Source organism: Oncorhynchus keta, chromosome 14, assembly GCF_023373465.1.
Source record: "Oncorhynchus keta strain PuntledgeMale-10-30-2019 chromosome 14, Oket_V2, whole genome shotgun sequence".
Classification (NCBI taxonomy): Eukaryota; Metazoa; Chordata; class Actinopteri; order Salmoniformes; family Salmonidae; genus Oncorhynchus; species Oncorhynchus keta.
In genome coordinates, this window is record NC_068434.1 from 70,681,540 (window position 1) to 70,753,628 (window position 72,089).

Consider the following 72,089-nt stretch of genomic DNA (forward strand, 5'->3'; position numbering starts at 1 on the left):
ATCACCAATCAAAAGTCCAAGACGTTTCACACATATTTATAGGTGTCTTGATTGCTTTTGAACTTCCTTTATAGCAAACATACACACTTACTCCATCACACCTGAATAAATATTTTACTGGATGCAAGACAAACCATACACACACGTCACGTGAGTTGTTAAGCTATCTCCTTTCCTTCCTGTTTCTCTCTCCCTCTCCCTCTGTCCTTTGTTTGGCACATTTCTATTTCCATGGCAACCAGCATTAGAGTAAAAAGCAACCAATATTTTCCTGAGCTGTTTTTCAGTGAGTGGCAGACTTTCCTTTTCAGCGTGATTCGTGAACAGGATGAAGCTTGGCCAGCAACACAGGCAGGGCGGGAGGAGTAGGACTAGACCCTCTGATTGGGTGGGAAAACAGACAGAGACGGTGACTTTTACACATCACACGTTACTCATGTGTTGTACACACTTTTAAATATGTTTTTGATATAGAGCCAAATAAGGGTTATTTGGAGCTTAAAAATACAGGAACCCTTTTAGCTGCTATATAGAATGAGTTTTCAAAGGTTCTATAAAAAACCATGCTCATACATTTCTGAATGAAACCTTTATTTTTTTAAGATTTCACATTTATTTAACTAGGAAAGTCAGTTTACAACAAATTCTTATTTACAATGAAAGGCCTACTAGGAAACAGTGGGGTGGCTGCCTTATTCAGGGGCAGAACAACATTTTTACCTTGTCAGCTCAGTTATTCAATCCAGCAACCTTTCGGTTACTGGCCCAACACTCTAACCACTAGGCTACCTGCCACCCAAAATACCCAGTTATTATTGTGTTATCAATAATAATTTTCTAAGCTTCTATAAAGAACCATATACTGTATATATATATAAAATTATATAGCACAATAAATCATTACAACCCTTTTCTGGTACTATAAATGACCTTTTTTTTCTCTATGTAACCTTTATGGAGAATCTCAATAGCCTTTTGAAAACCATACAGGGTTATTTATTCTGGTTAGCCATATTATATTATTTTCTCTTAAATTAAAATTCCATTGTTGTTATTATAGTGTTAGTTGATTCATCTGGTGAGCTAGCTCTGGAATAGATCATTTACATGGAACTGCTCTGAGTCCCCAGGGAGAGGTTTGAGAACCACTGATTTCGACAACAGTTCCCATGACACAATTCACAAGTCTTTCACGAGACACAATTTCTGGCTATAGTCATGTTCAACATTTAATGGTATAAGACAACACATTAGATAAACTGGAATGACACTTACGTTTGCACAAAAAAAGCTGTTGCCAAACCACGCCTCAAAATATTCTAATGAGCCGCCGCTCCTACATTTTAATTATCACAGAAAGAGGAAAGGACCCTTTTCTGAACTGCCAAGAACCATTGACGAGCTCAAAGGGATATTTGAGTCATTATGGTTCAACATAGAACCATCACCCTTACCAAAGAACCCTTGAACAACTATGTACTGGAGAGGGTGCACAGGCCACAAATTGTGTGCCAATCATCATCAAAGAGTGAATTACAAAGGTTGTTACTGAAATTTGAAGATGCCATTGTTACACAGAGAGAAAACACAATTGCAGTGGAATAGTAATATTTCAAAAGGTATCCTAGAGGTTAGAGCATTGGGCCAGTAACCAAAAGTTCGCTGGTTTGAATACTTGATTGCTCCAGGGGCGTAGGACAATGGTGACCTTTGCCATGACCTCACTTCCTGCGGGTGTCTCAGGGGGAGTGGAGATATGCAAGAAACACATTTACATTACACACTTGTGTGTAACAGGACAAATATAAACACCCACCAATGATTATTTTATTTTTCATTTGATTTGTATCTTTATTTTGTGTGATTTTCACAGCCGAACAACTACAGTATCTTTTCTCTGAGCTTTAGAGTAATATGGCATGGCATTACCAAGGGGAGAAAATTGTTCAATAAATCTGAATAAACTAGTACCATTTACACAGACACATTTGTCAAGAACATCCTTAAATGTCATTCTATGCGAGCTAAAACTATTTTTATTCACTTATGTACTACACAATTTGATGAGGATGTAGTGAGTCATTCAATTCAATTCTGAATGAGGCTTTCTTCAAAATGTCAGACATTGCTTTTTAGATAACAAAGCATATATATTCTTTGTTATCTGGTCCCCACAAAAAAAGTGTGTGTGTGTGTGTGTGTGTATATATATTAGTACATGCATATAATATCAGTCAAAAGTTTGGACCCACCTTCTCATTCAAGGGTTTTTCTTTATTTTTACTATTTTCGACATTGTAAAATAATAGTGAAGACATCAAAACTATTAAATAACACATATAGAATCATGTAGTAACCAAAAAAGTGTTAAACAAATCAAAATATATTTTATTCTTCAAAGTAGCCACACTTTGCCTTGATGACAGCTTTGCACATTCTTGGCATTCTCTCAAACAGCTTCATGAGGTCGTCACCGGGAAAACATTTTAATTAAAAGGTGTGCCTTGTTGAAAGTTCATTTGTGGAATTTCTTTCCCATCTTAATGCATTTCAGCCAATCAGTTGTGTTGTGATAAGGTAGGGGTGGTATACAGGAGATAGCCCTATTTGGTAAAAGACAGAGTCCATATTATGGCAAGAACAGCTCAAATAAGAAAAGAGAAATGACAGTCCATCATTTCTATAAGACATGAAGGTCAGTCGATCCAGAACATTTCAAGAACTTTGAAAGTTTCTTCAAGTGCAGTCGCAAAACAACTCTAGAGTGCTATGATGAAACTGGCTCTCATGAAGACCGCCACAGGAAAGGAAGACCCAAGTTCATTACAGTTACCAGCCTCAGAAAATGCAGCCCCCAAAAATGCTTCACAGAGTTCAAATAACAGACTCATCTCAACATCAACTGTTCAGAGGAGACTGCGTTAATCAGGCCTTCATGACCGAATTGCTGCAAAGAAACCACTACTAAAGGACACCAATAAGATGAAGAGACTTGGGCCAAGAAACACAAGTAATGGACATTAGACTGGTAGAAATATGTCCGTTGGCTTGCTGAGTCCAAATTTGAGATTTTTGGTTCCAACCGCTGTCTTTGTGAGAACAGATGATCTCTGCATGTGTGATTCCCACCGTGAAGCATGGAGGAGGAGGTGTAATGGTGTGGGACGGCTTTGCTGGTGACACTGTTGGTGATTTATTTAGAAAACAAGGCACACGTAACCATCATGACTACCACAGCGATTTGCAAAACACCAGTCTCAACACCAACAGTGAAGAGGCGACTCCGGGATGCTAGCCTTCTAGGCAGAGTTCCTCTGTCCAGTGTCTGTAGTCTTTTGCCCATCTTAATATATTATTTGTATTGTCCAGCCTGAGATATGTTTTTTCTTTGCAACTCTGCCTAGAAGGCCAGCATCCCGGAGATGACTCTTCACTGCTGACGTTGAGACTGATGTTTTGCGGGTGCTATTTAATGAAGCTGCCAGTTGAGGACTTGTGAGGCGTCTGTTTCTCAAACTAGACACAAATGAACTTGTCCTCTTGCTCAGTTGTGCAACGGGGCCTCCCACTCCCACTTTCTATTCTGGTTAGAGCCAGTTTGTGCTGTTCTGTGAAGGGAGTAGTAAACAGCGTTGTACAAGATCTTCCGTTTCTTGACAATTTCTTGCATGGAATAGCCTTCATTTCTCAGAACAAGAATAGACTGATGAGTTTCAGAAGAAAGATATTTGTTTCTGGCTATTTTGAGCCTGTAATCGAATCCACAAATGCTGATGCTCCAGATACTCAACTAGTCTACAGAAGGTCAGTGTTATTTCTTCTTTAATCAGGACTACAGTTTTCCTCTGTGCTAACATAATTGCAAAAGGGTTTTCTAATTATCGATTAGCCTTTTAAAACTATAAACTTGGATTAGCTAACAACGTGCCATAGGAACACAGGAGTGATGATTGCTGATAATGTGCCTCTCTATGTAGATATTCCATTAAAAATCAAACGTTTCCAGCTACAATAGTCATTTACACTGTATTTCTGATCAATTTTATGTTATTTTAATGGACAACAAATGTGCTTTTCTTTCAAAAACAAAGACATTTCTAAGTGACCTCAAACTTATGAAGGGTAGTGTATATTAATATAATATAAAGACATGCACTTTTTAGCATTAATAGTAAACTTTTCAGTCACGTCCATCACAGATCTCCGACTGTACCTGAATTCAATTTCCTTTCATAATTTGCCTATTCTAAAATGGCTTGGCCCACCATGTCTAAACAACACTGGAGGAACAACTTACCAAAATGCAGCCCCCCTCCTAAGCATCTGTAACCTCCCTCATGGTACCCTGCAGAACAAAGGCGCTTTTCACAGATGAGAGGCAGGTGAGAGCCACCAAATGGAGCTCAAGTAGGCCCCGGCCTTCCTCCGCTGATGGCACAAGTACTGCTCTCTCTCTCCTTCTCACTGTGTCACCCACAGGTCTAGTCTATCTTTATAGTACATCTCAGGCTTCTGCTAAAAGCCTGAGCGAACAAGACTGGTATAATTGCATTTCTAGAAATACACTAATAATGTCATGCACTCAGGAAAACGCTTGGCCAAATGTGTGTGTCCTCAGCACAACCCTGGACAGGCACAGATACAGGCATTCCACATACAGGATGTGAGTTTTACCCTGATGAAAAGATTTTGTCCCCATAGCCCCTATTAGGGAGAATGCTCGGTACATACTGCAATGTTCACTAAGAAACTCTAATGTTCTTTCCCTTGTTTTTAAAGTATGTTTTTAATGTTAGCCTGTACTATAACATGCTGCTAGCAAAGAAAATTATAAGTTGTAGAGTGGCCATGCGTGGAACAGGGATAATTGGTGTTAGACCCATTATGCTGCACTCAAGGCCACGTGTGCAGTCCTTCCCACTGCTTTAAGCATTTTTCGCTCTTTTTCGTGAGTTTTTTTTAAACACACATCCATCGCTGCTAGAGCGCACTGAATCACAGCGCAAGATCGAACACCGTTTCTTTTGTTTGTGTTTTCTTTGTCGTATAAAGAAAATCTAAACCCACCACGTTAGTCCTTAAAAAAAATTGAATATCAAATATAATACAATACAATAACAGAATGCTATAATCGACACAAAAAGTGTATAAAATACCATTCTTGTTCATTTTTGACGAACAGACACATGTAGGGGTTGAAAGAACATGGGCTTATAATAGCTGGGTGCATCCAATGTAAAAAAGGAATGCATAAAATTGTAGGATAAATCAATTGTATGAGAAAGCGGTAATAGCTGCGTACTGTATAAAGGAGTCTTTACATTGTGGACTTTGCATTAAGGCCTTTCACAAGACGTCTTACCTATCCATTGAAACCTATCCTGAAACAAATACCCAATGCTGCGACATACTGTATGTCCTTAGCACATTGCAAGGTTATTAAACGTAATGAAAAAGGCGTGGGCGGTATACTGTGCATATACCGTATCCCGGGGTATTTTGAAATACCCATGGTATGGGGGGGGGTGGACATCTTCATAGGTTTTTGAAAGCTATCAGGAATAAACTGCACAACACAGAAGCATCAATTAACATATCACTTAGTGCCACTTTTTCCTCCATAGTCGTTGCTACCGGAACGTTCAGACATAAACTGCATTGGCGCAACTCTCTATACACACTGAGTGTACAAAACATTACAGACACCTTCCTAATATTGGCTTGCACCCTTTTTGCCTTCAGAACAGCCTCACTTTGTCAGGGCATGGACTCTACAAGGCATCAAAAGCGTTCCACAGGGACGCTGGACCATGTTGACTCCAACGCTTTCCACAGTTGTGTCAAGTTGGCTGGATGTCCTTTGGGTGGTGGACCATTCTTGATACACACAGGAAAATGTTGAGCGTGAAAAACCCAGCAGCGTTGCAGTTCTTGACGCACTCAAATCAGTGGGCTACTACCATACCCAATTCAAAGACACTTCAATATTTTGTCTTGCCCATTCACCCTCTGAATGACACATACACAATCCATGTCTCAAGGTTTAAAAATCCTTCTTTAACCTGTCTCCTCCCCTTCATCTACACTGATTTGAAGTGTATTTAACAACTGTAAGGGATAAGGGATGATAGCTTTCAGCTGGATTCATCTGGTCAGTGTATGATGTCCTGCAAAGAGCAGATGTTCCTAATGTTTCGTAAACTCAGTGTTTATAACTTTAAGTTAATTTATTTGGCACATCTTAGATTGTAATCTCCAGCTCAGGGCTCCAGCTATGCATTTGGTGGCTAGCTTTTGCAATATCAAGCTTCTTTGTTTACAGCAGAGACAATCAATCCCCCCCACTTCTCTAAACCCGACCCTGAAAAGACTGTACCCCACGTGATGGGCATCCATATATGATGCCATTCAATATGTGCAGTTCCGCTATGCAGACATCATGCAGGCGTTGAGCAAAGCGGCCAACTCCACGTCCAACCCAATATATTTTGTTCTTGCACCAAACTGTGAGTAGCCTTTTAAGATACAGTAGTTGTAGAACTTTATGAGCTGGATTGTCTGCCCTTGCAATCAGTTTATGTTTGCTTGTTAGCATTTTTTTTTTTTACATTTGGAAAGAAATAGTACCCCTTGTGTGCTACTGTTTACCCCGGTATGGCACAAGAACGGTATGAAGGTATGAACATCTGTATACTGCCCAACCCTAGTATGAGATATTGTCCTGTATTGACCTGAATCGTTCTTGAAAGCCCTCCATAGAGAAACATACAGTATGTTCTACAGTGAAGGATTATTCACAGAACTGTTGCTAACAGACGCTGATCCTTCGGTAGGAAGGGGGTGGGGGACATTGGGGAACTAAGATACACGTTTAGGAGGAAGGACTGTTACATTACTCTTTAGGACAGGATGGCCATCTGGAAGAAAAAACACCATTTAGAGTGAGTGGGCTCAAGAGATGCCAATGCAGTGTTAGTGGAGCTGGTGCGGCCTCATCTTAGAGTTGAATTTGTGTTCGATGAACTGGTTGATAATTTATTGGAATATTCCGTGTTAGTTTGTGAATTTGCCTTGATTGTGTTATGTGTGTGATGTGAACTGATAGTGTACAATTATCTCACTTTCTATCACTTACACTCTCTCTCTCTGAGAGGTGTGATTCTACAGCGGCTCCCTGTGTGTGAGGGTGTGTGTGTGTGAGGGTGTGTGTGTTTGAGGGTGTGTGTGTGTGTGTGTGTGTGTGTGTGTGTCGTGTGTGTGTGTGTGTGTGTGTGTGAGGGTGTGTGTGTGTGTGTGTGTGTGTGAGGGTGTGTGTGTGTGTGTGTGTGTGTGTGTGTGAGGGTGTGTGAGGGTGTCCGTCCGCATGTGGAATGCTTTCCATTTGATTTCACCTGGATGCCAGACCTGTAATATGAAACAGAAAACCCTACAGGAGTCCCTATTTCAGTCTAATCACTTCAGCACTCTCTCTCACTTGGGAAAAGTGAGAATTGCAGGTACTTCATGCAAGAGCAAATGACATGAAAGTGGATTTTTGAAATTACGATCGCATAGTGACCTTATAAAAGTTTATCCTCATGGTCGGGGGTATTTCCGAAGTCCATATGTAGTTTGAAGGTTCACAGTTTTTATTTCAATTGCAAAATCTTTCAAAAAGAATCTTGGTTCCCGATGGCTCAGGTTGTTGGAGCATGTTGCTTGCATGTAAGTCTATACAGTATATGGCTTAACTGTAAACTGCTTTAAATAACATTTACAATGAAACAGTAATCTCGTATGTTTAAAAAAAACTGAAACCTGTTGCCATTAATGCTCCACTACATTTACCATATGCATTTTGCGCTGAGGCCTTTTGCATACAGGCGGTGTATTTTGGTCATGTTTGACCTTGTGATGTGAACAGGATGAACAGTAGACACATCTTTATTATTATGGTTCTCTTGAGTAAATGTAGTCGATTTGATCAACAGTGTTGACCTCCCATATTACATTACACACTAAGACATGTAGCATCTCCATGAACGCTTCCAGTGAGCGGCCATCATATCATGCCAGAAACACTAAAAGATCACGTAACATCAGAGCTGCCAACTCACATGCATTGGCTGTGAGACACGCATTTTACGCTATTCTCACGCTCACGCGGCACCTCTTATATCTCACGCATTGAAAAGTACTGCTTTTATTTTTCTAATTAGTCCAATATATAGTCAGTGCGTTGACTTTTCAACTGATCTCCAAATCGTTTCGAAGTCGGAGCATCTGCAATTGCAATTTAACATCACGGGCGGAATCTCTATCATTATTCTGTCTTGCCACATCACTGTGAACTGCGGCACATTGAAGCATATGATTGGTCTAGTTATGTAAGGGATCAAGGGGATTGGATGCATTTTTTAAACAAACGCCCCTCAAGATGAATGGAGAGAGAACTGAATGGAGAAACTCTCTTCTGAGTTTATAAAACTATAAAAAGAGCAGCATGGTAACGTTGTTTTATGTACAATGTTGTCAACTAAATTTGGTTGCGTCCCTGTTGCAGAATGCAGCCTTTTGACAGCCTGTTCTAAAACCGATCTAATACACACTTGCATTGGTCCCCTCTTTTGGTGATTGGAATTAAGGTTGTAACAACGAAAAGGCAGCAGAGACCTACAGTATGTTTTAGCAGGGAAGTTTGGTAGGGTGAACTGATTTGGAACCATGAATGCCATTTTTGTCAAACTGTTGTGATTCCATAAGCGTAGGTTTGATTCTATAGGAGAAACAATCAATCGGAAAATTATTTGTGAGGGTGTAGGGGCAAATTTGTGTAATCGTGTCTTTGGGAGATTTTATCTAGTTACTTTATTTAGTCTAATCAGTACAATAATTATTATTCTTAACAATGGGCTAATTTAGAGTAATTACTCTGCTTGTGTCTTCACAATTTTTCCAGTGTGTTCACATATTTTAAATCTAATATTTCTACTTTTGTCTTTGAAAATGAACTATATGAGGCTATGTATTATTGCAGCCATTCATGGACAATTTTGAACAAGTCATACAAATAAGCATAAGGTATTAATAGAATTTGTACATTTGAGTATTTTGTACATGCTAGGCGGAGATGTTAGGGGTACTCACAACTCATAAACACATACATTTTGTCATTGTAGAGTAAGAGAATGGCAAGGATCTTCAACTAGTAGGCATGGAGCACCTGAATATTGATATTCATTAGATTTTCTTAAAGGTTTTGGTGATTTTGAGAAATGAATTGTTATAACAAAAACATTTTCAAACACCCAGCAGTTGGGAAACATAGATCAGGGGTGGGAAACATAGATCAGGGGTGGGAAACATAGATCCGGGGTGGGAAACATAGATCAGGGTTGGGAAACATAGATCAGGGGTGGGAAACAGATCAGGGGTGGCAAACCCTCCTGGAGAACAAACAGGATTTTCTTCCAGTCCTATTTTAAAGAGATCGTTAATTACAAAATACTAAATGTTTGTGTCTTTACCTTGAAAGCAGTCTATTGACAAGGACACTACAATCTATGATCTGGTTACCCACTGCCAATAACTATTAATATGAGCATTTCCTGTGGAGAGCCTTGGTGAAGTGGTAGCACTTCCCGGCACCTGAGACTAGGGATCAAACCCTGCTTCCAACCTTGGTGAAGTGGTAGCACTTCCCGGCACCTGAGAATAGGGATCAAACCCTGCTTCCAACCTTGGTGAAGTGGTAGCACTTCCCGGCACCTGAGAATAGGGATCAAACCCTGCTTCCAACCTTGGTGAAGTGGTAGCACTTCCCGGCACCTGAGAATAGGGATCAAACCCTGCTTCCAACCTTGGTGAAGTGGTAGCACTTCCCGGCACCTGAGAATAGGGATCAAACCCTGCTTCCAACCTTGGTGAAGTGGTAGCACTTCCCGGCACCTGAGAATCAAACCCTGGGATCAAAGACTAGGGATCAAACCCTGCTTCCAACAAGTGGTCCCACCTGAGAATAGGGATTCTTCAACCTTGGTGAAGTGGTAGCACTCCCAGCACCTGAGAATAGGGATCAAACATTCCCACTCAGAACTATCTGAATAAAATGTCAAACCACCTAAAAAATATATTTAAAAAAATAATAACATACTTTAAATATACCCCCCCTCTCAAAGTAACAAAGTCGTCAGCATTTTGAGTGTTCATTTGATGTTCAAAGCATCCTGATTACACCTGACCTGTGTTTAAAAAATAATAATAATAATTCCACCCTGGTCATAGGCCTAAGCCATGTCAAAATATGTTGAATTGCAGGAAGTTAGCTTTAAAACAGTACCATTTTCCTGGGGGAGGAAACCCAGTACCCCCGTCTAGGGCATTGGGCATTGAAATTCACATTACAAATCTCACTCCAAGCTTTCTTCAAAATTTGGCAACCTTGTGGAATGTGACAGGTGTAGGCATTAGTCATTCTATGTTCAAAGAAACATGGCATCAAATCTCTTTAGTAGCCACGGGTGATATGACTACACAAAGGAATAAAATGAACTGATCAACTAAACCCAATACTTAATGCAACTGCTATGTCATGCACTATACATTTTGCTTAGCTTAGATAGTTGTATTTTGATAAATTGTATCTGTCCCCACAGAGAGAAGCCCATGTGCTTTGCTCCACACCATCATGGCTGCTTTTCACTTCAGACGGATGTGTGTGTGGCTGCCCTGATCTTGGTTTCCATGGTGACAAGGCACAGAGATTTTCACTGGCTGCCTGGAAACTGAGTTCCTGCTAATTGCTGTTGTCATGGCAATGAAGCAGCTGATGTAATAGTGGGAAAGGGCAAGAATCTTAACCCTTTTTAGATGCAGCCCTAAAATACCATGCACTTCTCCAAGAGCCGGGGTACGGGAGGATGTGCCGTAGTTAAATTAGTATTTGAATGAATGTAAAATATATCTATATATATGGATAACAAAAATACATTTAGGCCTACAATTAAATATGGCACAAAAATGATGGATCACACATTTCTTGTTGTGTTCTTTACACACAGTCTCAGTAATTACTGAGTGGTAATTAAATAAGTGGTCTTATTCTGGTTTGTCTTAAAGATGGCAATTTGTTTTGGCCTCGTGTAACGGGTGTCGTCAGAAGGAGACCAAAACGCAGCGTTCTTTGAGTTCCACATAATTGATTAACGAAGTGAAACTTTAGAAAAGACAAAACAATAAAGAATACAACGACCGACCAGCTCTGTTGTGCACACTACCTGCACACAAACAAAGAACAAGGTCCCACACAGAAGGAGAGAAAGGGCTGCCCAAGTATGATCCCCAATCAGAGACAATGATAGACAGCTGCCTCTGATTGGGAACCACACTTGGCCAGAAACAAAGAAATAAAGAACACAGAATGCCCACCCAAATCACACCCTGACCAAACCAAAATAGAGACATAAAAAGGCTCTCTAAGGTCAGGGCGTGACACCGCGTGGTAAACTGCAGTGTATTGATTTTTGCCAAGTCCATATGATTTAACCCTGCTGTGCCTCTACTTATGCAATCACTTGTTACAATAGAGGTTGCCTAACTGCAATGTCAGTGGTTGATTTAACAGTAGCAACAGGTCATGTCATCAACAATAAGAGCCTTCGACGACTGCATCACTAACCCAACATCAAACCAACATTCTGTGATTCTAGGGCCAAATGCTGATTGTCACTCTTTTACATGAGCAACAAGTAGAATAACATTACTGTTTCAGTATTTCCAAGGTTTAATAGCAACGTTTCAACCACTTACTGTAGTTGCCTGATGAACACAGCAGGCACGTATTCATTTGGCATTATATACTGCTCCTGTTGGTGTTTGATTTTGTACACTACTCAATCTTGAACATGGACCAAACATTACTCAGAATTTGTTCATATTGTGTATGTACAGTTTTTGAGATTTTACTTTCTTACTCCCTCCTCTTTGCTGGAGCATGAGTCTGTAACAAATCCACGCCACAAGGGTCCTTGACCTTCCCCGGAGTCGTCTCCTTTGTGGTGTCCAACAAAGGACTGTCTTGACTTTGACATCTGATTACATCCTCAGTACATGACCTATCCACCTGAGACTGGATTGGTTGACTTGGCATGACCCAAAGCCATGACAATACACATCTCTGACTGTAGCATGACCCTTGTCTTAAGATAACAACACTTCCAGACATAAAGGCAGTGTTTCTCTATGTGAACCACACTAATCAGAAATCCCTATCTCACCAGTCACTTCTAACAGGCAGAAAAGGGGGTTTAATGAGAGATGGCATTTTATTGAGTGTTTCTTACCAGAGGGCAGGGTCCCTTCTGTCCCGCAGAGAAGGAGGTATGTAATTTTCACCTCCCCTGGGTCCTACAGAGTGACAGTGTGATAGGGGAGCACCCATTGAGAGGAATAAGGTTGTCATTAATGACAAACACCTCCAGTCTTTCTACATTTAACCCTTGTATGTGACCAGCAACTCTGAACTTGTTTATTTGCAATTTGAGCATAATCCAATGGAAAGTGCTTGATAAATTATAATTTGTCACTATAATTATTACTAATTTGCAGGACTGGGCCTGGGATAGCTACTTGGATCGGATACCTCCAAGGAAAATCAGCTTGTTAGGGATTGTGTCACATACTTAGCTTCTGACACTGTGTGGTCACTAAAGATCCTATGGTACTTGTCATTAGAAGGGCTATCGATCCGGTTTCCTAGCTTCCTAATCTGGCCCTTCATACAGTACTATCATACCAACCTAATCATCCCAGCTTCTAATTGGCCCATTCAACCTCTCAACACTCTCTTGCAAGTCTTCAGTTGGCTGTTGTTGGAAATGAGAATGCATTCTCGATCTGGATCTACGTTTATAGATAAATGTATGACAAAAAAGAGAAATAAAGTACTTTTTATTTATTTATTTATGCAAGTCAGTTAAGAACAAATTCTTATTTTCATTAACTGCCTGTTCAGGGGCAGAATGACAGATTTGTAACTTGTCAGCTCGGGGGTTTGAACTTGCAACCTTCCGGTTACTAGTCCAACGCTCTAACAACTAGGCTACCCTGCTTATTCTACCAACTGTGTATTGACTACATGGACTCCTGTAGTTATTGGTGTTTTTTCCTCTAGAGCGTTATCATATTTAAGTCTTCTATATTGACACACCATACTTCCGGTTTTGATTACGTTGTTCTCTCTTCACAGGGAAATCATTTGACATCAGCAGGGAGTGCATAAAGTGCATTTATTTACTAACTAGGAGATAAGACTCTCCCTATGCGTTCGGCTCTGGCATATTCATCATCAATGATTCTGTTCCCTTTCCCCTGATGTCGCTGTCACATGGACACTGTCTTTTAATATGGCATTTTAAAAAAGAAGCATGAAAAACATAGTTAGAGAAAGCAGACCATCAGGAGAAATAGCTAAATACTTAAAGTGTAAGGACTAATTGGCGGAGGGAAAATAAACAGCAATAGAACAATCCCCTTGAGCCCTCTCACACCCTAATGTCAAGACTAGAACATGAAGGCTTAGGAGGAGTTTCCCCCTAACTATTGATCTCACCACATGTATTTCATTATTTCATAGCAGCTATATATCTCTGTCTTGAGAGCATGATCTCCACCCGAGGAGAGGCCTGTTGCAACACTAAGACGCATGGACTGCTGACAGCTGATATTAAATTGAATGCTGTCGCCTGGTGATGCAGGCTGTGAATGTATTGGGTGAGGAGAGGAAGGCCTCCCACAGGTTCTGACAGTCCCTCCACAGCCCACCACACCACTCCTCACAGTCCTCCCAGTGTGTCTGTGTGTGTGCGTTCGTCTGTGGGAGCATGCGTGCAGGGAATGGGGGGCGGGGGGGAGTTTTCCGCAGGCCACTGAGGATACAGAGTTGAAGTTCTTATCATTGACTGGATTATAAGTATTCAAATTAGCATTCACAGTCCAAACAACATATCAACAACAGCATCCTAATGGTCCAGTACAATGCAGACACACACACAACTCCCGTGTAGATTTGGCCTTGTGTTTAGGGATATTGTCCTGTTGAAAGCAGTGGGCTGGTAGGAGGAGCTATAGGAGGATGGGCTCATTGTAATGTCTGAAATGGAATGAATGGAACAGTATCAAATACATCACACATATGGATACCACATGTTGACTCCATTCCATTAATTCCATTCCAGCCATTACAATGAGCCCGTTCTCCTAATGTTCCTCCCACCAGCCTCCTCAGGTTGAATGTTGAATTCATCTCCCAGTGTCTGGTGGAAAGCAGACTGAACCAGGTTTCCCTCAAGGATTTTGCCTGTGCTTGTAACGGCTCTCGTTGGTCGTTGGAAGCGTAGACCAAAGCGAAGCGTGGAAAGTGTTAATGATTATTTTATTCAAAAACACTCAAACAAAATAGCAAAAGCGAAAACGAAAGCGGACAGTTCTGTAAGGCAAAAAACACTAAACAGAAAACATAGACTTTCCCACCCGAGTCACACCCTGACCTAACCAAACACAGAGAATAATAAGGATCTTTAAGGTCAGGGCGTGACAGTGCTGTTCTTTTGTATCCTGAAACACTCCCCAGTTCTTAACGATTACAAGCGTACCCATAACATGATGCAGCCAACACAATGCTTGAAAATATGGAGAGTGGTACTCAGTAATGTGTTGTATTTGATTTGTCCCACTCTGCATTCAGGACAAATAGTTAATTGCTTTGCCATATTTTTTGCAATATTACTTTAGTGCCATGGTGCATATTTTTTGAATATTTTTAGTCTGTACGGGCGTCCATCTTTTCACTCTGTCATTAAGGTTAGTATTGTGGAGGAACTAGAATGTTGTTGATCCATCCTCGGTTTTTTATCTTACAACAGCCATTAAACTCTAACCATTTTAATGTCACCATTGGCCTCATGGTAAAATTCCTGAACGATTCCCTTCCTCTCTGGTGACTGAGTTAGGAAGGACGCCTGTATCTTTCTAGTGATTGGTTGTATTGATACACATTCCAAAATGTAATTAACAACCATGCTCAAAGGGATATTCATTGTCTTTAAAAAAGGTTTTATCTACCAGTAGGTGCCCTTTTTTTGTGAGGCATTGGATTCGGCCTCATTTCGTTTGGGGGCATAGACTCTACAATGTGTCAAAAGGGTTCCACAGGGATGCTGACCCATGTTGACTCCAATCAATCAATCAATCAAATATATTTATAAAGCGCTTTTTACATCAGCCGATGTCACAAAGTGCTAGACAGAAACTCAGACTAAAATCCAAAACAGTGAGCAATGCAGATGTAGAGGCACGGTGGCTAGGAAAAGCTTCCTAGAAAGGCAGGAACCTAGGAAGAAACGTAGAGAGGAAACAGGCTCTGAGGGGTGGCCAGTCCTCTTCTGACTGTGCTGGTGTCGAATATAAGAGTAAATGGCTGTTAAGGTTAGATCGTTCTTCAAGATCTTCAAACCATATATGACCAGTAGGGTCAAATAATAATCACAGTGGTTATAGAGGGTGCAACAGGACAGCACCTCAGGAGTTAATGTCAGTTGGCTTTTCATAGTCGAGCATTCAGAGGTTGAGACGGCAGGTGCGGGGGAGAGAGAGAAAGGGAGAGAGACACACACACACACACATCGTTACAACACTGTATATAGACATAATATGACATTTGAAATGTCTCTATTCCTTTGGAACTTTTGTGAGTAATGTTTACTGTTCATTTTTATTGTTTATTTCACTTTTGTTTATTATCTATTTCACTTGCTTTGGCAATGTAACATGTTTCCCATGCCAATAAAGCCCCTTAAATTGAATTGAAATTGAATTGAGAGAGATGTCCTTTGGGTGGTGGACCATTCTTGATACATGGGAAACTGTTGAGTGTGAAAAACCCAGCATCGTTGCAGTTCTTGACACAAACTTGTGCGCCTGGCACCTACTACCATACCCCGTTCAAAGGCACTTACATTTTTTGTCTTGCCCATACACCCTCTGAATGGCACACATTCTCAGTTGTCTCAAGGCTTAAAAATCCTTATTTAACCTGTCTCCTCCCCTTCATCTACACTGATTTGAAGTGGATTTAACAACTGACGTCAATAAGGGATCATAACTTTCTGTAACGTGCGTTGTTTGAAGGAGACCAAGGCGCAGTGTAATTTGTGGTCATCATATTTATTAAATGAGAACCAGCAACAAAATAACAAAGTGAAACCAAAACGACCGTACCGTTCCATAGGATACAAGAGCTGTACAAAAACAAGATCCCACAACGTAGGTGGGAAAAAGGCTACCTAAGTATGATTCCCAATCAGAGACAACGATAGACAGCTGCCTCTGATTGGGAACCACACTCGGCCAAACACAAAGAAATACAAAACATAAATGCCCACCCCACATCACACCCTGACCTCACCAAATAGAGAAATAAAACGACACTTTCACCTGGATTCACCTGGTCAGTCGATGTCAAGGAAAGAGCAATTGTTCTTAATTTTTTTGTATACACAATATATCTGGATTAGATAAGTATACAACCCCCTGAGTCAATAAAGAATCATCTTTGGCACAATTACAGCTGTAAGTCTTTCTGGGTAAGTCTCTAAGAGCTTTCCACACCCGGATTGTGCAACATTTGCACATTATTATTTTCAAAATTATTCAAGCTCTGTCAAATTGGTTGTTGATCATTGCTAGACAGCCAATTTCAAGTCTTGCCATATATTCTCAAGCAGATTTCAGAGAAAACTGTATTCGGCCACTCGGGAACAGTCACTGGCATCTTGGTAAGCAACTCCAGTGTAGATTTGGCCTTGTGTTTAGGGATATTGTCCTGTTGAAAGCAGTGGGCTGGTAGGAGGAGCTATAGGAGGATGGGCTCATTGTAATGTCTGAAATGGAATGAATGGAACAGTATCAAATACATCACACATATGGATACCACATGTTTGACTCCATTCCATTTATTCCATTCCAGCCATTACAATGAGCCCGTTCTCCTAATGTTCCTCCCACCAGCCTCCTCAGGTTGAAAGTTTAATGCATCTCCCAGTTTCTGGTGGAAAGCAGACTGAACCAGGGTTTCCTCTAGGATTTTACCTGTGCTGTTCTTTTTTTAAATCCTGAAACACTCCCCAGTCCTTTCAAGCATAATCATAACATGATCAAATAAATTTGATTGGTCACATACACGTGTTTAGCAGATGTTATTGGGAGTGTAGCGAAATGCTTGTGCTTCTAATTCCGACAGTGCAGCAATATCTAACAAGTAATATCTAACAATTCCACAACAAATACCTAATACACACCAAATCTAAGTAAAGGAATTGAATTAAGAATATATAAATATATGGACGAGCAATGTCAGAGCGGCATAGACTAAGATACAGTAGATAGTATAGAATACAGTATATACATATGAGATGAGTAATGCAAGATATATAAACATTATTAAAGTTACATTATTGAATTTTTTTGATACCCCTTTTTCTCCCCAATGTCATGGTATCCAATTGGTAGTTAGTCTTGTCTCATCGCTGCAACTCCCGTATGGACTTGGGAGAGGCGAAGGTTGAGAGCCGCGCGTCCTCCGAAACACAACCCAACCAAGCCACACTGCTTCTTGACACAATGCACACTTTACCCAGAAGCCATCCACACACATTTAGACCTGGCTTAGTTGACTAATTAGGTTCAAGCACAGGTGCAGACATTGTAGGTATGTACATTGGAGCTGAAGTACAGTGGTAGACCTGGTTGTATAAGTATTGGGGCTGAAATGCAAAGTACACCAATTTTTTGACAATTGGGGCTAACATGAAGGAGTATTCCCGTTTATTTACTTTTTAAATCAGTACTTGGGTTAGACATGCAGGTGTACACCTGGTCTGTAAGAATATTGGGGCTGAAGTATGAGTGTAGACCAGGTTTGTATGGAACTTGGGTCTATGAATAACAAATAGGGCATTTAGGGCTAGGAAATGGGTGTATCGGTACTTTATTGTATCACTATTAGGATATTGGCTTGTGGGTGTTAGGGTTAGGACATGGGCTGGGGTGTGTGGATAATTAGGTTTAGGTGTGTGGGTAAGTGGGCTGAGGAATATAGATATTGGGGCTAAGGAATATGTGTAAATGTCTGTTAATTTTATTAGAGGCATAGCACTGTTGGTCAAGATCGAGAATACAATAAATACATTAAAAATATATATTTATATCATAGACTACTGTTCAAAAGATTGGGCTCACTTTGAAACGTTCTTGTTTTTGAAAGAAAAGCACGTTTTCTGTCCATTAAAATAACATCAAATTGATCAGGTTGGCGCAGCCTCCTGGGTGGTCTAGGGCATTGCATCGCAGCACCAGCTGTGCCACCAGAGACTCTAGGTCCGTGCCCAGGTCCGTGGGGCGACACAATTGACCGAGCGTCGTCCGGGTTAGGGAGGGTTTGGCCGGTAGGGATATTCTTGTCTCATCGCGCACCAGCGACTGCTGGCTTCTGGGTTGGAGGCGCGCTGTGTTAAGAAGCAGTGCGGCTTGGTTGGGTTGTGTTTTCGGAGGACGCATGGCTTTCGACCTTCGTCTCTCCCAAGCCCGTAAGCAAGTTGTAGCGATGAGACAAGATAGTAATTACTAACAATTGGATATCACAAAATTGGGGAGAAAGGGGGGTAAAATTAAAAACAAATACAGTATAGATATTATTAATTTTATAAATGTCTGCTGGAAACGGCAGATTTTTTATAGAATATCTACATAGGCGTACAAAGGCCCATTATCAGCAACCATCGCTCCTGTGTTCCAATGGCATGTTGTGTTAGCTAATCCAATTTTATCATTTTGAAAGGCTAATTGATTATTAGAAAACTCTTTTGCAATAATGTTAGAACCGCTGAAAACTGTTGTCCTGATTTTAAAGAAGCAATACAACTGTCCTTCTTTAGACTAGTTGGGTATCTGGAGCATCAGCATTTGTGGGTTCGATTACAGGCTTAAAATGGTCAGAAACAAAGGACTTTCCTCTGAAACTCGTCAGTCTATTCTTGTTCTGAGAAATGAAGGCTATTCCATGCGAGAAATTTCCAAGAAACTGAAGATCTCGTACTACTCCTTTCACAGAACAGCACACACTGGCTCTAAACAGAATATAATAAGGAGTGGTTGGCCCTGGTGCACAACTGAGCAAGAGGACAATACATACGTATATATATAATATACTTTTAAATATATATAAAAAAGTCAATATGGATTACATGTTAGGCTTACTAATTGCAAAATATTTGCATAGTGTCATGTCTGTATTTAAAGCCATCATAACTGCAAGTACAGTTACCCTGAGCATGATGTTGAGGAAGAAACAGGTGGCCTAAGTCTGGAGCTGTAATTGGGAAAGCTTGTGTTATTTCTGTCACTGAGCCACAGTAATCACACAGACATGCTCTCTCCCACACAGTAAAGGTAGAAAGATATGAACGACCACCTGTTTGTGAGCTTGACTGTCTAATAAGTGATGGAGGTAGTACGAGAGGGTTGAGGAAGAATAACAAACTAGAAGAGGAAACATCCTGCAGGCTCCATTTTCTGATGAACAACAGCTAATAGATGGAAAAACACCTGAGTCTCTCATGCTGCACTCACAGGAAACAACATCAACTTCTCTGAAACCATTGATTAACCTGATATCAACATTTAGGATCAATAACAGGAGAAACTTTAGTGTTACGAGTACTTTATTGATTAATTTGATGCAATGATTGTGAGATGTGCGTCCTTTTAAAATTGATATTGAATTCACAGCAAGGGAAACAGTTTTAACTTCATTTTAGGAGCTGTGGAGAAGCAGTAGCAGCTCAGGCCACCTTTCACCATAATAATTAATCAATGTTCGCTGGTGCTGCCACCTAGTGGTAGAACACTATTGTTGACCAATCTTACACACCCAGTAATGAATCATTTGACATAAATTAAACGGGGGGGTATCGTGCTGTTCCATTAAGATGATGCCTCCACTTAAACCCATGCATAAACCCCCTCAGGCTGGTAAAGTGCCTTGTTATTGACACTAGGGAGCAGTGCAGGTCCATGTGACTGACTGGTAAACCTATCTTCAAATCAAATCTAATCGGATTGTATTTTTCGCATGCACCGAATACAACCAGTGTAGACCTTACAGTGAAATGCTTACTTACAAGCCCTTAAACAACATTGATTTTTAAAGAAAAATACTGAAAAAAATAAGAAATAAAAGTAACAAATAATTAAAGAGCAGCAGTAAAATAACAATAGCGAGGCTATATACAGGGGGTACCAGTACAGAGTCAATGTGCAGGGGCACCGGGTAGTCGAGGTAATTGAGGTAACATGTACATGTAGGTAGAGTTATTAAAGTGACTATGCATAGATAATAAACTGAGAGTAGCAGCAGCATGAAGAGGGGGAGGGCAATGCAAATAGTCTGGGTAGCCATTTGATTAGATGTTCAGGAGTCTTATGGCTTGAGGCTAGAAGCACCATCAAGAGCATCCTGACCTATATAATAGGCGGTGTCAGAGTACTCCAGTCACCCAAGTCATATACTGTCTTCTCTGCTACCGCACGGCAAGTGGTACCGGAGCGCCAAGTCTAGGACCAAAAGACTCCTTAACAGCTTCTACCCCCAAGCCATAAGACTGCTGAAAAATTAATCAAATGGCCACCAGACTATTACATTGACCCCCCCACTCCATTTGTTTTGTACACTGCTACTATCTGTTTATTATCTATGGATAGTCACTTCACCTCTACCTACATGTATCCCCTGTATATAGCCTTGTTATACGAAGGGCTATATAAATAATTTTGATTTGATTTGTTATCGTTATGTTGATAACAGTCACCAACAAGGAGGGGGAGAGAGAAAGTGTCCCGGGGAGAGGAGTAAAGGGCAGTTAGAGGTCAGATCAGACAGTCAGAGAGAGTGTCCCGGGGAGAGGAGTAAAGGGCAGTTAGAGGTCAGATCAGACAGTCAGAGAGAGTGTCCTGGGGAGAGGAGTAAAGGACAGTTAGAGGTCAGATCAGACATCTTATGGAACAGTTCCTCCCCTTCCCCCATTCCACACCCAACTTCCTTACACCCCCACATCCTGTTTGCCGTACTTGGCTGCATATGATACCTGTTCTTGGCTCAAGGACTGGGGGACTGACGTGGGCACAGTCAGGGCTTTGTTGGTCCCGGCCGTACTTCTCACAGACCTCCCATTGTAACAGCTGGGCACTGCTGCCATGCATACCAACCCCCCTCACCTGCCCAGCGCGCCCACCCAGGTTGGGCCTGTGCCAGCCAAACTCTGGCTCTAGATCTAGGCCATGTCTCAGTTTGCCTGGGCCCAGTCAACATACAAGGGTCTGGGCCCCAACTCTCCTTCCTCCCCTTAAACCTACGACAGGGACGGAGTGTCCCCTTTCACATACAATCCTGATGTCTGACTGAGAGGGGCTTCAAAGAGGACTAGGTAAAGGCCTATAGGAGTATAAGCTCTTATTGTGTGGGGATGCCGGGCTGGAATGAGGATATTGATTTCAGAGAGTTGGCACCGCTGGCACTCAGAGGTTTATCTGCTCAGAGGGTGACTCATCCACCACATCAGACAGAGAGGGAGAGAGAGAAAGATGGAAGATGCAGGGAAAGAGAGAGGAGAGAGAGAGGGATAGGCAAAGAGAGGAAGCTGAGACACTCTAGACCTGACATATGGGCACCCACAGACAGGCCGTGATAGATGAAATCATCAGAGCACCCTATTGGTTGTATTGTGTGTGTATGTGGAGGGGGGTACAGAGGAAGAGAGCTTGGATCCCTTTGATGTTGTTGGAATGGAATGGTTGTCTAAGGTTACTAATAGATAAAGAGTACTGGAACCCTGGCTACTGTTTCCAACTCTGTTTTCAACTCAGGCCCAGTGTGTGTGTGTTTGTTTGTGTGTGTGAGTGTGTGTGGGTGTTCATGCATGTTTGTATACTATATGCTTGTGTTTTAAAGGCCTAGTGCCGCTGATGAAACTAACACTGTAAAAGTGTGAAAAAAATGTATCAGTGTTATCTCCTGATAGTTGCTGAATTAAAATGCAATCTTCCACACAGGACCTTATAATTAGCAGGTTTTGTATGGGCGCGAGTTTGGGCTTTCCATAGTGACATCACCGTGCAGTGAATTGGTTAATAGACCAATTACATTCTTGCTTGAGAAATAGTTTAGAATTTTTGCCCATTATAATAGAATTTATTACAGTAATGTTCTTAAGTGTCACCCAGAAATGATTTGATATTGATATAAAAAAAAACAGTTACATTGGACCTTTAATGTGTCTGTGTGGGGTCTGAGACTGATTGAAAAGAGGACAAGAGTGGGGTCAGAGTGTAGGGTTTGTATTCAGGACAGGAGGAGGTGTGGGTGAGATACAGGTAGTCCTGGATGGGCAGAGACAAGCGGGTTAGGAGGGGGTGAGGAGAGGAGAGGTGTGGAGGGGGTCAGAGAGGATATAGGGACTGACTCATCACCACATCAGCTTTGTTCCTCCCCCGGGGAACGACAACATTGGGACAGGCTGCCATTCAACTATACATCTAATTTTTTCCTTTCTCTTTCTGTCCCTTCCTTTCATCAAGACAGAAAGGGAGAGAGATACAGACAGAGTGAAGAACAGTGAGGGGTCTCTTTCAGAGCAGAAATAGAGTCTCGCTGTGAATTGCTTGCTATTGATACCACTCTATTCAGCCATCATTCTCTCTTCCTCTATCTCTCTTTATCATTTCCCCCTGTCCCTCTGTGTGCAATCCCATTTTGGGATCCTCACCCCCCTGTGGTCCCCTAGTGGGTCTCAGCCAGGTCAGGGGAGTCCCTCCTCGTCTCTCTCTCAGCCCAATATGGTGACTCCGAGGTGGGGCTGGGTTCAGTGTGTTAGTGCCTGTTTGTCTGAGGCACACTGTCACGTCCTGATCTGTTTAATCTGTCCCTGTGATTGTCTCCACCCCCTCCAGGTGTTGCTTATTTTCCAGTGTATTTATCCCTGTGTTTCCTGTCTCTCATTGCCAGTTGGTCTTGTATGTTTAGTCAAGTCAACCAGTGTGTTTTTCCCATACTCCTTTTCTATTCTCTTTTGATAGTCTTCCCGGTTTTGACCCCTGCCTGACTCTGGACTACTTTCCCGCCTGCCTGATCATCCTACCTGTCCTGACCTTGAATCTGTCCTTCGGTACCTATTGGACTCCAAACTGCTTTGATCTTTTCCCTATATAATAATATAATATATGCCATTTAGCAGACGCTTTTATCCAAAGCGACTTACAGTCATGTGTGCATACATTCTACGTATGGGTGGTCCCGGGAATCGAACCCACTACCCTGGCGTTACAAGCGCCATGCTCTACCAACTGAGCTACAGAAGGACCACTCTGGACCATTCTCTTGCCTACCCTTTTTTGGATTAATAAACATTATAAGACTCCAACCATCTGCCTCCTGTGTCTGCATCTGGGTCTCGCCTTGTACCTTGATACACACTGCCTGGCTCTGCGTGGCTGCACCGGGCTGGTTAACCCCTCACACTCTACACTTACATCAGTGCCTATATAAAGTACACTCACTGTGCTGTGGTCATTGCAGGGTGCTCTATGTTGAGAGAGCTGTGATGTGGGATATCTTATACACTACAGGTAATTTATTGTGTAAGAATCTGTGTGTGCGTTCTCACACCACTACTCACATGAATCTTGTTTGTGTGTGTCCATGGCATTGGCCCTATGTGTGGTGTGGTGTTAACCAGGGTTTTCATGTCTGTCCAGATGATAGAGTGCAGATAGTGGGGAAGGTTTGTGGGCAGCCTGAGACAGGGGTGAAACATTTCATCAGCATCCTCTACAACCCACGCCACAACAACACCAGCCAAATCTACAGAACATCTCCTCACACACACACGCACACGCACGCACACACACACACACACACACACACACACACACACACACACACACACACACACACACACACACACACACACACACACACACACACACACACACACACACACACACACACACACACACACACACACACACACACACACACACGTACCCCTAAGCATTGTGTAAAAGAGCATTTCAATTTGTCATATCTCATTAAGTAACAATATACACTGTGTTTGCTGGTTTAGCTCATGCATATACTGTAAGGATCTAGTAGCTCTTTGAGCAGAGTGTCTTTGGCTGTCTGTCTGCTGCACAGTGTAGCTCTGTACTGCCATGCCTGATGTCTTCCCCAGACCTGCACTACTGTACATTATACTCCTGTTTCAGCCTCTATGACAGACAGATCATCTACAGGTCACAGTTCAAGGCAAGCCCCTTATACAGTCCTGTGCAGAGACATAAGTATATAGGAAAAGTAAATAATAAAACCCTAGAAATCATACAGTGGTGTTTTGAATAAATGTTTAATAGTGCTTTCTCAGATAAATAAAAAGCAGTTCACAAACAGGGGTTTACAACACCTTCAAAATAAATATATCAAAACAAGTTGAACACAAGACCAGGAAATATAGGATTGTCAATGTGTAGCGTCATGTCTTCTCATCTTACAGATATTGATTGTCATTTTGTCATATGTTGGATGTAAAACAATTAACCAGTTAAGGACTTCAGCTCGTATTTACATACCCAGCTCTCTCTCACTCTCTCAGCTTCAGTGAGGAAACATTCCATCTCCACCACAAGTGGCCATTTTCTCGTTTTCATGTCTCTGACCCTCCCTAATTTCTCACCCCCCTAAACCTTACCTGAAACATTCCCTTTCTGTCATTATAATTGATACAACTCGACCAAATGCATCCGTTACTGCCATACCTGTATGTCTCGACTAAACTTCCCTCTCCTTTTAGTCCTTCTTTGTTCCTTAGGACTTAGTGCCTCACCCCTCCCAGCCTCCCAGCCCTATCCACTGCCACACTCAAAAACTCTTACCACAGTACTCCCTCCTCCCTCTCTTCATTCCACCCTCTAAATCCCTACCTTACTCTCTCCCTCTCTAGAACTCATACTGGGAGATGAACATGGTGATCTTGGTGATGTACCGCCCCAGCTGGACCCCTTTCTCCAGCTCGGTCATCTCCACCTCTGCCTCCAGTGTAGCAGGGCCTTGCACCGGGCTCCCCAGCACCAGCTGGCCTGTCTGTCGGTCTGACCGCTGCACCGTGAAGTGGCGTCGGGCCTGCCCGCGGCCCAGCAGGGAGAAACGCAGCGTGTCGCCCATGAGGCGGAGGGCCGACACACGGAACATGGTGCGTGGTGCTGACAGGTTGGATACGACAGACAGGTAGTGGTGGGAGATGGAGTTAGGGGCCTGAGAGCACACCTTGTTGTCCACAGAGCAGGGGTTACGCTCGCAACGCCTGGGGAACAGGGAAAGAGAAGATTATATAGGCATTGAGGGGTGTATTATTGCAAGAGAGTGATAAAGAGTTACATGTTATCAAATCTATTCTTGATTAACTATAAGAGAAGGTACTCACAGGGGTGAGGTTTTGCTGTAGGTGGAGTTTCGTATGCGGGGGCAGTCCACACGTACACACTGGAACCCTCCGTAGGTGTTTATACACATCTGCTCCCGGGTGCAGTTATTCAGTCTGGTGGCACACTCATCTATGTCTACAGGCCATGGAGAGAGAGGGAGAATAATGTGTGTAAAAGTGAGGGAGGGACAGATAAAAAAAGACAGAGAAAATAGAGAGAGCGAGACAGAGAAATAACGGATGTATTGTAGTTGCCTACAAAAACAAACATTTATTCAGACCAGATGTAGGGTTTGTTTAATTATTCAGCCAGTAGATAACAGAATTGCATGGAATTACAGATACAACAGATATGAAATAATAGGAAACATTCATTATCATTCAGCCAAGTTATCTTCTTTCTCTTTGTGGTAGACTATTCAAATGTTTAGTATTCATCTGGTATAACTGGCATGTTTTGAGGCAGAGGATATGATGGTGTGTGTGTGTGTGTGTGTGTGTGTGTTCAGCATTTGAGACTTTGGTACAGTGTGTGTGTGTGTGTGTGAGGTCTCCTTTCACCTTTGCAGTTGCGTCCGTCGCGGGTGACATTGTATCCAGCAGGACAGGTACAGCGGTAGCCTCCAGGGGTGTTAACACAGGCATGTAAACACAGCCGGCCAGCCTGACCCATGTGGAACAACTCACACTCATCAACGTCTGAAACACACACACATCAATTGCCATTAATGTGAGTTACAGTATATAACATTATGTGGTCAGACAGTGTGTCTTTTTATGTTACCATAGCAATGGTAGCTGATTGTGGTGTACCTGTGCAAGTGGTGCTGTCACGCCCAGAGATGGTGTATCCGGGGTCACAGGTGCAGTGGGTAGTGCCCTGGACCTGCGTACAGCGAGACGGACGGACAAACGGACCAACAGTCACAGCCGGGGGAGAGATGGCAGCAGCCGCAGAGGAGGTGGCAGACGAGGTGTTCGTCATGGTGACAAAGACTGGAGAAAAATGAAAGAGGAAGAAAAAGAAGGAGAGGAATGAGGAGAAGAGTGAAACTAAGGATGATTCTCATTGATATGGAGGTTTCTGACTGCAGTCTGAGGGCATGGCCATCTAAACATCTCCATCTTCAAATCAGTACAGTGCAGCTTATTTCTTTATAAAACACTATGGTTACCGTGTGAACAAAGAGTTACAAATTAACTATTTGTTCCCAGGGTAACCACAGTGGAACAGTGTTGTGTTTGAGACCACCTAAAGCGAGACCAATTCATGACCAAGACCGGAGCAAATCTCGTCCGAGTCAAGCCCGAGACTGGAGGGGGACAAGGGGTACGAGACCGAGTCAAGCGCAAGACCGGAGGGGGACAAGGGGTACGAGACCGAGTCCAGACCGAGACTGGAGGGGGACAAGGGGTACGAGACCGAGTCCAGACCGAGACTGGAGGGGGACAAGGGGTACGAGACCGAGTCCAGACCGAGACTGGAGGGGGACAAGGGGTACGAGACCGAGTCCAGACCGAGACTGGAGGGGGACAAGGGGTACGAGACCGAGTCCAGACCGAGACTGGAGGGGGACAAGGGGTACGAGACCGAGTCAAGACCGAGACCGGAGGGGGACAAGGGCTACGAGTCAAGACCAAGACCGGAGAGGGACAAGGGGTACGAGACCGAGACCAGAAAAATGGGAGTCCAATTCAAGACCATGATTGTAATTTTGTCAAATTGCCACAATAATAACAGTTCAAAATCTCCAGTATTTCTGTGTTCATATTTCAGAAAAACATATGGATTCTTTATACATTCAGAATGGTAAATAAATGCAGGCTGAGTGATAATAGAGCCACTCTACAATTTGTGAATAACCCAAACACAGTGTGAAATAATGAGGGCCTTCTATGCCTTCAGAGAAGGGCTAAGGATTTATAAAATAACTATAATTAATTATATTATTATTTTCAATTAAGTTCTTATTTAATCACTTCAGTTTTTGTTGGAAAGGAAACGAACACTGGAGAGAAAAAAATATCCAATCAGGATTTTTCTTTGCTGGTCTCTGGGGAGATAAATCTAGCTAGCTAAGTCAGCCAATGGCTAGGCCATCAGAAGCTAGATAGCCTCCAACACTCTACTCAACAAATTGGATACAGTCTATCACAGTGCCATCCGTTTTGTCACCAAAGCCCCATATGCTACCCACCACTGCGACCTGTACGCTCTCGTTGGCTGGCCCTCGCTTCCTATTCGTCACCAAACCCACTGGCTCCAGGTCAACTACAAGTCATTGCTAGGTAAAGCCCCACCTTATCTCAGCTCACTGGTCACCATAGCAGCACCCACCCATAGCACGCGCTCCAGCAGGTATATTTCACTGGTCACCCCCAAAGCCAATTCCTCCTTTGGCCGCCTTTCCTTCCAGTTCTCTGCCGCCAATGACTGGAACATACTGCAAAAATCACTGAAGCTGGAGACTCATACCTCCCTCACTAACTTTAAGCACCAGCTGTCAGAGCAGCTCACAGATCACTGCACCAGTACACAGCCCATCTGTAAATAGCCCATCCCCATACTGTATTTATTTATTTATTTATCTTGCTCCTTTGCACCCCAGTATCTCTAATTGCACATTCATCTTCTGCACATCTATCACTCCAGTGTTTAATTGCTATATTGTAATTACTTCGACACCATGGCCTATTTATTGCCTTACCTCCCTTATCTTACCTCATTTGCACACAATGTATATATAATTTTTTTCACTGTATTATTGACTGTATGTTTGTTTATTCCATGTGTAACTCTGCGTTGATGTATGTCGAACTGCTTTGCTTTATCTTGGCCAGGTCGCAGTTGTAAATGACAACTTGTTCTCAACTAGCCTACCTGGTTAAATAAAGGTGAAATAAAAAATGTAAAAAAGATAGATAGAAGGCATCTGCCATTCAACTGAATCAAGGCAACATTTTGGAGTGACAGTGGAATCAACCAATCACATTTTGACTTGTAATGGGTGGACCGTTTTTTACAAAACAAATCTGGAAACCTCTGCTTTCTGAAAGGCTGACAGGTCACTGCGCAACAGCAAGCAGTAGTTTTCCTATGATGTAGCTAACTATCTTTTGTTGTAGGCTAGTTTTTAGCGGCTGTAGAAGGTGTTATAGAAGAGGATGTTGCTAATTTGTTAGCTTCTCCCTTTTCAAGAATAACTTCTTGAATAAGTTAACATTTATCCTCATCTTTTGAGTGGAACTGTTTATTTTATTTCAGCTCCCTTGCTGTTGTTAACCATCTCTTTGAAAATAACTTATGTGTGAAACATTGTTGCGTTTAAACTTTAGGTCACCGGTTACTTTGTGTGCTAAACGTGAAATATTTTTTGCAATGAAAAGTAATAGTTGTACATTTCGATTAAGAAATGCTTAGCCTAATGGTTGTGTTTTAGTATTCTTATGATTGGAACCCACTGGTTTACTATGTCTGAGTGATTGGACTGCTTATTCTTTAACATCTTGCTGTGTGTGACTGCTGTCTTTCCATTGGCCCTATGCCGTGGTGTAGTGGAGCCTGGAGAAGTAGATATCCTCATGGCCTGCCAAGCGAAGGAAAAATCGTATGTTTTTTAGATTTGCAACCTCTAAATCACACCTTTTTTTAAATAGAAAAACAATTAAAATGTGACGTTCTAAGTCCACAACAATGCTTAAAGCACACCAGGAGACCATTTTGGAGGTCTGACAATATAAATAATATATATTTTTGTCATAATCATGTATTATTTTTCTGTTTTTGCTCAAACTTGATTGGGTGTCCACCCAGGCCCACCACTGATGCAATCAGGGTATGATGACTGAATGCTCATCACAATAGCCTACTGACCTTATTTGCATACTCATTGTTGCCTTTGTTAGCATTTACTGGTAGATATCATACATTGAAAAGTATTTCCTACCTACCCTACAGGCTACCAATATCATTTTTCTTTGAGCTGCTCTTTGCCAAAAAAACAGTTGAGAGCTGTGCATTCTTGCTGCCTGCAGACGACATTCCGTTGAAACTAGACTGTGTGTGCTGCGCACATGTGAATATACAGCTCTGTAAAAAATGAAGAGACCACTGCAAAATGATCAGTTTCTCTGGTTTTACTATTTATAGGTATGTGTTTGGGTGACTGAAAATCAGGGTTATTCCACCAAATATTGATTTCTGAACTCTTTCTAAGTTAAAACATTAGTATTGTGTTGTTTAAAAATGAATATGAACTTATTTTCTTTGCATTATTCAAGGTCTGACAACACTGCATATTTTTTGTTATTTTGACCAGTTGTCATTTTCTGCAAATAAATGCTCTAAAACCATAGAAACTGATCATTTTACCCAAACACACACCTATAAATAGTCAAACCAGAGAAACTCATCATTTTGCAGTGATCTCAAATTTTTCCAGAGCTGTATGTCACGTACTTTGCGATTAGGCTACTTTATAGGCTACTTTATAGGCTACTTTATAGGCTACTTTATAGGCTACTTTATAGGCTACTTTATAGGCTAATTTATAAGCTACTTTATAGGCTACTTTATAGGCTACTTTATAGGCTACTTTATAGGCTACTTTATAAGCTACTTTATGCATGTCTTCTTTATTGTTATACATCATTGATAAGCCGTATATCTCCACTACACTACTTTGATACGCATCACTGGGGATTAAGAAGTGAGTATACACAATGCCCATAAACACAGCATATAGCCTCCACTACGCCACTGGCCCTTTGTTTTAAAACAAAGTGCAGTCCTAAATGAGTCCGCTGGTATGACGATTGCTGTCCTTCCAGCGTCAAGAACCTGTCACACACTGAAGGTCCAATAGGTTCGCCACTGAAGGCCTAGGTCCAATAGGTTTGCCACTGCGCAAACATGTCTATACTAGATATAAAGACTGCAGGTATTAATGTTTCAAGAAAGGAGTGTATATATTTGGCAAGGCAAAGCGGTTTTATGTGCTGATAATTAGGAGTTTTTTACTGCGCTGGTCTCGGCTGGTCTCCAGAAGAAATGACCAGTTGTCACTATCCAAGACTGAGTCAAGACTGAGCACAAATGTATTGGACACAGAGATGAGATACTCAAAATGTTGTCTGGCGACCAGACGGGAGGTCGTCTCGACTTACTTGCAACTTAAGTTAGGCTACATTAAACTTTTTAATATTAAACATTCATGCAACACTGTAGTTTCCCAACATTTCCTGACCTCAGTGTTCACATGCATTGCACCATGCAGCCCTCTATCAGTGGGCTGTGTGTGAGTGGGATGATAGACTTATAGAAGGCTCCCACACAGTGCAAGCAGTGTTACTCATGGTCAAAGTCCATCTAAATCCCCATTAGTCTGTGTGTGGTTCTCACTTACAGCAGTGTACTGTACACAGGGGGGAGAAATGAAAACAAATAGACAGAGAGAAACAAAATCTAACTGGGCCGTATTGATTCGCTGGCTCTGCCTGGAGCCCTGAGTGTGTATGATAGCCCAGCCAGCCAGAACCAGCGAGAGGGAGTGGACCTGGGTCTCCCTCGGTGTCTGGCCCTTGTGTGTTGTTGCTACTAGTTAGCCATAGCATAGAGATATATAGGACTGTAAGTCCTGGTTCCAGTTTATAATATCAATAAGGCACCTCAAGGGTTTTGTTGTATATATTAGCCGTGGCCAATATACCACGGCTAAAGGCTGAGTCCAGGCACTTTGCGTCGTGCATAAGGGCAGCCCTTAGCCGTGGTATATTGGCCAATATACCACACCCCTTTGGGCCTTATTGCTTAAGCATCTCTACCTACATGTTGGCACAGGGCTCTGGCAGGTGGCTCCGGCCCAGCCTTTGGTACACGTGCAGGAGAACTGGTTCATCTCGTCCACACACGTCCCCCCGTTCAGACAGGGAGACGAGGCACACTCATTTATGTCTGAGGAAAGACAGGAGGAGTAAGGGATTAGTCAAGAGAGGAGAATGAAGTAATGAAGTAATATTAGCCCTGATGTAAATGTTGGCTAGCTAACTCACTGACAAGCACAGGTGGAACCTTATAGCTCTGATGCATGAACTAAAAGAGTGCTCCTTCTCTCTCTGTGTGTGTGTGTGTGTGTGTGTGTGTGTGTGTGTGTGTGTGTGTGTGTGTGTGTGTGTGTGTGTGTGTGTGTGTGTGTGTGTGTGTGTGTGTGTGTGTGTGTGTGTGTGTGTGTGTGTGTGTGTGTGTGTGTGTGTGTGTGTGTGAGTACTCGACATAACCGGAGCGAAAGGGATGGCCTGACTTTTAGTCTCACAGAACGTCTTTGAAGCATTATCTAAATGTTAGCAAGCTGTCAAGACAGAGGGCTGCTATCACTATGTGTCACAGTCACTGGATTCAATAACCCATTCTGGATGGCCATGAAAATACATAAAAAGGAAATTTGATAATGAAACTCATATGGAGGCAAGCCATCTTATCTAGATAAATGTTAGTAATATGCATGAAGTTTAAAATGGGGGAAAGAGAGATAAAGAAAAGAGAGGGGGACACAAAGAGGATGCTGACAAGGACGTGAGAGAGATGGAAAAGCAGATAAAGAGATGAGTGACGGGACACAGAAGAGGAAAGGAGAAGAGAAGAGAAAAGGGTGGGGGGGAAGAGATGCCAGAGAAAGAGAAGAAGTAGATAGTAGTGACAAAAGATAGTGATTTCACATCAGATGTGTGTCTCCCTAATGGTTAACGTTAAGATTAGGGGTAGGGTAATCTGTAGCAGATGGTAGGGTCACTCACTGCGGCAGGTGGGCTGCTGGCCGCTCCAGGTGAGGCTCTCCAGACACATCCTGCTCTCTGCTCCCACCAACTCATAACCCGCATCACACAGAAAGTGAACCTCGTGACCTGGGGTCTGCGCTTTTCCCAACTTCCTGCTGTTGGCAGGCGTGTCCAGCTTTAGACAGGTATCTGTAAAGCGGTGGGGGGCGGTTGGTAGGGGGACATAAGCCAGGACTTAACTCTCCAGCCATAGGTCCATAGGAGCTCAATTTAACATTTCTACCTACCGCTAACCACCAAATGTGAAATGACGTACCAGTAGTAGCAAAGGAATAACAATCCACCAGAGTAAACATCTTTAGAACGCAGCGTGACACTGCATTTTTACAGCTAATTAGCATTTTTACCAGGACTAGTCGGTTTGGCTGGTGCTGTGTGTAGGCCTACACAACTTACTGAATCACGATTGGTTCTCGTTCATGAGGTTGACAACAATAGCAAAAACATTAGTAATATAAAACTTCTTCACATTCTTGCAACTGGTGTTTTTTGGATTATAAAATAAAAAGCAGCAGGCCTACTAAAAGCCATTTTAGGCATTTCAGTGTACTTAAAAAAAACATGAATAAATCGAATTTAAGCCTATGGCTAAAATTGTAGGCTACATGTTGCGTCTTTGACTGATGTTTGGGCTGTGTGCAGACTTACCATTGTTTACTTTGCCAGTCTGTTTGGTGGCTGTGTTCTGTAGCAAGTTGAGTTTCTTCCTCAGGGTGCGGAGGCTCTGAAGGTATGCAGCCTCGTGGGTCGACAGCAGCTTCTGGACCTGCTTTAGGGAGCTCTGCATGTCCTGCCTGCTGGGACAGTCCTACAGGGACAGGGCATGGTAAGCAGGTGAACACTTTTTTTGTCCAACAGAAACATAGGAAGTCAGGGGCAGTGGAAGAGTTCAAAAGTGTTATACAGGGAAAAACTTGACAAGAGAGTCATCCCCAAAAAGGCAATTCATTTGAGTTACTGTATTTTAAAAAGCCGTAATACAGGAAGATCTTAATTGCATTTTAGCGAAGGGGCACGTTAAAAACATGGGTTGAGGAACATAAGGAACATGCAAGTTTATTTTTCCTATGCTAACATAGGCTACACAGAGCACATTCATTGCCTAATGAAGTGCAGTTGCAGTTGATAGATGACTGCCTAATTTAAACTCGAGTCAGGGACCGTGAGACACAGGTGACTTGGTCAGAAGATGGAGGCAGAACTCATTCTTACATTAGCTTCCTAGAATTTGACATCACTCAGTTATACAAACCACATTCACTGCAAAAGCAAATGTCCTCACTACTTAATCACTGGAAAGAACAGAGAAATGACCTCACCAACAAGTTAATGTTGGAATAACAGGACAGAAGTACAGCAGCTACTGTACTTTGGCTTGAGTTAGGAATGATAAACTAGCATCTGGTGAGCCACATGAAGTGGTTTGTTACTGCAATTAGAAAGCATTTTAGGTGTTTTCCTAAGATAGCACTAAAAGTTAAAGAATGTAGTGTACAGTACCTAAAAGTTAATAAAACGGCATATGGTCACTGGTCTGGGTTTCTAGGGAGACCAGAGAAGAGACATCAGAGTAGACATACCTGCTTCAGCACTACATCAGCACTCAGATGGTCATGTTTTTAATCTCACTGTACACAGTAGGCAGCCTAGTCGATGTGGTGAATGAATGAATTGAGCCGGCGACATCATCCCCCTGGTTGTCTGACCTACTGTACAAGTGAACCAAGAGTTCTGAGCACGCATGGGCATCTCAACAACCCCTACCACCAACTGGGGAGCTTGAAGTCAGAGGTGGCTGTAGTGTTGGTAGGCTGGTAGGCTTTTGCCTTTGTGCAAAGTGAGTTGTTCTCTAGTGGTAGTAGTTTTACGTTTTGGAGGTTGCGTGCTTATGCCCCTGGTGGTGTTACTTGATGGTGCTAGAGAGAAGTCCTGTAGGCCTCCTGTACGGTCTAAGGGGGTTGCTGTGAAACACTAAAGACACACTCCATGAGAGAAAGAGTGGCTCCAATCCTATCTGGACTCATTCTCACAACAGATTCCCATCACACTAAATCCCCTCCCAGTCTGTCTTTTCTCATATCCCAGCCTCGGCTGTTCTATCGTTTTAGCCCATAGGTCTCTGAAAGTTCTGACAGTCAGTGGAATGATCTCCTTGGAGGCATAAAAAATGTTGCTTGCTCATAGTGTTCTTTGTTTGATGAAGGGGTGGGTGTACTGTAGGTGTTGATGAAGGGGTGGGTGTACTGTAGGTGTTGATGAAGGGGTGGGTCTACTGTAGGTGTTGATGAAGGGGTGGGTGTACTGTAGGTTTTGATGCAGGGGTGGGTCTACTGTAGGTTTTGATGAAGGGGTGGGTGTACTGTAGGTGTTGATGAAGGGGTGGGTGTACTGTAGGTTTTGATGAAGGGGTGGGTGTACTGTAGGTGTTGATGAAGTGGTGGGTGTACTGTAGGTGTTGATGAAGGGGTGGGTGTACTGTAGGTGTTGATGAAGGGTAGGGTGTACTGTAGGTGTTGATGAAGGGGTGGGTGTACTGTAGGTGTTGATGAAGGGGTGGGTGTACTGTAGGTGTTGATGAAGGGTAGGGTGTACTGTAGGTGTTGATGAAGGGGTGGGTGTACTGTAGGTGTTGATGAAGGGGTGGGTGTACTGTAGGTGTTGACGAAGGGTAGGGTGTACTGTAGGTGTTGATGAAGGGGTGGGTGTACTGTAGGTGTTGATGAAGGGGTGGGTGTACTGTAGGTGTTGATGAAGGGTAGGGTGTACTGTAGGTGTTGATGAAGGGTGGGTGTACTGTAGGTGTTGATGAAGGGGTGGGTGTACTGTAGGTGTTGATGAAGGGGTGGGGTGTACTGTAGGTGTTGATGAAGGGGTGGGTGTACTGTAGGTGTTGATGAAGGGGTGGGTGTACTGTAGGTGTTGATGAAGGGGTGGGTGTACTGTAGGTGTTGATGAAGGGTAGGGTGTACTGTAGGTGTTGATGAAGGGGTGGGTGTACTGTAGGTGTTGATGAAGGGGTACTGGGTGTATGAAGGGGTGGGTGTTGATGAAGGGGTGGGTGTACTGTAGGTGTTGATGAAGGGGTGGGTGTACTGTAGGTGTTGATGCAGGGGTGGGTGTACTGTAGGTGTTGATAAAGGGGTGGGTGTACTGTAGGTGTTGATGAAGGGGTGGGTGCACTGTAGGTGTTGATGAAGGGGTGGGTGTACTGTAGGTGTTGATAAAGGGGGTGGGTGTACTGTAGGTGTTGATGAAGGGGTGGGTGTACTGGTGGTGTTGATGAAGGGGTGGGTGTACTGTAGGTGTTGATGAAGGGGTGGGTGTACTGTAGGTGTTGATAAAGGGTAGGGTGTACTGTAGGTGTTGATGAAGGGGTGGGTGTACTGTAGGTGTTGATGAAGGGGTGGGTGTACTGTAGGTGTTGATGAAGGGGTGGGTGTACTGTAGGTGTTGATCAAGGGGTGGGTGTACTGTAGGTGTTGATGAAGGGGTGGGTGTACTGTAGGTGTTGATGCAGGGGTGGGTGTACTGTAGGTGTTGATAAAGGGGTGGGTGTACTGGTGGTTTTGATGCAAGGGGTGGGTGTACTGGTGGTTTTGATAAAGGGTAGGGTGTACTGGTGGTGTTGATAAAGGGGTGGGTGTACTGGTGGTGTTGATAAAGGGTAGGGTGTACTGTAGGTGTTGATAAAGGGGTGGGTGTACTGTAGGTGTTGATGAAGGGGTGGGTGTACTGTAGGTGTTGATAAAGGGTAGGGTGTACTGTAGGTGTTGATGAAGGGGTGGGTGTACTGTAGGTGTTGATGAAGGGGTGGGTGTACTGTAGGTGTTGATGAAGGGGTGGGTGTACTGTAGGTGTTGATGAAGGGGTGGGTGTACTGTAGGTGTTGATGAAGGGGTGGGTGTACTGTAGGCGTTGATGAAGGGGTGGGTGTACTGTGAGGTGTTGATGAAGGGGTGGGTGTACTGTAGGTGTTGATGAAGGGGTGGGTGTACTGTAGGTGTTGATGAAGGGTAGGGTGTACTGTAGGTGTTGATGAAGGGGTGGGTGTACTGTAGGTGTTGATAAAGGGGTGGGTGTACTGTAGGTGTTGATGAAGGGGTGGGTGTACTGTAGGTGTTGATGAAGGGGTGGGTGTACTGTAGGTGTTGATAAAGGGTAGGGTGTACTGTAGGTGTTGATGAAGGGGTGGGTGTACTGTAGGTGTTGATGAAGGGGTGGGTGTACTGTAGGTGTTGATGAAGGGGTGGGTGTACTGTAGGTGTTGATGAAGGGGTGGGTGTACTGGTGGTGTTGATGAAGGGGTGGGTGTACTGTAGGTGTTGATCAAGGGGTGGGTGTACTGTAGGTGTTGATGAAGGGGTGGGTGTACTGTAGGTGTTGATGCAGGGGTGGGTGTACTGTAGGTGTTGATGAAGGGGTGGGTGTACTGTAGGTGTTGATAAAGGGTAGGGTGTGCTGTAGGTGTTGATAAAGGGGTGGGTGTACTGGTGGTTTTGATGCAGGGGTGGGTGTACTGGTGGTTTTGATAAAGGGGTGGGTGTACTGGTGGTGTTGATAAAGGGGTGGGTGTACTGGTGGTTTTGATAAAGGGGTGGGTGTACTGGTGGTTTTGATAAAGGGGTGGGTGTACTGGTGGTGTTGATGAAGGGGTGGGTGTACTGTAGGTGTTGATGAAGGGGTGGGTGTACTGTAGGTGTTGATAAAGGGGTGGGTGTACTGTAGGTGTTGATAAAGGGGTGGGTGTACTATAGGTGTTGATGCAGGGGTGGGTGTACTGTAGGTGTTGATGCAGGGGTGGGTGCACTGTAGGTGTTGATGAAGGGGTGGGTGTACTGTAGGTGTTGATAAAGGGTAGGGTGTACTGTAGGTGTTGATAAAGGGTAGGGTGTACTGTAGGTGTTGATGAAGGGGTGGGTGTACTGGTGGTTTTGATGCAGGGGTGGGTGTACTGGTGGTTTTGATAAAGGGTAGGGTGTACTGGTGGTGTTGATAAAGGGGTGGGTGTACTGTAGGTAATGATAAAGGGTAGGGTGTACTGTAGGTGTTGATGAAGGGGTGGGTGTACTGTAGGTGTTGATGAAGGGGTGGGTGTACTGTAGGTGTTGATGAAGGGGTGGGTGTACTGTAGGTGTTGATGAAGGGGTGGGTGTACTGTAGGTGTTGATGAAGGGGTGGGTGTACTGTAGGTGTTGATGAAGGGGTGGGTGTACTGTAGGTGTTGATGAAGGGGTGGGTGTACTGTAGTTGTTGATGCAGGGGTGGGTGTACTGTAGGTGTTGATGAAGGGGTGGGTGTACTGTAGGTGTTGATGAAGGGGTGGGTGTACTGTAGGTGTTGATGAAGGGGTGGGTGTACTGTAGGTGTTGATGAAGGGGTGGGTGTACTGTAGGTGTTGATGAAGGGGTGGGTGTACTGTAGGTGTTGATGAAGGGGTGGGTGTACTGTAGGTGTTGATGAAGGGGTGGGTGTACTGTAGGTGTTGATGAAGGGGTGGGTGTACTGGGTGTGATGAAGGGGTGGGTGTACTGTAGGTGTTGATGAAGGGGTGGGTGTACTGTAGGTGTTGATGAAGGGGTGGGTGTACTGTAGGTGTTGATGAAGGGGTGGGTGTACTGTAGGTGTTGATGAAGGGGTGGGTGTACTGTAGGTGTTGATGAAGGGGTGGGTGTACTGTAGGTGTTGATGAAGGGGTGGGTGTACTGTAGGTGTTGATGAAGGGGTGGGTGTACTGTAGGTGTTGATGAAGGGGTGGGTGTACTGTAGGTGTTGATGAAGGGGTGGGTGTACTGTAGGTGTTGATGAAGGGGTGGGTGTACTGTAGGTGTTGATGAAGGGGTGGGTGTACTGTAGGTGTTGATGAAGGGGTGGGTGTACTGTAGGTGTTGATGAAGGGGTGGGTGTACTGTAGGTGTTGATGAAGGGGTGGGTGTACTGTAGGTGTTGATGAAGGGTTGGGTGTACTGTAGGTGTTGATGAAGGGATGGGTGTACTGTAGGTTGGAGAGGCTGTTTGGGGTCAGATGCTGTGGCATAAACACCCAGAGGGTAAACATCACCTGTGTATGAGACACAGCCTCTCCTCCCATTGGCTGAGAAAATCAGGGAGTGTTAGTAGTATATTTTTCCTAAACTCTCACTCTCTCTTTCAACTCTCTCCCTCCTCCTCTCTGTCCTCTCATGAATGTTTTCAGAGAGCCAATTAGTGTTTTCATCTGGCAGAAGTTATGTAAGAAAAGTAAATATTTGGTCATCCTGTGAAAACACCTGGCTGATTGAAACTGGAGCAGGGAGCTGGGCTGCTGGAGCGACATCAGTCAGGAGGGAGGGAGGGAAAGGCTGCTGTTTGTGTGCCCCAGCGATAATGTCCTCTTTCTGCCTCCGCTGCAAAACATTTCATGTGTCTGTGACATTATCTTGGTGTGCCTAGGTAACATACATATAGCCTCCTTCAGTAAGTTCTGAGCTGCTCTTTGAATCAAGAGGTGTGCAGTGCAATGATGAAGGCCAAAGTAGCATGGTGATCTAATCCAAGGATTCTAAATTGTTCTAAGTGAATTATGTGATGCAGAAAGGTTTTGCATAAAAGGAAAAGTGTCCTGTAGCTAATAATACTCTGGCTGACCTTGTTCAATTATGCAATCACTGCATGGCTTCAGTTCTGCAGTGTGAGTTGTGCCATGACAAGAACAAGCCAAAGATCACTAACGAGACCTGAACAGACTCCTCATACACACAGCTCATTACCACACAGTACATCATGATCTTAACTAAATGTGGACAAAAAACTAAATTGAATCCAAATTTGACATTCCACATGAATTTCTAACTGAACAACAGAAAGAGTACAGCATAGCACACACACACACACCAACCTGCTGTAATATAGACCCTTGTCCTTGGACAAGGTAGAGAGGTTTAGCAGTTTTGTGCTGAAACACGTCAGAGGTGTTGGGTCTATTCATGGTGATTGGGCCTCTCGGTGTCTCATGCATGCAAGGGGCCTTAGTAATCCTTTGTGCAGCTTGCCTGGGAATTGAGTTTGACCAAACACCAGTTCTATCAATGGGTGTCTGTCCATGTCATGATGCATGGATAATGACCTTATAGCTGGACTTGCAGGCTCTTGCATTTGACAAGAGATTGACACTTCAGCTTGATGCGTTTTGACCTTCAACAACACCCAGGCATCACTACTGCATCCCTCAGTGTTAGATGTTGAATTAAAGCCTGTCCACGAAAAGGGCATTCAGACAACCTTTCTCTCAGGTCTATTTTCTCAGTTGTAAATCTGTGTGATATTTACCCATAGTCTTTTCAGGTCATTACAGATAATGGCAAGAATTTTAACTATGTCCTGAGGCTATATGTGATAGTTAATTGGTCTGGAAATGTTTTCTGAGTTTATTACATTAATGGACTACCTAAAGCATGTCAGAAACCACAATAGACTACATTAAATCGTAACACACTCATAGAGATTATAATGGTAACCCATGATCATATAAAATTCAGTAATTTACACAGATTTGACGTTTTACTCTGTGATATGTAGTGTGATATGTGCTTTTAAATCAGCTACATTTTTGATTGGACCAACCAGCTGTGCAAAATAAATCCAAGAAACACCATATGTTGTCTCTTAATAGTGGCCAAGGTGCCCTCGTGACACTGACAACCGCAGGAAACACTCACCTGCCCAAACGCAGCGCGGATTGGACAAAGACACAGGAACACAATGACAGCGTGCATCCAAATCATTTTCAGTTAATCCTGTACTGCGAATACACTCAGTCCCGAAGCGCTCTGGGTTGGGTATCTTCTGGGTACAGTGAATTTCCAGTGTGTAAAATGCGCTTATAAGCACCTCAGTGGTATTTGTGAGAAATGCTATTAATTCATTCACATGTCAGACAAGATGCCAAAGTAAAACTTTATGGAATGTAGGGTTTACTCGTCGAGAACCAATCAGGTTATGGGACTAGAAGACCTGTTGACCAGATTTGACAAAATAACCATTGCGTAGGCATGTGTATTTTTTTCTAACTCTTTTCCTTTTTTTGGAAGGCACATGGCAAATTTCCTCCCTCCTGAAAGCCTCTCAGATGTGGAATTTGTAAACTGAAGAGAAAAACAAATTTATCAGGAAGCTTGGATGGATTGAGGCAAGCTTCACTGGGCAGTGGGCACTGTGGGAAGGTGACAAGCAGGGTGATGTGAGACACAACTCACACAGGTTGCATCTTCTCATGATTTACGAGGAAATGTAAACCCATCTTTCATTAGGGAAATAACTATGTAACACAGGAATACATATAACCTACTTGAGCAGCACACATTTTGTTGAATTAACTCAGCCTTGTGCTTATTACCAGGTAATTACAGTAGCCTAATGGACAATGAGTCTGTGTTCCAATGTGTTTTTCTGTTATCTTGAATGGCAGACATCCTGAGAGTAAAAGTGTACTGTTGAATGAGCATAGAAAGTGGGGAAGGTGTGCCCTCTGCAGGGAGTAAGTGTCCATCACCTTGCCATCATCTAATTCAATGGTTATGTTCTCATCTCCCCTGCAGAACACACCTAACACCATCACTACCATGGAAGTATAGCTGAGGTTAGTTATTCTGTCGTACCCCCAGCCTGGTGAACGTTCTCATACCATAAAAACATTCTCATGTCATAATCAGCATCAGGAGTCCTGTTTCATTCCCCACGCTGGGGCCATCACAGACCTGTCAGTGAGTTAGATCTGATTCCACCTGTAACTGATCCAACCACCCACCCACGTAGTATAGACCCACTGTGCCTGCACTGAACTCTACTGCATGTATTGGCCTCTACTTTACTGCTCCTTGCTTGCCTGCTTGCTCAGCTATAGTTCTCTCCCACTGTCCATTATGATACACATTTATCCCTTCTGCATGCCAATTCTATGCCAGGGCTTGTGGTTCTGCATCACTCATCACAGGGACCTCCGCACCCGCCTTCTTGGGTAAAATATGTCTCTTTCACGACTCATTGACATGATGGTCTCAAATCCGCCTGGACAGCACTGAAGACAACAGTCACACAACAGTAACTTCCCCACTACCACCCACCCACCCACCTACTCACCCATGTACAGTAAACCATCCTACTGAAAGCCCTTCACTAGGCCCAGGATGTGATATAAGCATCACTCCCATGTCTGAATCTCTGTCCTACTCACTGAGGTGACTCGGCGCTACTACAGTACCTTCCCTAATCCTAGTAGGTGATGTCACTATGAGAGGATAATGAGAAGAGAGCTGCATGCAGAATCAATAGCCCATGACCAGTGAGTGGTTCGTGACTGATTGGTGCCTCACTGCATGGGGGTCTCACTCCACAATGTCTGTTCTTTTATATCTTTGAGAATATAATACAGAAACACGAGATGGCTCTCAATCCTGTGAGATCCTTCTGTAATGAGAAGCAGAACAGCACAGTTGAGGTTCTGTTGAAACTGGTTCCCCAATACACACCCCCTACCCCCTGTCCTTCAGTTTCTGTGGGGAACACACACATACAGTACGAACCCTCAAATGAAATCAGAGTCTTAAGAATACACAAGTTTGGAGGGATTTATTGTGAAATTTCATTTTTGATTACATGTGCGCATATGATTTGCTACTAATGGTCAAGACATTTGATGTGTTTGTGTGTCGTGTGGCGGGGGTGTAGTTGGAAATGTTGGGTTTTGATGTGATGATGGAGAATGATTGGGTATCAGAACTCTTTTGTTTAGCAGACGTTTCATAGTTTCAGTGTGGTGATTATATTGTCTTGCTGACTTTGTGGGGGATCTACTGCTGTAGTAGACCACAACGTAACAAAGGATTCCTGAAAGATGGGTGAGATTTCTCGTCATGGTGTGTGAGCATCCCTGATTATTGAAACTGATCTCATTCTATAGTTGTACTTTGTGTTTGCAGAGATTGGCCGTATAGAGATGGCATAGGAACACCTCTGATTATTTGGTCTCTCTCACAGTGTTACCCACTATTGCATAAAGGCGGACTGAGCTATTTCTTTCAGCGCTACACTCTGTAATCACTGTAGTTACCTATCCTGAGGAAATAGGACAAGCGGTGCAGATTTCTCCAAATGAATGCCATAGTCAGGACTGTAATGCCAGTCATTTGTAGCCCAGTCTCATCAAATGCACACACACACACAAAATATATGTTCTTTGGAAAACCTTAATTTAAAAAAAGCCACATGTCAGATATTTGTTATGTATGTTGCCTTCAGTGAAACATAAATATTTTCATTGTGAGTGTAGAAGTTGTAGATGTTATTCTCATGGATCAGTGACTGTCACTCCCTGACCACAGAGAGCCTTTTTACTGTCTATTTTGGTTAGGTCGGGGTGTGACTAGGGTGGGTCATTTAGTTTGTTTTATTTCTATGTTGGCCTGGTATGGTTCCCAATCAGATGCAGCTGTTTAGCGTTGTCTCTGATTGGGGATCAAATTTAGGCAGCCATTTCCCCACTGTTTTGTTGTGGGATCTTGTTTATGTGTAGTTGCCTGTGAGCACTCCATAGCTTCACGTATCTTTTGCTTTTTATTGTTTTGTGCGTTTCACATCAATAAATATGTGGAACCCATATCACGCTGCGCTTTGGTCCGAATGTTCTTACGATGATCGTGACAGTGACACTGATCTCTGCTCTGTTTGGGCTTCTTGTCTATCTCTCAAGTACGGTATATGTTGTTAATAGAGAGTTTAGGCTACAGTAATTGACTTGTGCTAACACGGATGTAACCTACTGTAGTTTATAGATTGCCCTACACCACACCTGGGATCACTCAGATAGACCTACTGACAGTCACCTTTTGCTTTTAATGTATGTTTTCTTGATTGTTTTACATAGGGTATACATTGGCCTTAGGGCTGGTCCAGACAAAAAAAAACTATTGGTCGATCAAAAGTCGTCTGCCCTTTCGACCAAATCGATTGTTGGACATTTTTTAAGGTCTATTTTTCCATATATACACACATCCTATGTGTTTTACAGTGGTGACCTGTCATTCAGGGCAGATGGGGCTCTGTTTCGCTAATATTACTTATTTAAAAATAATACTTATTTTATCAAATAAATTCTCTGTAATTATTATTACATGACTAACTTAATCATGTAAATGTAATTAACTAGGAAGACGGGGCACAAAGTTATACTTTTCCTAATATAACTTTCAGATATTTTAATATCTGATCAATTAGTCTTCTAATTAATGAATTATTCTTTACCTCACGTTAGTCTCATTCCAAAAGTCGTAAATTGTTGGTTATCTGCACGAACCCAGTCTTCTCTATGAATCATCCATACATCAATTGTCTTAAATAATTTATTTACTAACTAAATAATCACGGAAATGCATAAATAAACCAACAGTAGATATAGTTACAAGTAAATGATAGTGGAGTTTCCCTAGTGGGATAAACTGGTATCGCGGCTTGGTGGACAAAAGGGAAGTGGGGGTCGACTGAGAAAGACGGGCTAGAATGGATACTTCAGAGTCCCATTTCAGAAATGTTCTTGTAGATAGATGTTTCGGCGGTTGTCAGTCTTCGCGTTCAATGGTACAGAATTCCTAGCTGCAGACTAGTAATTAGTATCAAATATTTGTTCTTATTCTGTCGGTATCGATAGTCTCAGAGTTTAACCACGTGGTATGGTTAAGAATTCAGCAATCTACTCAAACCTTAGCCCTCTCGGTTATCGAGGTAAGCTGGTCTCTACTCTAACCGTAGCCGTCTCTTAATTGAGGTAAGCTTGGTCTACAGATGATTCTCCAGGTGGGGATATATTCGGAAGAGCAGAAAATGGCTGTCCCATGACGCCAGATCAATGTCTGTGCTCATGGGGCGGGCCAATGACTTAGCTAACTTTAAAGGGAATTGGGTTCCCTTAAACAGTGTAAATTAACATTACATAAATTCACAAATAGTTTAATCTTTACTCATTCATTTTATACAACAATTAGATGCAAGCTTCATAACTGAGACTCTTGTACAAACAGAGTTATGGTAATGTGGCTGTATTGTCTCTCATGAGTTTCACAAACATTAAACGAAATGGACCGGTCGTAGCTGGATTCTTCCCCGACCGTGTACACCTTCTTCAAAACATGTACATTGTTCAGTTCTCAAGTTCTATGCTGGAGAAGAGGTTCCTTTGTTCTCCTGTGAAACCTTCTCTCTATATATCCTGTCTGGCCATGAGGAAGAGTCTCCTCCAGGGATTTACGACCTGAGATAACAGCAGCCTGGGTGTAGGCGAGAAAGAGAAGGAAGGCATGCTATACCCAAAGAGGGCCACATCATGACATATATATATACAGTTGAAGTCGGAAGTTTACACACACGTAGATTGGTGTCATTAAAACTCGTTTTTCAACCACTCCACAAATTTCTTGTTAACAAACTATAGTTTTAGCTAGTCGGTTAGGACATCTACTTTGTGCATGACACAAGTCATTTTTCCAACAATTGTTTACAGACAGATTATTTCACTTATAATTTACTGTATCACAATTCCAATTGGTCAGAGGTTCACATACACTAAGTTGACTGTGCCTTTAAACAGCATGGAAAATTCCAGAAAATTATGTCATGGCTTTAGAAGCGTCTGATAGGCTAATTGACATAATTTGAGTCAATTGAAGGTGTACCTGTGGATGTATTTCAAGATCTACCTTCAAACTCAGTGTCTCTTTGCTTGACATCAATGGAAAATCAAAATAAATCAGCCAAGGCCTGAAGGTACCACGTTCATCTGTGCAAACAATAGTATGCAAGTATAAACACCATGGGACCACACAGCTGTCATACCGCTCAGGAAGGTAACGCCTTCTGCCTCCTAGAGATGAACGTACTTTGGTGCGAAAAGTGCAAATCAATCCCAGAACAACAGCAAAGGACCTTGTGAAGACACTCTTGGCATTCTCTCAATATAGAAAATCATCAAAAATAAATCAAATCTAATTTTATTTGTCACATACACATGGTTAGCAGATGTTAATGCGAGTGTAGGGAAATGCTTGTGCTTCAAGTTCCGACAATGCAGTGATAACCAACAAGTAATCTAGCTAACAATTCCAAAACTACTACCTTATAGACAGACACAAGTGTAAGGGGATAAGAATATGTACATAAAGATATATGAGTGAGTGATGGTACAGAGCGGCATAGGCAAGATACAGTAGATGGTATTGAGTGCAGTATATGCATATGAGATGAGTATGTAAACAAAGTGGCATAGTTAAAGTGTCTAGTGATACATGTATTATATAAAGATGCAGTAGATGATATAGAGTACAGTATATACATATACATATGAGATGAATAATGTAGGGTATGTACACATTATATTAGGTAGCATTGTTTAAAGTGGCTAGTGATATATTTTACATCATTTCCCATCAATTCCCATTATTAAACTACTGTTCCATCAATGTGGATAGGGGGGTGTTCCCTCTGCTGTTTCCTGAAGTCCACAATCATCTCCTTAGTTTTGTTGACGGGGAGTGTGAGGTTATTTTCCTGACACCACACTCCGAGGGCCCTCACCTCCTCCCTGTAGGCCGTCTCGTCGTTGTTGGTAATCAAGCCTACCACTGTTGTGTCGTCCGCAAACTTGATGATTGAGTTGGAGGCGTGCGTGGCCACGCAGTCGTTGGTGAACAGGGAGTACAGGAGAGGGCTCAGAACGCACCATTGTGGGGCCCCAGTGTTGAGGATCAGCGGGGTGGAAATGTTGTTGCCTACCCTCACCACCTGGGGGCGGCCCGTCAGGAAGTCCAGTACCCAGTTGCACAGGGCGGGGTCGAGACCCAGGAACCGTTGAATGAGTAGGTGTGTCCAAACTTTTGACTGGTACTATATACAATATGTATTTTTTACATATCAAATATCTATTTGCAAACAATGTAAAAAATGTTAATAAGGCCACATACAACATGTTCTCTTTTTAGCTTTATTGAGTGAGGCAGCTCCAAAATGCAGGTGTTTCAGCCCAGCTCAGTACTTTCTGAGGTGGTGGGTCAGCCAGCGGAAAATACAGAGCGTAGGAGTTGGTCATGTTCTCTAGTTGCGCTGTGATTGGCTCAGTGTTCTGCCACTCATGGGGACACTACGTCACCGCAAAATCTACAGGGAGAGCAAGAAAGTTCAAGCCCCTTTGGGTGCTGGCATAGATTTACGGTAGAAGTGCCCGTCCAATAAGGCTCAAGGTCATTGGCCACAGATCAAAGGACGTTTTATCTACCGTAGCTTTGATTGGACATAAACATTACAAAACAAGTCGGAAATCGCAAAAGGGGTTTGGAAGGAAGCAGTGGCTATTTCGAGTCTCATAGGAAAGGGTCTGAATACTTATGTAAACATAATATTTCAGTTTTTATTTGTAATAAATTTGCTAATATATAAAAATATATATATTTTTTGCTTTGTCATTATGGGGTATTGTGTGTAGATTGATCAAGGATTTAAAAAATATATATTTTAGAATAAGGCTGTCACGTAACAAAATGTAGAAAAAGTCAAGGGGTCTGAATACTTTCCGAATGCACTGTATATTCTCTGTAGACAACTTGACTGAGTTGAATTGTCTCACCTAATGTTTAATCGGAATGGTTGACATTTACAATTTTGAGGAACAGACTAAACATTTTCACATATGAGACCAGTGGCGATTTTAGCATGTAAATCTTGGTGGGGCAAACTCAACCATTGTTTTTATGCGTGCCAGCAAAGCCACTACAGAACACAACACATAACAATACATTCATTGCACTATAATGGTGACAAGAAAACAAAAAACAACGCTCGCAATATCAACTGGAATTACACGGGTCTATTACTGAACTTTTTGTTGAAAACAAATATTTGAATGGGAAGAGACTGTCACTGGAAAACATGGTTACAGACCCAACAACATTATATAGTATCCCTCCTCGTGAAGAAAAGCACATGAGCTAATTTATGCAGCGGCATACAAGACATTTTTGGACTCACCATTGTTGCGCTGTGCTCACTTGAACAGGAAGGTGGTGCGGTGGTCCTTCTTGTGGGCAAATTTGGTCATCAAAGGTGCTTTCAAGACAACTGGAGACAACAACAAAGAACACGGTTGAATCATGACGTCAGTGATCTTCAGGTTGGAGCATCCGAGTTGGATGACCGTTCAAAACCTATTTTCCTAGTCGGAGCTCCTTTTTTCATCAAGTTCCCAGTTGTCTTGAACTGAAGTCTGAGATTTCCCAGTTCTGAGTTTCCAGTTGTTTTGAATGCTGCAGAAGTCATGCTGGATTGACAACATGGCCAATGACTCAACCTTTTCTGGCCCATGGTACTGTGAGTGAATTAGTATCATTTCAAGCTTGGAAAAGAGATTTATATCCTTAAACCCAGACTTGGACCACACACCCTCTCCACCAAATAGCAGGCAGGCGAAGCAAAATAGTGATTGCTTTGCAACGCTTGCAGTTAGCCACGGATTCCTTCACAACCACTCATTGTTGAATTTGCGATTTCCGACTTGACATTTTTATGTCCAATGCTAAGGAGCACCAATACCTGATTCATGATAATGACTGCTTGTCTAGCTTGCTAGCTAAGATTTTGAAAGTAACATGATCAGTCCAATCAAAGCTACGGTAGATACAATGTGAGTTGACGTCATTTTATCTGTGGCCAATGACCTTGAGCCTTCTTGGATGGGCACTTCTAATGTAAATCTATGGCAGCACCCAAGCGGGCTTGAACTGTCTAGTACTCCCTGTAGATTCTGCGGTGACGTAGTGTCCCCATGAGTGACAGAACAATGAGCCAATCATGGCGCAACTAAAGAAGATTACCAACCCCTACGCTCTGTATATTCCGCTGGGTGCCCCTCCACCACAGAAAGCACTGAGCTAGGCTGCAACACCTGCATTTTGGAGCTGCCTTACTCAAGAAAGAGACTATGTTTGTATGTGGCTTTATTAACTCATTAATTATTTTTGACATTGTTTGCAAACTGACATGAATTAATGCCTAAATAACATGCGAAACAGGCAACAACAAAAGATTATAACGATATATACAGTACCAGTCAAAGGTTTGGACACACCTACTAATTCAAGGGTTTTTCTTTATTTTTACTGTGTCCTACATTGAGGAATAATAGTGAAGATGTCAAAGCTATTAAATGACACATGGAATCATGTAGAAACCAAAAAAGTGTTAAACAAATCAAGAGATGTTAGATTTTAGATTCTTGAAGTAGCCACCCGTTGCCTTGATGACAGTTTTGCACACTCTTGCCATTCTCTCAACCTGCTTCATGAGGTAGTACCTGGAATGCATTTGAATTAACAGCTGTGCCTTGTTAAAAGTTAATTTGTGGAATTTATTTCCTTCCTAATGTGTTTGAGCCAATCAGTTGTGTTGTGACAAGGTAGGGGGGGGTATACAGAAGATACCCCTATTTGTTAAAAAACAAAGTCCATATTATGGCAAGTACAGCACAAATAAGCAGAGAAAAAAACAGTCCATCATTACTTTAAGACATGAAGGTCAGTCAATGCGGAACATTTCAAGAACTTTGAAAGCTTCTTCAAGTGCAGCCACAAAAACCATCAAGCGCTATGACGAAACTGGCTCTCATGAGAACCGCCACAGGAAAGGAAGACCCAGAGTTACCTCTGCTGCAGATAAGTTAATTAGTTGCCAGCCTCAGAAATTGCAGCCCAAATAAATGCTTCACAGAGTTCAAGTAACAGACACATCTCATAATCAACTATTCAGAGGAGACTGTGAATCAGGCCTTCATAATCAAATTGCTGCAAAGAAACCACTACTAAAGGACACCAATAATAAGAAGAGACTTGCTTGGGCCAAGAAACACAAGCAATGGACATTAGACCGGTGGAAATCTGTCCTTTGGTCTGATGAGTCCACATTTCTGATTTTTGGTTCTTTGTGAAACACAGAGTAGGTGAATGGATGATCTCTGCATGTGTCGTACCCACCGTGAAGCATGGAGGAGGAGGTGTGATGGTGTGGGGGTGCTTTGCTGGTGACACTGTCTGTAATTTATTTAGAATTCAAGGCACACATAACCAGCATGGTTCCACAGCATTCTGCAGCGATAAACCCATCTGGTTTACGCTTAGTGGGACTATCATTTGTTTTTCAACAGGACAATGACTCAACACACCTCCAGGTTGTGTAAGGGCTATTTGACCAAGATGGAGAGTGATGGAGTGCTGCATCAGATGACCTGGCCTTCCCAATTACCCGACCTCAAACTAATTGAGATGGTTTGGGATGAGTTGGACCGCAGAGTGAAGGAAAAGCAGCCAGCATATTTGGAAACTCCTTCAAGACTGTTGGAAAAGCATTCCAGGTGAAGCTGATTGAGAGAATGTCAAGAGTGTGCAAAGCTGTCATCAAGGCAAAGGGTGGCTACTTTGAAGAATCCAAAATATAAATATATTTGGATTTGTTGAAAACGTTTTTGCTTACTACATGATTCCATATGTGTTATTTAATAGTTTTGATGTCCTCACTATTATTCTACAATATAGAAAATACTAAAATAAAGAAAAACCCTTGAACGAGTAGGTGTGTCAAAACTTTTGACTGGTACTGTATATATATATATATATATATATATATATATTTAGCTAAACAGACTAAACAGCCCCACCGGGTCACCACTGCACGACTTAATACTGATTTGATTTATGTGGTTAAAAGGTCAGCCAAACCTTTAGAAGTTTGGTTGTCCGTGTGGGTTTATCGCTGATCGTGTATCATTCAACTGAAGTTTGAGTAGCGGCCAACTGTGTGTGTGTGAGTGGATAAGAACAGTTGCAAAATGTTGACAACTTGTGGGAAGGGGAGAGAGAGAGTGAGTGGGAGTGAAAGAGAGGGAGAGAAGAGGAGGGTAAAAGAGGGAGCCACTTGTCCACGAGGAGTTTAGAGTACTTGGCACGATTTACCTCAGTAGTAATGGGGTCTCTAACTGGTCCCTCGTGTCTGCTTCTGTTTTTCATGGTGACCCTCCAGACCCTGAACAGCACCCACGCGAATAGGATAATCACGGAGAAACCGGGCCGCGTTGATTCATCTGAGAGCGGTAAGAGTGCGCATCGCCTGTTCTGTGTTCGGTTTAGCGCTGGTCAGAGGAAAACAGAAGGGTGGCCGGTGCACGCGATACAGTATATGTGAAGAAAAGTGTGATTGTTTTTATTAACTTCTCTTGCAAAGACCCTGAGAGGGTCTGCTAAAATTTTAGCAGACCCTCTCATCCAGTGCGATTTATCGTAATGAGTGCATACATTTTCACACTGGGACCCCGTGGGAATCGAACCCACAACCCTTGCACCATGCTCTATCAACTGAGCCATACTGGACTAACTAACTCATTTTAAGCAGATACAACTTGTAAGTTGTCATCTGTTTCCTACATTCCATCTTAACTTGTAAATTGCTCAAATGTGATTAGCATTTAGGCTAAACAGCCGATAACATTCATTAGTAAATTATGTTATGCTATGTTTAATCAATATAACCTATGCGAATTTTCTTATTTCCCAATAAAATAAAGAATGCTATAGGATTGTGAAAACTGTAAGATTTTGTTATATTTCTGTCAGAATCCTATTTGGGAAAAACCTCCTCAGTAAGGCTACAAGGCCTATTGAATAGATATATTAGTTATCCAATGATAGGTCATACACATTTCAGTTCTCCAAATGATAGGCCATACACATTTGTTTAGCCTATGGCATGTACAGGCTGTGGATATACACTGTCCCAATGTTGTGGAGTGCTACTGTATCAGACCTTTCAGCCAACCCCCCTGCCCCCCTTACAGACACTTGCATTCCATTGCCATGGCGACCAGTCCTAAATAATTGTGTGCTTTTCTTTATTCCAGGGCTTGGGTTGAAGGAGCATTTTCTGATTGTTACACAGCACAATAGGCTGCGCAGCTGGGTCACCCCCATGGCCGCTAACATGCAAAAAATGGTTAGTTGCCTTGCCTGCCTTTCATTATATTTCTTGTGTGTGTGTGTGTGTGTGTGTGTATGTGTGTGTGTGTGTGTCAGTTTGTCTGTCTGTTTGTCTGTCTGCCCATCTGATTGGGGAGGATAGGCTGGTCCTAGCTCTATGATGGCAACTTCTACCCGGAGCTGTAAGCAAATGTAACTATGCCGACTGCCGTGCTGCCATGCAGGCTGGCCCCTTTGAAACACATCACTGAGTTACATGGCTGCTGCTGCCTGCTGGACACCAAGGTCACCTTAAATAGAGCTCTGCCAGAAACCCTCCCCTGTGCTCTTTCCCATGCTCCCAATTACAGTTTGTCACAGAGTCTGTCTCTTGGTTAACCGAGCCCTTGGTAAAGGCCCTCCATTTGATCCATGATTTATAACAAAGCTATATATTAAATCCAAAGGTACTGTACAGATCAGTTGAAATCGTATCCTCATAAGTAGTCACAGTTCCTCCCTCTCTGAGGGTATCCCCATTTCCCCATCTCTAACAACTGAACAAAGGCAGCGACACCAGAGATTTCTCACAGGGTATCTTCTGTTGAAACGTTGATATTCCCAACAGTGAGAGACAGTGGGGATGAGTGTGTAAATGTAGACAGTGCATGTTCCATTCACGGGGGCACTGACATCACAGCTGTTCTGTATGGTGCTGTCTGGCAGGGTGTTAATGCTGAAGGCCATAAACACTGTGTGGGGTGGATCTGGGATCTGTCCCTGGGGCTCTGAGATAGATATATCTGTTAGGGACCAGGAGGATTACATACTGTGTCTCTCTGTCTCTACTCAAACTAACAGGCAGGATAGATGTTAAATCAGTGTGTGTAGATAAAGTCAATGGCAGCGCCTCCCTGGTGGCTCAGTTAGATTTAGGGTTTCCTCACTTTTAGAATCGTTGTTTGCCCGCAGACTGACTAGTCATGTGAAAATTACAGCGACTAGTTGTATACAGTGCCTCAGCAAGTATTCAGACCCCTTGACTTATTCTACATTTTGTTGTGTTACAGCCTGAATTCAAAACGGATTACATTTTTTTCTCCCTCTCACCCATCTACACACAATATCCCATAATGGCAAAGTGAAAACATGTTTTTAGAAATGTTTGCAAATGTATTGAAAATGAAATACAGACATATTTAATTGACATACGTATTCACACCCCTGAGTCAATACTTTGTAGAAGCACCTTTGGCACCGATTACAGCATAGAGTCTTTCTGGGTAAGTCTCTAAGATCTTTCCACACCTGGATTGTGTAACATTTTCCCATTCTTCTTTTCATAATTATCCAAGCTCTGTCAAATTGGTTGTGAATTATAGCTGGACAGCCATTTTCAGGCCATAGATTTTCAAGTAGATTTAAGTTAAAACTGTAACTCACTCACGGTTTCCTTCCTCTCCGGCATCTGAGTAAGGAAGGACGCCTGTATCTTTGTAGTGACTGGGTGTATTGATACACCATCCAAAGTGTAATTAATAACTTCACCATGCTCACTGGGAAATTCAATGTCTGATTTATTTATTTTTATCCGTCTACCAATAGGTGCCCTTCTTTGCGAGGCTTTGGAAAACCTCCCTGATCTTTGTTGTTGAATCTGAGTTTGAAATTCACTGCTCGACTGAGGGACCTTACAGAGATGTGTGGGTTACAGAGATGAGGTAGTCATTCAAAAATCATGTTAAACACTATTACTACACACAGAGTGAGTCCATGCAACTTATTATGTGACTTGTTAAGCACATTTTTACTCCGTACCATATTTAGGCTTGCCATAACAAAGGGGTTGAATACTTATTGACTCAAAACATTTCAGATTTTCATTTTTAATTCATATTTTTTAAATGATGGGGTATTGTGTGTAGGCCAGTGTCAAAACAATCTCAATGTAATCAATTTTGAATTCAGGCTGTAACACAAAATGTGGAAAAAGTCAAGAAGTGTGAATACTTTCTGAAGGCAATGTAAATGAATCTTAACGGAACTTAATTTAACTAAATTGAAGAAGTTGTAGTTTTCATCACTGATTAGGTAATGCAGACTAACGGTCTCAGGGATAGTCTCATGATTTCCACTTAAACACTCAGATGAAGTGAGACAAAACAAGCATGTTACCCAAGGACTGAGTGAATAGTGTGGGTAGGCACTGTGCAGCCTGAAACAACACAAATGAGTGACAAGCCTCCAATGATAATCCCCCTGTTTGTTGAGTCAATGAGAACCACTGGGCATTTTCTCCATATCTGATGCCATCTATTTATCAGGGATCAAGGTAAGACCCAGATGCAGTCTGTCGAAGTAATAATGTTTATTGTGGCACAGGGGCAGGCAAAGACAGGCATGGGTTGAAAATCCAGGGTAAGGCAAAGGTACAGGACAGCAGGCAGACTCAGGGTCAGGGACAGGCAGAGTTCAGTAATCCAGAGGTGGAGCAAAGGTACAGGAGGGCAGGCAGACTCAGGGGGGCGGGTACAGGGTCAGGATAGGCAATGGTCAAAAACCAGGAGCATGAGGAAAGAGGCTGGGAAACGATAGGAGCTGACAGGACAACTGCTAGTAAGCTTCAATGAACAAGATGAACTGGCAACAAACAGACAGAGAACACAGGAATAAATGCACAGGGATAATTGGGAAGAAGGGCGACACCTGGAGGCGGGTGGAGACAAGCACAAGGACAGGTGAAACAGATCAGGGCGTGACACTTTTACTGTGCCAGTCTTATCTCCCTTATCTCAAGCTTACATTGCATAAGGACAGACGACAGAGGACAATCAGTGGATAATGAAACACAAAACAGTGGGGTTGGATAGTGTATGTCCTAGAGGCCTAATGGCTGTTTCGTCCAAAACCGTCACTTACTGATTGCGTTCTCAAAGCCCATGTATACAGATAGAGCAGAGTTCCTAGACTGCTGCTAAGCATCTGCAAAGTGCACATAGCTGATAACACTTAATGAGAAAAAGAGGATGAGGATATTATCATGCTGCATTCAGGACTGTGGTATTACAGGTCATTTGCTTGCGAAGGCCGATGGAGGAATTCCGGGCGAGCTGAAGAAGCATATTAAGGCGCTTTACTGATAAACGCTTAAAAGGCTCAGGGCTTTAGCTGCGTTTGTGATTCTCTTTGAGGAATTTCCACCCAGGCAGGGCAGCAGGCGTGGGTAAGTGCTGTCTCATTGTGTTGGTAAAGATATTATAGTGTGGCCCTGCAGCAGCCTCCCTCTTCTTCTTCTCTTCAGGAGATAAAAGAGCAGCGCTTCACACAGTTTCACAAATGAGGCACTTCTCTCTCTGTACTCAGTCCATGCCCTCTGGAGGTTCACCGAGGGCTGGGGAAGCCTGTCTGACAATAGGAGGTACTTTGCTTCAAATACAGAAATGGAAATTAAGTATTTTCTTTTGGTGTAACACAGGAGAGAGAGGCGTTTGTTTTACGTCTACTCGTTGCAGAAACTCATTTTCTCGTTGTAATGACGTCATTTCAAGTTTTGTATGCTGGGTATGTGTGAGAGAAAGTGTATAGGCTATGTGTGCATCTGTAGCTAAGTAATTTACAGTACTTTAGGTCAAAGTTCAACCCACTTAATGTCTCCACTTAGCTGAGGACTCTCACGGCTAAAAGACAGTTTTGAGTGGGCATGAAAATATCGCCTGGGAAACAGTGTTCCTGCTGATTGTCACTTTGCTATTAAAAGCTCTGTGCTGTCTTGGCTTATTTTATGGACTGCACTCCTTGCCAACATCAATTCCTCAGCTATAAGTTGTTGCCTTTACGGACCATAACAGAGTAAGACTCAACATACTCTTATGTCTGGTCTTTGCTTCACTCCTGTACTTACTTAAATGGAACATTCAAGAAGGGGACTTGCCCGGTGACCCTGCTCCCCTCTGGCGCCATCAAAGCGTGCGCTGATGATTTTGACCAGGAGACATCAGAGGGAACAATGTGCTCAAAGGGGCTTAGCACAGACTCTTAATTAGCTGTCACTCCCCTGACATCTGGACATGCCTCCATTCATCAAACAACAAATGTCCTATGATGAGGAAGTAGTGCTAATGATGAAGTTAGTCCCACAGGAAGCAACATCATCCTTTCCAAGCTCTTTATAGTATGGCATGAATACTCCCATACACTGGGCCTGTTGTATTCTCTCCAATGTTTTCATGTGTCAGTCATAAGACCTTCATCTGAGTTTTACTAGGTATTTTCCTTAATAAATTGAAACACATGTCTCCAGTTAGTGTTTCTGAGTATTGAGGATCTCTTACTTCACTGCAAGGTTGAATAATTGACAAACGGGTCAGTGTTCCCTTTTAGAAGGCCCTTAAATATTAACACTAATGTGCCAGAGGAAGATTAACTTAAAAGGTGACAAGATGAAAACTCCCCTCTTTTCACCTGTCAGTGGACCAATTCAAGCCACTGTGGAGGAAATTACACTGATTTGTTTGGCTGTCTCATTCTGGCTCCTCTCTAAGGGGGGTGTTTTTTATAACACACATTCAGGTGAAAACACCAGCTGTGAGATCTGCTGAGTACACACAGGCAGGCTGTGAGCTGTGGCTATCAGTAGGATAGGAGTGGCCTGGAGAGTCTGTTTGTGTTGGGGCCCTCTCAAGGTGATGGAAGGCTGGCAGAATCTCTGAGGAGCAATGCTGTGGTCCCCTATTTATGCCCCTCTAACTGACTTTGCTGATCCTACAGCTAATTTTTTATATTTTACCTTTATTTAACTAGACAAATTCTTATTTTCAATGACAGCCTAGGAAAAGTGGGTTAACTGCCTGTTCAGGGGCAGAACGACAGATTTGTACCTTGTCAGCTCGGTTGTTTGAACTAGCAACCTTCCGGTTACTAGTCCAACGCTCTAACCACTAGGCTACCCTGCCGCCCCAATGTACTATGCAGTAATCATGTACCTATGATGAGATTCATACGGTAAGCACTGAGGCGTTGTGCCCTAGTAGGATGTCCACTGTGTGCAGCTCACCCTGCACTAACATAACATGAGCATATCTACTTCTGCTAAATGTTCCAGTAAAGCACTGAAAACAAGTAAGTATCCCAGAAAAGTGCTCCAAATAGCCCACATTAACATATGTAGCTTAAGAAACAAGGTTCATGAAATCAATAATAGGACATTCATATTCTGACTATCGCTGAAACTCACTTAGATAATACCTTTGATGATACAGTGGTAGCAATACAAGGTTATAACATTTACAGAAAAGACAGAAATGCCAATGGTGGAGGTGTTGCTGTTTTATATTCAGAACCACATTCCTGTAAAGCTTAGAGAGGATCTCATGTTAAATACAGGTCTTCACAGTCCCCAAGTCCAGAACAGACTATGGGAGGTGCATAGTATTACATAGAGCCATGAATACATGGAACTCTATTCCATATCAAGTAACTGATGCAAGCAGTAATATTAAAAACAGATACAAATACACTTTGTGAAACACCTGTGAAGAAACACTAACATAGGCACAGTCGCATGCATACACACACACGAAAACATACTCACTATACACACACATGTACACATGGATTTTGTATTGTATATATGTGGTAGTGGTGGAGTAGGGGCCTGAGTGCACACAGTCTGTGAATGTATTGCAATGTCTTTAAAATTGTATAACTGCCTTAATTGTGGTGGACCCCAGGTAGAGTAGCACTAATGGGGATCCATAATAAATACAAATACAGGGCTCGTAGGCCACCTTGCTTAGCCGGAATCCTCCCCTAAGTGCACCAGCTTTGAAAGCAGAGATCACCTTTCAGCCTCCCAGGGTGTCCGGTGTTCACCATCCTGACTGTGTAGTTTATTTAGGACTGTCTTGTTTAAGATCAGGTACCATCACATGGCCTGTGTTGGCCTTTAGCGAAGGGATAGCACACTTGCTGTTGTTGATCTATTTAAGGCCTATGAGGATGAGATAGTATACTCAGTGACCTAATGGTCAGCTGGCAGAGCAGCAGAGTCACTGTGCCATGGTCTGTGCTCATACAACCAACTTTCTTTCTTTCTTTCTCTCCCATACTCCCACACAGTCTGTCATTTTATCGATCTCCCCATCTGTCCCTGCCTAAATACCATATCCATTTTAGGCTATCGATTTTCAGAGCCCCGCAACTAAGTCTTCAGAAGAAACCTTGTCAGTGAACATTAACAGTAGGAGGATAAATGGAGAGCCTGGCATGGGAGTCTCCCAAAAGCAAAATGTGTCCCTGAAAAAGAGCCCTTTAGGTCACAAAGAGAGGAAGTCGGTCTGTCACCCTCAGTCATGGGAAGGTAGTTCCCCATTGTATTAGTTTAAACATGTGTGTGTGTGTTGTCTCCCCCTCTTCCTCATATCTGTAGGACTGGAGTGAAAAGCTGGTCAAACTTGCCCAGGAGAGGGCAAAGTCCTGCCACACAAATCCCGCTCCTCAGGACCAACCGCTACGCCACATTGGCTGGAACACCCATCATTCAGCTCATGCTACCAGCTCATTTGCTGAGGTCATTGACTCATGGTTCGAGGAAGGGCGGGATTACATGTACCTAAGTGGGCAATGCAGAGAGAATGCTACCTGCCAACACTACACACAGGTAATGGTTAACAGTACTGGATCTGTCAACTGTGCAGAAACGCTAAGTAACTTTGTCAAAACAAGAAGTCTTAATTCAACTCTCAATTCAATTTGAGTTTGTGTTGCCCACATGCCAATACATTGTGTCGCCAATATACTCCCTTTACCACTCTGTTTCTATCTATCTATCTATCTATCTATCTATCTATCTATCTATCTATCTATCCATCTATCCATCCATCCATCCATCCATCCATCCATCCATCCATCCATCCATCCATCCATCCATCCATCCATCCATCCATCTCTCTCTCTCTCTCTCTCTCTCTCTCTCTCTCTCTCTCTCTCTCTCTCTCTCTCTCTCTCTCTCTCTCTCTCTCTCTCTCTCTCTCTCTCTCGTAGTTGGTGTGGGCCACCTCCAGTAATGTGGGCTGTGCCAGACAGTTGTGTCTGAGGGGTGATGCTCTCTGGGAACTGTTTGTCTGTGCATACTCCCCTGGGTAAGAACACTACTTGTATACCTGATGTCAGACTTCTCCTCCTGTTTTAGTACTCAGCCTTTGTGTGTGATATGTCTCTCTGCAGGGGTAACTGGGAGGTGAATGGAAGGTTGGTGGTGCCCTATGTGGCTGGTTTCTCCTGTTCTCTCTGCACCTCTTCCATGTCAGGCTGCTTCAGACTGTGGGACCATGTGGGAGGACTGTGTGGTGAGACCCCTATAGAGAACACTCTCATTCATTAAAGGTAGACTCAGTGATATTATGTTGCCACGAGCAGCACCGCAGATATTGCGATGAGTGAGAGTATCTGCGCATGTGCATGGGTTTGCTTCACACTGTTACAGTAGTGAAGTTTAGCCTCGCACTTCAACGCTCTTACATGCTGACCAGACCAGACACGTCGCGTGCGCGAGCATTGCAAAATACATTTTGAAATCCATGTTTTTCAATTATTGCACCCACACTGTTCGCGCGCACCAACGAGCATCTGCGTTGCCAAGGGCAAAAATATAACTCCTTTCTATTTCTGACGCAGATCGCACTGCAAGTCCTGCCTCTCCCATCTTCTCATTGGTTTATAGAAGCAGGTACCCACGTGCTATCTCCTCATTCGTTATATCCACGTGAGTGATTGAAAGACTGTTTTTCCGGTTGTCGTGGTAATACTATGAAAGTGTGGATGCCAATCACCATATAAGTTCAAAGATGAAAAAGCCTGGAAGGAGGAGAGATGACTAGAAACGATTCGGTTGGCCGATTTATGTGTGGATTAATTGTCGGAGTAGAGGACCTTGTGCATTTCAGGTAAAATAACAACTCAATGTTTATATCCCAGGACAAATTAGCTAGCAACAGCAAGCTAGCTAAATAGAACAAATTAGCCAGCAAGTGCAGGCTAACTAGCTAAATTGCCATACATGTTTAATGCTTTTCGACCTGTCCCCAAATGAATGTCATTGGTTCAGAGTTTGTTTTGATATTTTAACCTGCGTGTCATGGTCGCGTTTGGTGTAGGGGGATAAAATAAATGTATGCGCGATGGCGCACACGCGCAGCCTGCTTGGGCTCCGTGTTTGTTTTTTTTGTTTTTTGAGGGATGATCAGCTTAATATTGCTTCCAATGTAATTGTCTGCATCATTTCCAATCCCCAATATTTTTGGGGTAAATATATATATCCATACACGCATGCATACATATACACATATAATAATAATAATAATAATATATGCCATTTAGCTGACGCTTTTATCCAAAGCGACTTACAGTCATGTGTGCATACATTCTACGTATGGGTGGTCCCGGGAATCGAACCCACTACCCATATATACATACACATACCTATATAGACATACATAATTTTTTAAAGAATATACCTTTATTATTATTCCCCGCAAGCCCTACTGCCGATCCCCCCAATTGGAGTAAACGAATAAACACTTCTGCTTTTACCTTCAATTTATACATCTTATACACATTTTTAGAGACACAGTCTACTTTACAATAGTTCTCTCTTGTTTGTTCTTAGTCCTTCATCTATTTCTGATGTCCATCCAGTTTAATTTCTATTTGTAACTATGCTATTACACAGAAGTTCCGAACCTATATACATTTTACAGATCCCGTATGCTTTACATTGTTTATCTTGTTATTAGTCCCACCCTTCAGCTCCATTCAACCCCTCCCATCTATCTTTCAACATCATCCATTTCGGATTTCTATTTGCCATATATTTTTCAACTGTGCTGTGATGCTTCATAAAATAATTGAATCTTCCTATTCTCATAGATTCGTAGATTCTACAGATTGTAAATTAAAAATAAAAATTTTTGCTAAAATAATTATTATATTAATGATTGATTGACTATGGCTTTTCAAATCACCCATTATTGCTATCTGTAGTGTTAGTTCTAGGCAAATGTTGCAATTCTTCAGCCATTCCTGGACCTGTGACCAAAAACCAGCTACATATGGATAATACCAAAATAAATGATCTAATGACTCTGCCTCCTCACAGCAGAATCTGCTGAGCTGGGAAGATTGTATCCCCCATATATATAACATTCTATTAGTTGCAATAATTTTATATAGTAATTTATATTGAAAAATTTGAAGTTTTGAATCCGGCGTTGTTTTGCGTATCAATTCATAAACCATGTGCCATGGAATGGGTACATCAAAAATCTCTTCCCAACTATTTTGCAATTTATATGGCACAGCTGTCAGCTTTTTGGTCCTTAAATGAAATTTGTACATGTTTTTATTTATCACACTTTTCTTTAACCATTTATGTTCTTTAATACATGGCCGACATACAAGTTCCTTACTTTTTTCCCCTTCTACTTGGCTCTTCCATTTTTGTGGTAATGCTGCAATTCATTGGTTGTAATTTTGGGTAGAGCAGCCATTTCCATATGTCTGTGTTAGCTGCATGTGTGACATAACTCCACCAGTCCTATTTATATCATTCACTAAAATTATACCTTTTTTAAACATTTCTTCGATAAATACAGTTTTTTTAATCAATAAGTATATTTGAATTTAACCACAATATTTGCTGTACTATTTGTTCCGTCCTTTTAGGTGGATTAAACTGAAATTGCAACCAACTTAATATAAAGATATTTTGGAGATGATTTCCTTTTCAAACAACTGAAAGTGGGCCGGTGTAATCTGAATAAAGGGGAAAAGGCCTTTCCTGAACATAGGATGAGACATTCGTACCAATTTACTAGAGAACCAGTTTTGGATTTAAGTATAACTTTTGTATGACTGATGCCTTTAGTGAGAGGTCTAATGCTTTAATATTTAATAATTTTTGCCCACCAAATTCATAATCGTTATATAAATTGGCCCTTTTAATTTTATCTGGCTTGCCGTTCATATAATTTAAAAAGCAGGTCACAAGGTGTAGGCAAAACCATAAGCAAATAGGTCAACTGTGATATGACTAAGGAGTTAATCAGGATGATTATTCCACAAATAGACAGGTATTTTCCTTTCCATGGTAGCAAGATCTTATCTATTTTTGCTAACTTTCTATAAAAATATATTGGAGTGAAATCATTTCTTTCTTTTGGAATTTGTATACCGAGTATGTCCACATCTCCGTCAGACCATTTAATTGGTAAACTACATGGTAATGTAAAATGGGCATTTTTTAGTGATCAATATGTAATACATCATTTGGTGTTAATCCAGAGAGGATAGCAAAAGTATCTAGATCCTGTAAGAGGCCGTGGAGAGACTCCAATTGTGGTTTTAAAAGAAAACATGAATCATCAGCGTACAATGACACCTTAGTTTTTAAGCTCCGTGTTAGTTGTTGCTGAAATTGATCCACTATGCTGTTTATTTTGTGAACCTATGTCATATAAATTAGTTTTATAAATCTTTAAATTAGGGAAAAATGTTAGCATTTTAATCATATTAGCTGTTCCTTACTCAAAGTAGTATCTATTTCAACCAACTCTGTTCTCTACAGATTTTTTTCTTAGAATCTCTTTAGTGCACTAAAAGCGACGTATCACCTCTATTGAAGATGACAGTTCATTATCTATTTTGAGCCAAAGACGTTAAGTGTATTTTTTGCCTCACTTAAAGTTTTGTCATGTGAAGGGGTTTTCTCTTAATCCGGTTTAACTGTATAGCCAACACTTAACCACTTACCATGCAATGATGGCCTTGTCAGAGAACAAGCACCAACTGGAGGCTAAATGTATTCATGGAAAAATTAAGATTTTAAGCAAAGGTATTTAGAAAATTGTATCTGTGTTCCAGAGACCCCCAGGAACCCATGTCGTATGAGCTGTGGGCAGCATGGTCGTCTGAACATCTCCTCCTGCCAGTGTCATTGTGGGCCTAGAGTCACCGGACGATTTTGTCAGGGTACCAGTCTATGTGCTCGTGTTTACCAGTCTGACAGTCTACTACAGTCATTATTATCTCTGTGTGTCTGACGAGCCATGCTCTGCAGTGTGTGTGTTCAGGTATCTCTGTAGGTGCATCATGGTCGATATACTGTATGTGACTGTGTGTGTTTCAGTGCGCTGCAGTGTGAAGTGTGTGCACGGCCGCTACAAGGAAGAGGAGTGCTCCTGCAAGTGTGATGTTGGTTATGGAGGTGCTGAGTGTGCAGGTGAGTGTGATATTGGTTATGTGGGTGCTGAGTGTGATATTGGTTATGGAGGTGCTGAGTGTGATGTTGGTTATGGGGGTGCTGAGTGTGATGTTGGTTATGGGGGTGCTGAGTGTGATGTTGGTTATGGGGGTGCTGAGTGTGATGTTGGTTATGGAGGTGCTGAGTGTGATATTGGTTATGTGGGTGCTGAGTGTGCAGGTGAGTGTGATATTGGTTATGTGGGTGGTGAGTGTGATGTTGGTTATGGAGGTGCTGAGTGTGATGTTGGTTATGGGGGTGCTGAGTGTGATGTTGGTTATGGGGGTGCTGAGTGTGATGTTGGTTATGGGGGTGCTGAGTGTGATGTTGGTTATGGAGGTGCTGAGTGTGATATTGGTTATGTGGGTGCTGAGTGTGATGTTGGTTATGGGGGTGCTGAGTGTGATGTTGGTTATGGGGGTGCTGAGTGTGATGTTGTTTATGGGGGTGCTGAGTGCGCAGGTGAGTGTGTATGTGTGTGGGAATCAGGGTTGTGGTCAATTCCATTTAAATTCCAGTCAATCCATGAGTTACATTGAAATTCCAATTCTTTACTGTTTGAATTTAAAAGTAATTGACCCCAACCCTGGTGGGAATAAGTTTATGTAGCTAATGTGGCACTGTCTCACCATTACTTTTAACCAGAATGAACCAGACTCCTGTCATCATTGTATCTAAGCCAATGCACCCTTTTTGTATTAAGCTTCAGCCTGATTAGATTCAAGTTGTATCTGCTAGTTTGAGCCAGTATGGATTCCAATGTTTACTGTGTTCTCAAGCCATATGCATCTCAGGGGTTTTTCTTGTTTGGGCAAAAGATTGTCCTCCATCCTCTCTTCTTCGTCCTCTCTCCTCCATCCTCTCTCCTCCTTGACCTGGAAACCGATAAGGGATCGGGTGGTCGAGCAGTGTGTCAATTCGTCAGTAGGAAGAGTGTCCTCCCCTCCTCGATAGCCACCTTTCATCGACGATACTTGTGTATCCTATCGCGGAAGAGTTTTGAAGTCTGTCACCCCCCCCTTTGAATCAGCTTTTGTTTTGTCAGAGACTAAGAACATGCACACATTTAAAAACAATATGCTACTTATTGTTTTATCTATAAAATATCTTCCACAACTAACTTAATTTGTTTTGATCACTTTACACATTTATTATGGGATCCACCTCTGTAAACGTAATTTGCCTATTGATGCACAAGTGGAGAAGGACCGTCTCATTTCAAGCGATTGCATTTTCATCCACCTTCACTCTGCTTGCCGACTCTCCTCGATTAACTTTGATGTTTTCAAAAGGAGGCGAGTGAGGACGGAGGAGAGAGGACGTAGGAGTTGAGCAAGTCAAAATGATAAAAGGTCATAGTGTTTATTGTGACCACAATGGATTGCGGTCTGTACATTGAGTTTGAGCCAAGATGGATGGTCAGTGCCTGGTGTCTCCTTTACTGAGGCCTAATGTGTGTTGCTTATGTTTCTGTAGAGAAGCAGCAGTTTCCCTTCCACAGCTGTGACGTGAGGATAGATGGAGAGTGCTTCATGGTGTCTCCAGAGGTCGACACCTACTATGGAGCCAAGACCCGCTGTCAGGTTAGAGAGAGTGAGAGTGAGAGAGTGTGAGTGTGTGAGTGTGTGTAACCCATATTGTGGTATGTGTTTGGACCCCAGGAGCGAGGGGGGATTCTGGCCCAGATCCACAACCAGAAAGTTCAGGACATCCTCGCATTTTACCTCAGCCAGCTGGAGACCAGCAACGAGGTCACAGACCCTGACTTTGAGACACGCAACTTCTGGATCGGTACGTCACTGTCACTGTCCTTCTATACGTACAGCCAAATAGCTTTGACAAACTGACTTTGGGAGTTTGTGTGAGCAGCATTGAGATATCTAAAGGTGAGATAAGGATAAGTGTAAGGTTGTGTGTATTGTGTCCAGGGCTGACATATAAACCTCTAAAGGACTCTTTCCGCTGGGACTCAGGAGAAATCCCCACATACAACAGCTTCGCCTTTGGACAGCCTGACAACCAGGGGTGAGAGTCATAACTTTTGACATCTTAATGATAATAGTAACAACAATTATAACTTTGTATTATCACGTAACCTTGTTGAATGGATAATCACAAAATAATATTATTGTAGTCAGAATCTACAGTAAGCAGGTGGAATGAGGCACTGCAAATGCGACTCCACTATATTGTTTTACTGGAATGAACATATTGATACCATCATGGTTATTCTACATTGTGTGGAACACAGGTATAGTCTCACGTAGCCTAACATTATCACCTCACCCTCTTGTGTCAGGAGGAGAGAAGCCTGGGCCCATACCCACAACGCATCTCAGAGTAGGAGTGCTGATTTAGGATCAGTTTTTCCTTTTAGATCAAATTGAATATGATTATATGGACAGATCAGTACACCTTATCTGAGATGCTTTGTGGATACGGGCCCGGGACACTGTGTTTGAAAGCAGAACTGTTATTTTCTATCTGACCACCAGATGTCCCTGTGTCCCCTCTCTCCATCTCACTCTTCCTCCCCCACTTCTCTCCCTTGTGCCTCTCTCCCTGCAGCTTTGGGAACTGTGTGGAGCTGCAGGCTTCCAACGCCTTCAACTGGAACGACCAGCGCTGTAAAACACGCAACCGATACATCTGCCAGTACGGTGAGAGAACACAACTCTATGAGAGTTGAGACAAAGAGAAGTGAAAAGAGAGGGAGGGAGAGAGAGGTAGAGAGAAACACACAAGAGATGCTGAGATATTCTAATCAAGGGAATCTGTCCTCACACTGCATCCACTCAGTACCATTAGATGTAGCATTCACTGATATATCTTAAAACTCTCTAAACCTGCAGGTGGTTTAAAACACCTGTTGGACATTGACATCACCATGACAACAGATTAAGAGAGAGACTGACAGCAGCTCGTAAAAAATCCTGACAGACAGAGAGAAGTTCAAACACTATAGGTAGAAGTTACCTATACTACACAGATCTGGATCAGCTTACCATCCCCAAATCCTACCCTTACCATCACAGCAGAAAACTCTAAACTGACCATAGAGCAGCATGCAAGGGAAAGACATCAGGACCCTAAATCTTTACTTGGTCTCTCTGGCTGAGGGATACTGGAGTCAAAGTAAGTGTTCAGTATAAAACCCAAGCAGAGAACACAAACACATCACAGCCCTAACTCTTTATCTGGGTGCAGTGTTTACCGTCTTTGTTTATTAGGGAGAGGCTGTGTGACACGGCCCGCACGTTTTAATGATACACTCAGCTGGAATCAATGGCACTCAGGGCTCCTCATAAAGAGCCTTTTAGAGATCGATATACGTCAGGCCTACAATGGCACCAAGTGTCTAAACACACACACACATTTCTCCCCTCTATAATTCACCTGTGTGATTGATTCAGAATTGGAGGGTGGTATTGTTTGTTTGGGTTTGGTTAATTGTGTGTATTGATCATCCAGGGTTGTACTAATCCAGTCAGTGTTGCTGGACGTTTTTAACAGCTCACCGTTTAAAAGCTCTGAATCTCCTGGTGCCGATTGATGGAAAACCATCGGTTCTCTCTTCTTATAGAGAGAGAAGCCCTTGTGTAGAGAGGGGTCAGTAAAGAGGATTGGAGAGGAGTGTGTGGGTGGGCGGGTGGGTGGGTGGGACCAGAGCTCAAAGTGGAGTGATAAGGCTGGTGAAAACCGAACACATGAGAACACAGCTGGACTAGCTGGGATCATGTTTAGCTCAATCCCCTCTACACAAGCACTCTAAAACAAAAGATTCATTGGAGCAACAAAGAGTGAAATGAATGGATTTGACTGTGATTAATAGCTCCCCTACACACACACACACACACACACACACACACACACACACACACACACACACACACACACACACACACACACACACACACACACACACACACACACACACACACACACTCTCCCTCTATCTCATACCCCCCTGAAGGTATAATTGTGAAGCTGCATTGATGTGTTCTGTTAATTGGCAATAAAATTATAAGTGGAAAGAACAGGGAGCCTGAGGGGTCCACACAATTACCTAGATACAGTGTCTCTGTGTGTGTGTGTGTGTGTGTGTGTGTGTGTGTGTGTGTGTGTGTGTGTGTGTGTGTGTGTGTGTGTGTGTGTGTGTGTGTGTATGTATATATATATATATACAGTAGATATATTTTTTTTAGAGAGTGGCTGTTCCAGTGTTCTGCACCATGGGAATTGTGTATCCTCCCCTCCTACCCCTTGACTGTTGGGGGTTCCATTTTGGGCCCTCATTGCCCAAAATGAAAACAAGGCCCAATGAGAGATTACTAGAAAATAGTTTTGTGTGCGTGTGTGCACGCTTGTTTGCACTCGTGTATGTATGGTGTTTGTGTGCACGTGGGTATGTACTGTATGTGTGTGGGTGTGTACAGTGTGTGTGGTGTGGGTGTGTGTACAGTATGTGTGGTGTGTGTGTGCACGTGGGTGTGTACAGTATGTGTGGTGTGTGGGTGCACGTGGGTGTGTACAGTATGTGTGGCTGTGTACAGTATGTGTGGGTGCATGTAGGTGTGTACAGTATGTATGGTGTGTGGGTGTGAACAGTATGTGTGGTGTGTGGGTGTGTACAGTATGTGTGGTGTGTGTGTGTACAGTATGTGTGGTGTGTGTACAGTATGTGTGGTGTGTGTACAATATGTGTGGTGTGTGGGTGTGCACAGTATGTGTGGTGTGTGGGTGTGTACAGTATGTGTGGTGTGTGGGTGTGTACAGTATGTGTGGTGTGTGGTGTGTATACAGTATGTGTGTGGGTGTGTACAGTATGTGTGGTGTGTACAGTGTGTGGTGTGTACAGTATGTGTGGTGTGTGGGTGTGTGTGGTGTGTGGGTGTGTACAGTATGTGTGGTGTGTATACAGTATGTGTGGTGTGTGTACAGTATGTGTGGTGTGTATACAGTATGTGTGGTGTGTGTACAGTATGGGTGGTGTGTATACAGTATGTGTGGTGTGTGGGTGTGTACAGTATGTGTGGTGTGTATACAGTATGTGTGGTGTGTGGGTGTGTACAGTATGTGTGGTGTGTATACAGTATGGGTGGTGTATATACAGTATGTGTGGTGTGTGGGTGTATACAGTATGTGTGGTGTGTGGGTGTGTACTGTATGTGTGGTGTGTATACAGTATGGGTGGTGTGTATACAGTATGTGTGGGTGTGTACAGTATGTGTGGTGTGTGGGTGTATACAGTATGGGTGGTGTGTGGGTGTGTACTGTATGTGTGGTGTGTATACAGTATGTGTGGGTGTGTACAGTATGTGTGGTGTGTATACAGTATGTGTGGTGTGTGTACAGTATGTGTGGTGTGTATACAGTATGTGTGGTGTGTGTACAGTATGTGTGGGTGTGTACAGTATGTGTGGGGTGTATACAGTATGTGTGGGTGTGTACAGTATGTGTGGTGTGTGTACAGTATGTGTGGGTGTGTACAGTATGTGTGGTGCATGTACAGTATGTGTGGTGTGTATACAGTATGTGTGGTGTGTGTACAGTATGTGTGTGGGTGTGTACAGTATGTGTGGTGTGTGTACAGTATGTGTGGTGTGTGGGTGTGTACAGTGTGTGGTGTGTACAGTATGTGTGGTGTGTGGGTGTGTGTGGTGTGTGGGTGTGTACAGTATGTGTGGTGTGTGGGTGTGTACAGTATGTGTGGTGTGTGTGTGTACAGTATGTGTGGTGTGTGTACAGTATGTGTGGTGTGTGTACAATATGTGTGGTGTGTGGGTGTGCACAGTATGTGTGGTGTGTGGGTGTGTACAGTATGTGTGGTGTCTGGGTGTGTACAGTATGTGTGGTGTGTAGTGTGTATACAGTATGTGTGTGGGTGTGTACAGTATGTGTGGTGTGTACAGTGTGTGGTGTGTACAGTATGTGTGGTGTGTGGGTGTGTGTGGTGTGTGGGTGTGTACAGTATGTGTGGTGTGTATACAGTATGTGTGGTGTGTGTACAGTATGTGTGGTGTGTATACAGTATGTGTGGTGTGTGTACAGTATGGGTGGTGTGTATACAGTATGTGTGGTGTGTGGGTGTGTACAGTATGTGTGGTGTGTGGGTGTGTACAGTATGTGTGGTGTGTATACAGTATGTGTGGTGTGTGTACAGTATGGGTGGTGTGTATACAGTATGTGTGGTGTGTGGGTGTGTACAGTATGTGTGGTGTGTATACAGTATGTGTGGTGTGTGGGTGTGTACAGTATGTGTGGTGTGTATACAGTATGGGTGGTGTGTATACAGTATGTGTGGTGTGTGGGTGTATACAGTATGTGTGGTGTGTGGGTGCGTACAGTATGTGTGGTGTGTATACAGTATGGGTGGTGTGTATACAGTATGTGTGGGTGTGTACAGTATGTGTGGTGTGTGGGTGTATACAGTATGGGTGGTGTGTGGGTGTGTACTGTATGTGTGGTGTGTATACAGTATGTGTGGGTGTGTACAGTATGTGTGGTGTGTATACAGTATGTGTGGGTGTATACAGTATGTGTGGTGTGTGTACAGTATGTGTGGGTGTGTACAGTATGTGTGGTGCATGTACAGTATGTGTGGTGTGTATACAGTATGTGTGGTGTGTGTACAGTATGTGTGTGGGTGTGTACAGTATGTGTGGTGTGTGTACAGTATGTGTGGTGTGTGGGTGTGTACAGTGTGTGGTGTGTACAGTATGTGTGGTGTGTGGGTGTGTACAGTATGTGTGGTGTGTATACAGTATGTGTGGTGTGTGTACAGTATGGGTGGTGTGTATACAATATGTGTGGTGTGTGGGTGTGTACAGTATGTGTGGTGTGTGGGTGTGTACAGTATGTGTGGTGTGTATACAGTATGTGTGGTGTGTGTACAGTATGGGTGGTGTGTATACAGTATGTGTGGTGTGTGGGTGTGTACAGTATGTGTGGTGTGTATACAGTATGTGTGGTGTGTGGGTGTGTACAGTATGTGTGGTGTGTATACAGTATGGGTGGTGTGTATACAGTATGTGTGGTGTGTGGGTGTGTACAGTATGTGTGGTGTGTGGGTGTATACAGTATGTGTGGTGTGTGGGTGTGTACTGTATGTGTGGTGTGTATACAGTATGTGTGGGTGTGTACAGTATGTGTGGTGTGTATACAGTATGTGTGGTGTGTGTACAGTATGTGTGGGTGTGTACAGTATGTGTGGTGTGTATACAGTATGTGTGGTGTGTGGGTGTGTACAGTATGTGTGGTGTGTATACAGTATGTGTGGGTGTGTACAGTATGTGTGGTGTGTATACAGTATGTGTGGTGTGTATACAGTATGGGTGGTGTGTATACAGTATGTGTGGTGTGTGGTTGTGTACAGTATGTGTGGTGTGTGGGTGTATACAGTATGGGTGGTGTGTGGGTGTGTACTGTATGTGTGGTGTGTATACAGTATGTGTGGGTGTGTACAGTATGTGTGGTGTGTATACAGTATGTGTGGGTGTGTACAGTATGTGTGGTGTGTGTACAGTATGTGTGAGTGTGTACAGTATGTGTGGGTGTGTACAGTATGTGTGGTGCATGTACAGTATGTGTGGTGTGTATACAGTATGTGTGGTGTGTGTACAGTATGTGTGGGTGTGTACAGTATGTGTGGGTGTGTATACAGTATGTGTGGTGTGTATACAGTATGTGTGGTGTGTATACAGTATGTGTGGTGTGTGTACAGTATGTGTGGTGTGTGTACAGTATGTGTGGGTGTGTACAGTATGTGTGGGTGTGTATACAGTATGTGTGGTGTGTATACAGTATGTGTGGTGTGTGTACAGTATGTGTGGTGTGTGTACAGTATGTGTGGGTGTGTACAGTATGTGTGGTGTGTGTACAGTATGTGTGGTGTGTGTACAGTATGTGTGGGTGTGTACAGTATGTGTGGGTGTGTACAGTATGTGTGGGTGTGTACAGTATGTGTGGTGTGTATACAGTATGTGTGGTGTGTGTACAGTATGTGTGGTGTGTGTACAGTATGTGTGGTGTGTACAGTATGTGTGGTGTGTGTACAGTATGTGTGGTGTGTACAGTATGTGTGGTGTGTACAGTATGTGTGGTGTGTGTACAGTATGTGTGGTGTGTGTACAGTATGTGTGGTGTGTGTACAGTATGTGTGGGTGTGTACAGTATGTGTGGTGCATGTACAGTATGTGTGGTGCATGTACAGTATGTGTGATGTGTATACAGTATGTGTGGTGTGTGTACAGTATGTGTGGTGTGTGTACAGTATGTGTGGGTGTGTACAGTATGTGTGGTGTGTGTACAGTATGTGTGGGTGTGTACAGTATGTGTGGTGTGTGTACAGTATGTGTGGTGTGTGTACAGTATGTGTGGTGTGTGTACAGTATGTGTGGTGTGTGTACAGTATGTGTGGGTGTGTACAGTATGTGTGGTGTGTGTACAGTATGTGTGGTGTGTACAGTATGTGTGGTGTGTACAGTATGTGTGGTGTGTGTACAGTATGTGTGGTGTGTGTACAGTATGTGTGGTGTGTGTACAGTATGTGTGGTGTGTGTACAGTATGTGTGGTGTGTGTACAGGATGTGGGGTGTGTGTACAGTGTGTGTACAGTATGTGTGGTGTGTGTACAGTATGTGTGGTGTGTGTACAGTATGTGTGGGTGTGTACAGTATGTGTGGTGTGTGTACAGTATGTGTGGTGTGTGTACAGTATGTGTGGTGTGTGTACAGTATGTGTGGTGTGTGTACAGTATGTGTGGTGTGTGTACAGTACAGTATGTGTGGTGTGTGTACAGTATGTGTGGTGTGTGTACAGTATGTGTGGTGTGTGTGTATGTGTGGTGTGTACAGTATGTGTGGTGTGTGTACAGTATGTGTGTGTACAGTATGTGTGGTGTGTGTACAGTATGTGTGGTGTGTGTACAGTATGTGTGGTGTGTATACAGTATGTGTGGTGTGTGTACAGTATGTGTGGTGTGTGTACAGTATGTGTGGTGTGTACAGTATGTGTGGTGTGTGTACAGTATGTGTGGTGTGTGTACAGTATGTGTGGTGTGTGTACAGTATGTGTGGGTGTGTACAGTATGTGTGGTGTGTGTACAGTATGTGTGGTGTGTGTACAGTATGTGTGGTGTGTACAGTATGTGTGGTGTGTGTACAGTATGTGTGGTGTGTGTACAGTATGTGTGGGTGTGTACAGTATGTGTGGTGTGTGTATGTGTGGGTGTGTACAGTATGTGTGTGTGTGTACAGTGTGTGTACAGTATGTGTGGTGTGTGTACAGTATGTGTGGTGTGTGTACAGTATGTGTGGTGTGTGTACAGTATGTGTGGTGTGTGTACAGTATGTGTGGTGTGTGTACAGTATGTGTGGTGTGTGTACA

The 72,089-nt window shown here is 42.9% G+C and overlaps 3 protein-coding genes across 7 annotated transcripts in view; 2 read left to right on the forward strand and 1 right to left on the reverse strand.

Annotated features, from left to right (window-relative positions):
* Positions 1-24,479: 24,479 nt before the first annotated feature.
* LOC118394314 (fibulin-7) lies at positions 24,480-40,350 on the reverse strand. Its single transcript, XM_035787509.2, has 8 exons — positions 40,091-40,350; positions 33,045-33,204; positions 32,355-32,525; positions 31,390-31,515; positions 26,376-26,558; positions 26,124-26,261; positions 25,563-25,698; positions 24,480-25,442 (listed from the first exon to the last, which is right to left on the reverse strand). The coding sequence occupies exons 1-8, from the start codon at positions 40,154-40,156 to the stop codon at positions 25,079-25,081; spliced, it is 1,344 nt and encodes a 447-aa protein (XP_035643402.2). The 5' UTR covers positions 40,157-40,350; the 3' UTR covers positions 24,480-25,078.
* A 9,947-nt stretch (positions 40,351-50,297) lies between these two features.
* The window catches only part of LOC118393920 (C-type lectin domain family 18 member A-like), a 120,729-nt gene continuing 98,937 nt past the window's right edge, over positions 50,298-72,089 (forward strand). Inside the window, exons 1-11 of one of the 5 annotated variants that reach the window (XM_052462304.1) lie at positions 50,298-50,547; positions 51,352-51,443; positions 57,834-58,064; positions 58,448-58,545; positions 58,631-58,752; positions 62,324-62,431; positions 62,589-62,681; positions 64,179-64,285; positions 64,364-64,493; positions 64,631-64,727; positions 65,271-65,362. In XM_052462304.1, the coding sequence (XP_052318264.1) occupies positions 50,421-50,547; positions 51,352-51,443; positions 57,834-58,064; positions 58,448-58,545; positions 58,631-58,752; positions 62,324-62,431; positions 62,589-62,681; positions 64,179-64,285; positions 64,364-64,493; positions 64,631-64,727; positions 65,271-65,362 (1,297 nt within the window). In that variant the 5' untranslated portion in view covers positions 50,298-50,420. The remainder of the gene's footprint in view (positions 50,548-51,351; positions 51,444-57,833; positions 58,065-58,447; positions 58,546-58,630; positions 58,753-62,323; positions 62,432-62,588; positions 62,682-64,178; positions 64,286-64,363; positions 64,494-64,630; positions 64,728-65,270; positions 65,363-72,089) is intronic. The other 4 variants (XM_035787129.2, XM_052462306.1, XM_052462305.1 and 1 more) reach the window with 4 other exon arrangements.
* LOC127907348 (keratin-associated protein 16-1-like) lies at positions 68,577-70,923 on the forward strand. Its single transcript, XM_052462307.1, has 2 exons — positions 68,577-69,348; positions 70,238-70,923. The coding sequence occupies exons 1-2, from the start codon at positions 68,577-68,579 to the stop codon at positions 70,921-70,923; spliced, it is 1,458 nt and encodes a 485-aa protein (XP_052318267.1).

Excerpts from the sequence above, each read along its gene's own strand:
- LOC118394314 (XM_035787509.2), bottom strand. The coding sequence starts at position 40,156 with ATGATTTGGATGCACGCTGTCATTGTGTTCCTGTGTCTTTGTCCAATC. Across the intron at positions 25,699-26,123 it reads CGACGGACGCAACTGCAAAG|ACATAGATGAGTGTGCCACC; the intron begins GTGAAAGGAGAC and ends CATGGCCTGTAG. Across the intron at positions 25,443-25,562 it reads TACAGCAAAACCTCACCCCT|GCGTTGCGAGCGTAACCCCT; the intron begins GTGAGTACCTTC and ends CCTGTTCCCCAG.
- LOC127907348 (XM_052462307.1), top strand. The coding sequence starts at position 68,577 with ATGTGTGTGGGTGTGTACAGTATGTGTGGTGTGTACAGTGTGTGGTGT. Across the intron at positions 69,349-70,237 it reads TGTGTACAGTATGTGTGTGG|TGTGTACAGTATGTGTGGGT; the intron begins GTGTGTACAGTA and ends AGTATGTGTGAG.